The sequence below is a fragment of the Terrapene carolina genome, unplaced genomic scaffold (genome assembly GCF_002925995.2).
Source record: "Terrapene carolina triunguis isolate 2854851 unplaced genomic scaffold, T_m_triunguis-2.0 Scaffold66, whole genome shotgun sequence".
NCBI lineage: Eukaryota > Metazoa > Chordata > Testudines > Emydidae > Terrapene > Terrapene triunguis.
In genome coordinates, this window is record NW_020664417.1 from 90,172,650 (window position 1) to 90,244,738 (window position 72,089).

The 72,089-nt window shown below is 45.6% G+C and overlaps 1 protein-coding gene across 2 annotated transcripts; it reads left to right on the forward strand.

Annotated features, from left to right (window-relative positions):
- Positions 1-2,920: 2,920 nt before the first annotated feature.
- Positions 2,921-36,631, forward strand: ATOH8 (atonal bHLH transcription factor 8). Of its 2 annotated transcripts, none has more exons than XM_024201445.2 (3): positions 2,921-3,624; positions 20,558-20,749; positions 35,271-36,631. In XM_024201445.2, the coding sequence occupies exons 1-3, from the start codon at positions 2,974-2,976 to the stop codon at positions 35,274-35,276; spliced, it is 849 nt and encodes a 282-aa protein (XP_024057213.2). In that variant the 5' UTR covers positions 2,921-2,973; the 3' UTR covers positions 35,277-36,631. The 2 variants fall into 2 exon arrangements, with proteins under 2 accessions (XP_024057213.2, XP_024057212.2); XM_024201444.3 differs by lacking the exon at positions 35,271-36,631 and adding an exon at positions 21,485-21,771.
- Positions 36,632-72,089: the final 35,458 nt, after the last annotated feature.

Sequence of the window (72,089 nt, forward strand, 5' to 3'; positions counted from 1 at the left end):
AGTGTGAATATGATGTAACTGGAATATGCTTTATGCAAAAGGTCTCTTGTAAGGTATCATAACAAAGGTTATAACCTACTGAATATATTCCTCCTATTTGACCATGTCAACTGATAATGAAATCCATCTTAAATCTGGTACTTTTCCATTTAGAAGGAGGGGCAGGGACCCAGAGAGACAAAAGATTCCCGCCTTGTGCCAAAGCTATAGAAGAGGATGGAGCAGGACAAAAGGGGCTGCCAGTCATGAGAAAACCCCTGCTTACCACCTGAGATGTCTGCTGGATCTAACAAAGATTGTACCAGGGGAAAGGATTGGGCCCAGACTAGGAAGGAGTCTAGTCTGTGAAAGAACCTTATTGGAACATCTCTGAGGGTGAGATATTACGTGCAATCAGTTTCTTAATGTATTAGGCTTAGACTTCGGTGTTTTTGCTTTATTTTGCTTGGTGACTTACTTTGTTCTGTCTGTTATTACTTGAAATGACTTAAATCCTACTTTTTATACTTAATAAAATCACTTTTGTTTATTAATAAGCCCAGAGTAAGTAATTAATACCTGGGGGAGCAAACAGCTGTGCATATCTCTCTATCAGTGTTATAAAAGGTGGACAATTTATGAATTTATCCTGTATAAGCTTTATACAGAGTAAAATGGATTTATTTGGGGTTTGGATCCCATTGAGAACTGGGTGCCTGGGTGCTGGAGACAGGTAACCTGCTGAGCTGTTTTCAGTTAAGTCTGCAGCTTTGGGGGCAAGGACCAGACTCTGGGTCTGTGTTGCAGCAGGCTAGCATGTCTGGCTCAACAAGACGGGGTTCTGGAAGTCCCAAGCTGGCAGGGAGAATGGGCTCAGAGGTAATTTCAGCACATCAGGTGACAGTCCCAGGGGATCTCCATGACAGAACACGTCACCCCCCCCCCACACACACACACAGTTGGGGGATTTGGGGGAAACCAGGCTTACAGAAAATCCCTACATCAGCCTTCATCTTTAAAAGAAATAGGAACCAAAAGTCAAAAATAGGGAGAAAATTACAAGTATTATGTTACATTATCTATTATTAATTAGTAATAATACTGTGTATGTTCCATCTGAGGCTCTCAAAGCACTTCAAAGGCATCACTTAACTTTTACAACTGTGCATGAGATAGAGAAGTTCCCTATCTGCATAGGGAATTTGAGGCACTCAGAATTAAAGCAATTTTCCCAGCAAGACAGTGGCCAAGGTGGGAACAGAACTTAGTTCTTTTGACTCCTGGGTCTTGTGTTTTAATAGCGGAGACAGTGTGGTTTAGTAGGCAGGACATTGGACTGGGCGTCAAGACATCAGGGGTAATTTTCAGAAACACCTAAGTGGCATAGGAGCCTAAGTCCCATTGACTTCCAATGGGTATGTCTACATTGTAATTAGACGCCCGTGGCTGGCCCGTGCCAGTTGCCTTGGCCTCGTGGGGCTTGGGCTAAGGGGCTGTTTGCGATGCAGACATTCGTGCTGGGACCCTCCCCCCTCGCAGGGTCCTAGAGCCTGAGCGCCAGCCAGATCCCAAATGGCCACACCACAATTAAACAGCCCCTTAGCTCGAGCCTGGGGAGTCCCAGTCTGCTGGCATGGCTCAGCTCCATGTTTTTAATTGCAGTGTAGACTTAAGCTCCCAAGTGTCTAAGTCAACTTGCGAAAATGGTAATTATGCTAAGTCATTTAAATGTTTCTGAAGAGGTTTTACCCTTGGTTTTTATTCCCAGCTTTGTCACTGATGTGACCTTGGGCAAGTCTCTTCACCACACACCTCTGTTTGAGGGAAATACCCTTCCTTTAGCTTGTCTGGGCTGTATGATCTTCAGGGACTGTCTCTTACTATGTGTTTGTGCAGTGCCTACCACCGGGGTGCTAATAAATAATAATCATCAATAAGTCACTCACTCGCCAAGGCTTCCTCGGTTTTGTTTGTAAAAAATCAAAAAATGGTCTTTGCAGTAGAAGAAGCTTAAAAGCAGAGTTAAACTCAGTACCAAAGCAGCAGCAGCAGCAGGAGAGATCTGAGAAGTAAGAAGACAGAAATGCCTCGCCTGTCTCAGAGAGATCTTTGCTAAATCATAGGGCTGCCTCGGCTCTCACTCCCTCAGGTCGAATAACTCCTGCTGACATAATTAAGAAGAATGTGTCAAGTTAAGCACCTCCCCAGCCAGAGTTCTTCTCATACCCTATAGATCAGTTTCTTCCCCTTGTATGTGAATGATCAATGAGGCTGCTAGCAGCGTTAGGCGGGACCTAGAACCAAGACAACCCTCTTCAGCTAGCAAATAAAAATAAATAAATAGACCCCTGACCAGTGGGGAAGGGAAGGAGAAAAGGACTGCAGGAAACCAGGCATCTCACCATTAATGTAGGAAGATATGGGGGAACTGTTCGATGTATAAAGCAGCACATCGTGAATTGCTCTTAGCAAGTATGTCTCTCTATTAGGGGTGGGAGTTTGTCTCTGCCTGTGCGTCGGGAAGAAACAGACTATTATAAAACAGCAAGTGGGGGGGGGGGGGGGGATGAAGAGAGGGGGGTGGCAGGGCGGGGGGGGGGGGGGGGGGGGGGGGGAATGCTTCCTGTTTCTTTAAAGCTCATCTGTGGGGTTGCAAGGCTGGAAAGGCTCTTGGCTGTGCGAGGCAGTCAGCTTGTCACCGGCGGCGCGCTGACTGATCTCGCTCACAGGGGCTTCTGTGTAAACTGAGGCTAAACAAACACAGATGGAGCGCAGCGTGCACTCCCCAGAAACGCGGCCAATGCGGCGGGGACTTCAGCTGACATTCTGACTGCTCCAGGGGCGAGCCCACCGCCGCCCTGCCTGCGCCGAGCCGCGTGGTAGCCCAGCTGCGGCAGCGGAGCAGGAGGGGGGGAGGGAGGGTGTATGTCTGCAGGGGGGGGAGCCAGCGACCTGCGAGGGAGCGAGGCAGGCACTCACTGACAGGCTCCCACCATGAGAAACATGCAGCTCCTGGACGAGGAGCCGTGGCAAAGCCTGTGCGGGAAGGAGCTCGGCGGCCTCAAGAAGCTGAAGCGGAAGCACAAAGAGCCGCCCGCGAACGGCTACAAAAGTTTCAAAGTGGCGCTGAAAGTCAGCGAGCGCGCGGCCGGCGGGAGGCAGCGGGCGAGCCCCGCGAGCCTGGTGCCCGAGAGCGGGGCGGCGGGCAGCTCCCAGGGGGCAGCGGCCCCGCCGCGGCTGGGCGGCAGAGAGGCGGGCAGCGCCGCCGGGGCGCTGGACATGCGGAAAGGCGCTTTCCCGGCGGCAGGACTCGCCTGCCAGCCCCCGCGCAAAGAGCCCTGCTTGCCCCCGGCCGCTTTGAACGGGCTCCAGCCGTGCCCGGGGGAGCAGAGCCTCCCGTCCAGGCTCGTCCTGTGTCCCCCGCCGCCGCAGCGCCCTTTGGAAAGTGCCTACGCCTCGGTCGCACCTGGAGCTTACAACAGCACGCCCGAGTCCGCCGCATCGCCTAGGAAACGGCTGGGGGAACCGGCGGGCGTCTCCTCGGAGATCAAAGCCATCCAGCAGACCCGGCGGCTGCTGGCGAACGCCCGGGAGAGGACCCGCGTGCATACCATCAGCGCAGCCTTCGAGGCGCTGCGAAAACAGGTACTCGCACCCCCCCCCTCCCCTCTGCTCATCAATCACCCCGGGCATGCCAGCTCCTGCCTGGCCCATCTCCGCTGCGTGTCTGCCCCCCTTCCCCCAAAGAAGTTTGACTTCAAAGGAGAAGAAAGTGAACCCCCTCCCCCCGTGCTGTTTCGGCCTCTTCCCTGATTTTGCTGGGTGTAGTAGGGGCTTTCGGGGTGCGCCTCTCCGCTTGTCTTTTTAAAGACATTTGCCTGCCACTGAAATGCTAATCCATCCGCCTCGGGTTGCGGGAGATACCCTGAGCCCTGCTGCTGGGGCATTCCACGCAGTGGGGGCGCTTTCAGTGACCTTTGTCACACTTAACTTCACCCAAAAGGTCACTCAACTTTTTGTGCGCAAGAGTTTTTTGTTTTAATTCCTAATGAGATTAGGAGGGGAGGGGAGTCAGTTTGATAGAATATAGGGTATTAATGCTGCACAGGATGGGTGTGATAAAGCGAATTACTGGACAGTTTAAAACGTTGGATCTAACACTGCGTTTTTTCAGCACCAAAAACTGCTCATGGACGCAGCATTCCTCGCATCAAAAGAGTTCACGTGGGTTTCATGCTGGGGATAAACGATATCTTCCTAAATCAAGCCCATTGTCCCATTGATTACACCTCATTTTACTCATATCATTTTCCCAGAGATATTTTACTTTTTCTGTGTGTTGAACAAGCTCTGAAACTCAACTTTATTTGGGGTCGCCTGCGTTCGCTCCGTGAGTTATTATTACAATACAAATACAGCCTGATTTAATGGAGCGAGGGATAAGGGCAGAGTGCAAGAGCCATTAATAGTGCTCACCAGGCTGGTCAGTGGTTATCAAAACTTTTTTTTAAATGTTAGAGCAGCAAAGGAGAGAGAGAGAGAGAGATTGAAAATTGACTCTTAAAAACCTCCCCCCAAAATCACACTGGCTTTTTATACGGGCAGCTTATTCATACCAGCAGGGGGTGGGAGAGAGAGCTGTAGCAAACTGTTTGCCAAAGTTGTGAGCTACAATGAAGCCTAAATCCCACCTCATGACACAATAGCTCACCTCACTCTTGCTGTTTACCTGGAAGAGTTGGGCTGGGAATTTTCAGAGACACAAGGGAGTAAAGGAAATCAACTCCCATTGACTTTTGAGTTGGCTGTCTAAACCCCTTAGGCCTCTTTGGCTAGGTCTACACTACAGCGGGGTTCCGACCTAAGATACGCAACTTCAGCTACGTGAATACCGTAGCTGAAGTTGCGTATTTTAGGTCGGCTTACCTGGCGGTGAGGACGGGGGAAAGCCGACCGCTGCCTCGCTGCCGCCGACTCCGCTGCCGCCTCTTGTCGAGGTGGATTTCCGGAGTCGACGGCAGAGCGATCAGGGATCGATTTTACCGCGTCCTCACGAGACGCGGTAAGTCGATCCCCGATAAACCGATTGCTACCCGCCGGATCGGCGGGTAGTGAAGACGTAGCCTTTGACATCCTCAGCCTAGTTCATCATTCTACATCAGGGGACGGTAACCTTTCAGAAGTGGTGTGCCGAGACTTCATTTATTCACTCTAATTTAAGGTTTCGCGTGCCAGTAATACATTTTAATGTTTTTAGAAGGTCTCTTTCTATAAGTCTATAATATATAACTAAACTATTGTTGTATATAAAGTAAATAAGGTTTTTAAAATGTTTAAGAAGCTTCATTTAAAATTAAATTAAAATGCAGAGCCCCCTGAACAGGTGGCCAGGACCCGGGCAGTATGAGTGCCACTGAAAATCAGTTCGCGTGCCGCCTTTGGCACGCGTGCCATAGGTTGCCTACCCCTGTTCTACATGATCCATCTTCAAGGTACCCTTTAAGCCAATGTGAAGAACAAGCTTTCTTTTAAAAAAGCATATAAAATCCTCAACATCCTGCCTGAATGGGAAATATAAACTTTTTCCAAGCGCAGAAAAGAACGGCTGAAATGTTAAATAATGCTCAGGACAATGTCGCTGCGACATGGTCACCTTCCGAACATGTGTTGAGTGAAGCAGCTTAGTGTGAAGGAAGCACCTCTATCCGCCCGTCTGGTGCCGCTAGGCCCATTCAGCAAGGTTCACGTGTGCCTAACTCTAAGTCCTTGAATAGGTCCACATGCTTATGTATCTTGCAAAAGTGAAGCCTTTCATGTTAGTTAGTTAGTTGTAGGGTTTTCTATGGTGTTCATCACCACAGTATCTGAGCACCTCCCAGTACATAAGAACAGCCACACAGGGTCAGACCAAAGATCCATCTAGCCCAGTATCCTATCTTCCAACAGTGGCCAATGCCAGGTGTCCCAGAGGGAATGAACAGAATAGGGAATCATCAAGTGATCCATCTCCTGTCACCCATTCCCAGCTTCTGACAAACATAATCCCTGCCCATCCTGGCTAACAGCCATTGATGGACCTATCCTCCATGAACTTATCTTGTTCTTTTTGGAAACCTGCTATCATAGAATCATAGAATATCAGGGTTGGAAGGGACCTCAGGAGGTCATCTAGTCCAACCCCCTGCTCAAAGCAGGACCAATCCCCAGACAGATTTTTGCCCCAGATCCCTAAATTGCCCCCTCAAGGATTGAACTCACAACCCTGGGTTTAGCAGGCCAATGCTCAAACCACTGAGCTATCCCTCCCCCCTCTGTAGTCTTGGCCTTCACAATATCCTCTGGCAAAGAGTTCCACAGTCAATGAATTTATTCTCGCAGGACCCTTGGTAGGTTGGGATGTGTCTAAAGAGACGCTAAGGTAGTTTAGTGCCTGTAGAGATCAGGGCTATAACAGTTAGAACATCATTTGGTCCTGTCTGCACCAGCAAGAAAGACCCAAGAGGGTTATAACATGACCTCCAGACCTTGCAAAATGTGCTGAGTAGACAGGTCCTGTGAAAGAGAGGAGAGCGAGCCGGGACTGGAGCCTGCAATGAGTGCTGAGCTGTTCTCAAAACCAGTCCCAGGAGTGCAATGAAACGGGAGGTTCTGACCTATCACATTTTGTGAGCCCCCAAATAGCGCTTTTCAGTGCTTAGTCTTCCCCTTAGTTGACTAATTAAATTGTTTTCCACTGTAGTGGCCTGCCTGGTGAAAGCAGAGAGCCATTAAACAACAGTTCCCCATGCTTGGCCAGCTTTTGTTCCTTTGCCTTCTCTGTAAATGTCAGTAAGAGCATTCCAAGGATATGAAGGATACAGCAGGCAGGGTCACATAAGGTTCCCTGTCATAGCAGGGGTCTGATCCTGCAAGGTGCTGAACATTCACATTACGCAGAAGGTCCTTTCAGCTTGGTCCTGCAGCCCTTGCTTACATGAACAGGCCCATTGGTGTTAGTGAGACTTGCAGGGTTTCTGAATCAGACCCTTTGGGCTCCATCTTGCAGCCTTTACTCATGTGAACTGTTGGATTGGGTCACCTGAGAGAGGGCTTCAGGATCAGGCCCGTTTTTTCTGTACATGGTTACTTTGTGCTCTCCCTTTAAGGAATATCTTGTGAAGTTTCTAGCTTTGCTGCCTGAAAAGCTTCTGAAGGATGATTTTGATTTTAAGGGTGGGTGGCTGCCTATCCCAGAGTGATTGGTTAATTTCCCCCCGCGTTATTATCCACTTTTGTGAACACACAGGGACCATTGCTAATCCCATTGAAGCAAACAGAAGTTTTGCCATTGATCTCCATGGAACAAGATTAGGCTCATCATGGGGCAGTTTTTCAGTGTAAGTCACTCATTTGTCCCTACGTTAAGATATTATTATTATTATTAATTATATTGTGGAGGCAGCAGAAAGCTTCAATTAAGATTGTGGCCCCACTGTGCTAGGCCCTGTGCATACACATAGTAAGAGGGAGTCTTGCAAAACTATGCCTTTTGTAAGTTTAAAACTAGACACTGGATATATTTTTGTTTTCAAAAATTGCTGCCCCATTATGGCTGTTCAGTGACCGGTGTGCAATGCATATGTCTGTGTCAGTCCAGTTCTCAATGGACAGACATCCAGGTAACAACAACAACAACACACAATGGAAAGTGGCACTAATTTCCCAACTCATTGGCAGTCTCCATCTTTGCCGACCTTAAGCACAAATCGAGCGAGCAGCACACTGAGGCCCGACTCTTCTGGGAACTGGGCATTTCATGCAAAGTTCTTAAACTCCTGGGTTTGGCCCTATCTCCATAAATTATTTCAGCCCTGGATTCAGCTGAGAGTGCAAGGAACAAGTGAGCATGGAGAGCAGCCTGAGCTCTCCGCTCACCCCCAAAGCCGCTGCCCCCAAGTCAGTGCTGAAGCACTCTGAACAGGCTGGTGCCTGGGCTCTGGAGAGACAATTTAGCAGTAATTCCCCAGATGAGGTTTGTTTTCCAAGAAAAGCACTGGCAGGTTTTCTTGGCAATTCAATGCGGGGAAGGGATAGGTCAATGGATCATCGTTTAGTGATGTTTTGATTTGTTTTTCGTTAACTGCCAACAACATGCTTGGCACTACATGTGACAAGGGGGAAGATCCAACAGATGAGCAACCATCCTGCCCATGTGCAGAGCACTGGCTTCCAACTTGCATCACCCGTATCAAATCTGATGGCGAAATGGCAAGGCCTTCCGGGAGTGATTCAGATAGACCTGGGAAATTATAGCAGATACTTCTTCTGTAGCATGCTGAATTCAGTGGAGCTGACAGCAGCTGAGGATAGGCCCACACTGTATATCTGAACAAATCTGACAGAGTTTAGTAACCCCCTTCCCACTCCTACGCCCTTGAACTCAGCTTTCAAGCTGTGGTGATCGGTTTTGTACTGAATATAGGACAGAGCAAGTTTAATGTGCTTCCATTGTGGCATGATATAGGCATCCATAGGTAAGGAACTGCCTGACATTTCTTGCATTCCTGGGCAAAGAGCTCAGATAGGGATTATACAGAGATTCATTTGTAGAGATTAAACTGGCAGATCTCAACTAAGTGAAGCCTTAATGCCTGCCTCCGGCATGCTGGACAGGAGGTAATCCCCATACTCTGCCCACTAGGAGAAGGTTACACACGGACCTCAGTTTATTTGTTAAGTTATTCCTCCATTCCTTCCTTGTCATCACGCAGCGATCTCTTAAGCAGCTGGGATTCTTTCCCTGAAGCATTGAAACCGATACCTTGCCATAGGCTGGGCGGCAAGTGGCGCAGAAGAGAGTCACCATTGCTGATTCTGTTTCCCAGCCCTACGCTCCTTCTTTGGGAAGGGAACAGGAGCTCTGAAATCAAAGCAGAGGTGTCATGTTGTACACCAGCAACTGGGAGATGAGGGCTGGAAAGCAAGTGCAACAGAGCTATACGTTCAGATTGTGCTTGTGGCTAAATGGATTTAAATAGACTTTGCTCACCAGAGTTTCAGTCCATTCGACTATGAAGTAATCGTTTGGGGCTACAGGGCCTGATCCCGCAGCCCTATCTCATATAAGACACTGCACCAGCCTCAGCTAAAGTGCTCACGTAAGCAGAGGCTTCAGGATTGGGCCCATAGCTACTCAGCCGCATGGGGCCCACTTCAGTGAAATGAGAAGAAAAATGCTGCTTCTCTGCAATATATTCTCTCTTTCCATCCTGTTCCTGAATCCTCCTTCCCAGCCCACCCTAAGTCAAGCAACTGGCATGCAGCATGCTGGGCAGCGGCATACGTACACTATACAGCTGTGCACATATGGCACACATATTTCAGCTGTATTTGCTAGCTATCCAGATGGCAGTAAGGGCTGTTTTTCTGCCTGGTGGGGAGAAGAATCAACCACCGTTGTTTTGCAGAAGGAGAGAGTAATCCAGGCATGTTGTTAAGTACTTAGCTATCCCCACTCTGCTCCCCTGTTCAGACTTCTCCTCCGAGATGGGAGTTAGAAGGGCAGTTGTATATTCTGGAAAGCAACTCCGCTTTTTAAAACGAGAGCAGCAGTTGGTTATTGCTACACTACACTGGGTCCCTTCTGTTTGTATCTATGCCACCAGTAGCATGAATTTCTCTCTCCCTGCATTTCTAATGCATCCATCACTATAGTATCTTGGCACCAGACTGCCTAGCCACTCTGTAGTATCTAGCTGCTAAGACGACAATGCTGTCAGAGCATTACTGGAGTGGTACACAAGCGAATAGCAGTTTCTTTCCCTAGAGATTTCCACAAGTGACTTCTTGGTACTGGCTGCTGGAAAAGTTATTCCCTGATATCTGTGGCTCTTTCCTCAGAGCAACATCTTCCCACTAATACAAAAGACTATTGGGATCGACAGGGTAGTTCCTGCTCCATGCTGGGATAATGAGAAAAGGGACTCACTATCTGCATGCACTAAAACACTTTAAAATAGTGCAAACGCTTTTGCTCGTTTTTCTTGCTGCTGCTGCCTCGTCTCACAGATGGCAGAGAGGGGCTACAACCTGTAGACCAGGCGTGGCCAAACTGTGGCTCATGAGCCGCATGTGGCTCTTTTACAGTTAAAGTGTGGTTTACGGAGCCTCCCCAACCCCCCTCCCCATTCTTCGCCTACCAGACTGGGTGTGGGGGGTGGGGAGCTTGAGGCTTCTGTCCTGTGGTGAGACTCGGAGCTTCTGCCCTGCAGAGAGGGGGGTCTAAGGGCTTTAGACTCCCGTGGGGGTATCGGGGCAGAAGCCCCATGCCCCAGCAGGTGCTGCTCCAAGGGACAGATTGTGCATGTCTTGCAGCTCTCAAACTCTGAAGATTATTGTACGCGGCTTGGAGGGTCAGTAAGTTTGGCCACTCCTGCTATAGACCCTCAAATATAGGGCCATGGCGTTTCCCCCATTAACGCACAGCTCACCATCCTGAAAAACGTTCGGCTTCCATTGCCTGTCCTAGTGATGTCAGCGTGGCCATTTTCTATTCTATTCCGGTTCTTATACCGTGCCCATCACCATGGTATCTGAGCATGTGACATGACAAGGCTCTGTTTCCATAGACTCTCTTGCACCCCCTATCATTCCTGGTGGCCACTGTCTTTCAGGAGCCCAGATGCTATAGAGGGAGAAGACATGCTTCCAGTGCTTTGTTAATGAGAACAAAGTTCCATCTCACCTCATTCTGAGTTCACTTATGCTGGCGAAATTCCAATGGCTTCAGTGAAGGTACATTATTGTAAACCTCGAGTAACAGTGAGATCAGAACAGGCCAAACCATGTTCAAATGAGGCAGAATGATGGTATCAAAATGAATGAAACACCCATGCCAGCATGTTTTCAAACACGCCACTATTTGGGCTAGGATCTGGAGACACTGTGAAAGCTAGCTCAGTAACCAGCAACAATGCAGCAGTGTCTCCGTTTTCAGTTTACAAATTCAGTTTTGCAGCAAGAGGTGCCTATGCCAGAATAAGTGGCAGAGTCTTCCACCATGTCATTCATTTGCATCCCACTGGTGCTGAATTCTGGAACAGCCAGTTTAAGAGCTGAGAAAACTCAAATGGCTGCAAGATTTCCACTGATAGGAGGGGAAGCCCGCATCTCTCTGTCTGATCTGGAGAGCTGCCCACCTTGGCACATATGCAGCTTTTTGATGTTCGCCTCTCAAACTCCTCCTCAAAAATATGGTCCATGGAGCCCCAGTGAGTTGGAGTCGCTATGCTGGGAGCAGATGTTTCCACAGATTCATTCCTCCCCTTCAGCTAGGTCAGCGTTTTTCTAAACCTTTCCACCACCACATTTCTACTCTTTTCTTTCTCTTCAGCAGTTGATAGGCCCACTCTCCAGGCTGATGGGTGTCCCAGGGATGTTTTACTCACGGTTTTCACAGCTTTTTGTGCTACTGGGAGCTGAATTTGCCGCCCTTTCGCATTCCTTCACTGCTGTCTGCTGGTGTCCGTGTCCCTCCCTTGGCTGCTATTCACTGGTAGTTGAATGAGTGTAAAAGAGATCCCACTTCCACAGGACTTAACTTCAGCCCACTGATGGTCACTTACAGTGTGTGTCACCAGGAGCAGATTGAGGCCCTGATCCGGCTGTCATTGAAAAGCCTCCCGTTGACTTTACTACAGGTTGGAGCCGGCCCGACAGGGTTTGTTCTGGCTTCAATGCTGTCAGCAGAGAGACTCCCACTGACTTCAGTAAGAGCTGAATGTGCCCCCAAGGGAGGATCCCTGCCTTCAAGGCGCATCCCCCAACAGAGCTCTACAGGTGTAGCATTTCCATTGTGCGTGGCAACGGAACTTCGCAACATTAATCTGGCCCGGTAGCGGTTTAAACCATTTCCGAGTTACACTATTATGATTTCCAGTGCCATGGGAGTACATGGTGCTTTACAGCAAAGGGAGATGACAAGGCCCCTGCCATGAACAACACACAATCTAAATTAGACAGATAACACAAAGCTGGGCAACAGAACAAGGGAGAAGAAAGTAAAGAAAACAGAGAAAACTCCCAACACACCTCCCCAAACTAAGGAAAAATGTTACACAAAGAACACAGCCTTGTGCCTGTTGTTGCTTGATGTCTAATTGGCTTTGTCACCTGATACAAAATCCTGTGACTGACAATATGTATTGTCTCTTTCTGCTGTAGACACAGTCAGTTATCCTTCCCTCTCCCCTAGGGCTCAATCCAACTCCCACTGAAATCAGAGGAAAGACTCCTATTGATATCAATGGATCCAACCCCCAGTCCCTGCCTGACCCTAGTCTGCTCTCAGATTATCCTCTTCAGCAACTATGGTGGCAGTGAGGTGGGACAGTGCGCAAGCACCGAATCATCAGTACTGTTATTGTCAGCACCTTCATTCACGTCCTGCGTGTGCTTTGTCCCTTGACCAATTTGTGTGTTGGCCACAGCTTGATTAATCAATAACGTTAGTGTTATCACCCCAGTCCTATCTAATTCTGCCCCTGGCATAACTTGGAGAGCAGCGTTCATATGCAGAGGGAGGCACAGGGAAGCAGGACTCTGCTCCTCAGTGAGAGGGTAGGGTTTTCCCACGTGGCAGCCAGCACTGCCTGAGAAGCTGTTTTCCAGGAGGTGCTCTATTGTCAGACACCTGGAGACACTGGCCAGAGCAGCTCACAGAGAAGCAGAACAATAATCCAGGTTTGGCAAATGAGTCAGAAGGATCAGGGGGACCAAATTTGGCCCTGGTGTAAACAGGCGCCACTTCAGTGATGCTTAATCGCTTACTCCTGAGCTGAATTTGGCCCCCTGGGTCCAAGCTCAGGTGGCTCACTGGAGCTGCTCCTGGTGCCAAAACGTCCACACCGCTATTTTTAGCTTGAGCTGAGCTAGAGTGAGTCTGTCTACCCTGGCTGGGTAGCACACTTGCAGCTGCAGTGTAGACACACCAGTAGGGCCCAGTCCCATACTTGAAATAAACGTCAGGGTTTTCTGCTACGTAGGAATAATCCTATGCACTATATAGCATTGCTTGCCATCTTGTACCTGTAAATCACCTGGACATGCATAAGGCATATCTAGCTATGGGAAAGCTCTTATAGGGCAGTGGGAGGGCTGCAGCACTGGAGATATCCTTGCTCACAGAATCACAATCCAGAAGGTACCACCAGCTCATCTAGAATATGTGAACCCCGTGCACGTGCATTCTTCACTAGCCCTACACAGTACCTAGCACAATGGGACGCAGCTCCTTGCCAGGGGCTCCAAGGTACTGCCGTAATACAAACAAATCACGGTCTGGGATCCCAGGCACACTTGGGACAATCAGGGCAGATAATGGAACTGTAAAAAAAAAATCCATATCCAGAGAATTATAACAAACAAAACAAAACAAAAAATCAGTGGCTTGTGCTAGTTCTTGTTTATTTACACATCCATTTCATGACACACACACACTCACCCACCTGCATGTGCTATCGGACAAAACCAAACACGCTCATCCTCAGCCCTTTTCAAATAACACGTTCCTTTAAATAACAATTTGGGAACATGTGATGATATTTTGGACATGTTCTTAAACTTGTCAAGGTGGTGAGCTCTCTCTTTTGCTGTCCCAGGCATGATGCTGCCTTTCTCCAAGTCCTAGGGAAATTATGCAACAGAGAGAGGCAGTAGGGAAGCTTCTTCTAGGAGTAAATCCAGCGAACAGTTCTCCCCACCAGACCCAGCAATGGACATGGGTGGGAGCTTAAAAACAGTCCTCCTCACTCCCCTATCCTGCCAGTACCCCAGTGAGGTCGCTGAACCCTTGTGGAAACACTAACTCATCTCAGGTTGGAAGGAGTGATATAATAAAGCCAGTGCTATTAAGCACTAGACATTCATGTGAACCTTCTGGAAATTTTTTTGGCATATTGCTCAACACAAACAATGAGACAGTTAAGTTACACTGCGTGTTCTAAAAGGACTCATCGAAAAGCCAGCCAACTACCTTCCCAGTGGGGCTCTAAAATATTTTAACTCCCAGCACAAAAATAAACCAAAGGAATTAAAAGATAGGCAAATTCAGCAGCTTATTATGGCACATTGTAGAGGCAGTTTGCTGTCAGGAGGTCTTGCTTTATAGTGTAAGCATGTACGTTTTGCTGCCTAACGTTGCCTTATCAACTCTACAGATGGGGCCAAATTCTGCTGCCATTTACACTTATGTAAATCCAGAGCAAGTCCATGCAAGGCAGCGAAGTTAGTCCAAATTTACAGCAGTGCAACAGAGCAGGATCGGCTCTACCCAGGGCCTGGTTCTTCTCTCACTTACGCAGTGTTATAGTAGTGCAACTCCACTGATTTCGCTAGAGTTGCTGCTGATTTACACCAGTGAAAAGAGAGAGTGGAACGGGAGTCATAGTGTTTATATGTGTGAGCTCATAATGTATTTGTACGAAAATGAACATGTTCTTTTGATAATGGAAGGGAAATATTGGACCAGATCCTCAGCTGATGTAAATTGGCATAACTCCATCCAAGTCAATGGAGCACCTCTAATTTACTCCAGCTGAGGATCTGGCCTGTGACTATATCTATTGTCCTACTAATTGAGGGAGCTGTTAATGGATCCTGTACCCACTGCTTTCCCCACTTAGGGTAAGTCGATAGCGAAAGCTGTGTACAAGCTAGCCTACCCCAGCTAACTTGAGTCCAGTTAGGGTGGGTAACAATGCCAGTGAAGACAGTGCTGCACAGGTAGAACAAGCCCGTCCCAGACCTGGGGTACACACTCAGCTCGTTAGCCTGTGCTGTATTGTCTTCACAGCTATTGTTACCCTTGGTAGTTGGATTCAAGCTAGCTCAGGTAGGGTGGCCCGTGTGTAGCTTTAGCTGTGTAGACTTCCCCTTACTTTGCTCCACACCACTGTCAGTGGCCTCATGTCACAGCATCTTTCCCTCCAGTGATGGGGATGGGATGCATCTTCCATACTTTATTTCTTTAATGGGATAGGACAGGATCGGACACAAGAGAGCACAGAGCTGGCTGAGGGCCTGGTCCTAATCCCGTGAAGCCAATGGCAAACTTCCCATTGGCTTCAAATGGAGCATCTTTGGGTTCCAAAAGCGTTGCCTCTGAATCATAGCTATCAGAGATGGAACAGACTTGTTACATCAGATCCCATCCATCCTCCTGCCAATGCAGAGTTATTTCCTACAGTGCATTTTCTACAGTGTGCTCTCTGCATTGCTTCCAGCCTGTGCCTGTCTGGGGAACAAGGAAACAATAATAGTACTTAGCCCTTGTGGACTCCAACAATCTTTACAAACATTAACTAATTAATCCCGGGGCCCAAACTTCAGCTGCCATTGGGATACCAGCCCAGTGTCTTCTTAACATAGATAAATATAGGGTAGTGCCAATTTCCTTGCCTTTCTGGCAGACAACAGCATTTTTCATATTAGAGAAATCTTCCTTCCTAACTCCTCTATACGTAAAATTGGAGGCTGTGCTACTAGCTGGGAAGCAGCGGGGGGAAGAGAGAGGAAGGGAACATTCTAATTAAGTGTCTGTCATAGCCTGAAATTTAGAAATCCCCCTGCCCATGCATTTATGAGTAAACTCACCCATAGTGAATGGATAGTTCTCTGAAAACATCTGCTCAATGGGCAGCAGCAGTCAAAAAACCTAACAGAATGTTAGGAACCATTAAGAAAAGGATAGATAGACAGAAAATATCGTAAAGCCACTATATAAATCCATGATACACCCACACCTTGAATACTGCATGCAGTTGTGGTCACCCCATGTCAAAAAGATATATTAGAATTGGGAAAGGTATAGAGAAGGGCAACAAAAATGATTAGGGGTATGGAACAGCTTCAGTATGAGGAGAGATTAAGAAGACTGGGACTGTTCATCTTAGAAAAGAGATGACTAAGGAGGGACATGCTAGAGGTCTATAAAACCATGACTGGTGTGGAGAAAGTGAATAGGGAAGTCTTATTTACCTCTTCACATAACACAAGAACCAGGGGTTACCCAATGAAATGAATAGGCAGTAGATTTACAACAAACATAAGGAAGTACTTCTTCACACATTGCACAGTCAACCTGTGGAACTCCTTGCCAGGGGATGCATGAAGGCTAAAAGTATAACTGGGTTAAAAAAAATTAGATAAGTTCATGAAGGATAGTTCCATCAATGGCTCTAGCCAACATGATCAGAGACAGAACCCCATGATCTGGGTGTTCCTAAGCCTCTGACTGCCAGAAGCTGGGACTGGACAATAGGGACAATAAACTGCCCTGTTCTGTTCATTCCCTCTGAAGCATCTGGCACTGGCCAGTGTCAGAAGACAGAATAATGGGCTAGATGGACCAGTGATCTGATCCAGTATGGCTGTTCTTATGTTCATCCTAAATCTTTGTATGTCCCCCATTCAAGCACTAACTAAACGTGATCCTGCTTAGCTTCTGAGATCTGATGAGCCAAGGGTGGTGTGGCTGCAAAAAAAGGTTTGCTCTCTTTAAAAGAGTAAATTAGAAGCTTGCTTCTGCTCTCACTCCTGCCTGTGTAAATCAGTGTATCACTGACACCAATACTGGTGTTACACCAGTGTGAGAGCAGAATCAGGCCGTAAATCTCAAAATACTCTAATATAGAACCTGTTCTTGACACTTAAACCTGCTCTTGAAAGAGTCCTTCCCCACCACATGTGCATAGCCAGGGCTTGCAACACCTATGCCCGGCAGCCCACTTCTGGCTTTCTCTTACAGTTGGGCGAATACCAAAACCCCAATCTGAACTCCCCCTCTTTGGGGAATGTTTGGATCCAGACCAGATCTGAACTTTGTGTCTCAGATCTATTCATAATTAACGCACAAGCCTCTTTATAATTCCCCCATTAAATTTGAGTCAAGATGGGAAGTGCTCCTTGGAAACCTCTATTCTAACATTGTTACTAGAGAGAAAACCCATATCTGTCTGTGTTCCTGTACTGCACGCACCATCCTGCTCTCTGATCCTCTCTGAAAAGCTGAAATTCTCCGGGTGTGCACAGTCTTGAATAAACCCTTCTCTCGGGGCTGCTCCAATTTATACCTTGTCACAGTGTGTGGAAAAAAGTGTCTTCTAATCCCAGCTGGTGATTTTCTCTAGGATTTTAACACGGGGATCTTTCTTGAACTTTGTAACAAACATGGCTCACAAAATAATTTGTTCTTTAAAAAAAAAAACCTTAACAAAAGAGGGGGAGGGGAAGCAAAGGAGGGAAAAAATATTTTCCTCCAGTTTTTGTTTAGTAACTGGCGGACATGTGTGCATCAGGCTCAAGTATTTCATGGTCCGTTTTACTTCCACTTGATTTAACTTTCTTGCTCTAACTTTGAAATCGTTCCCACTTTTCACTGAAACCTTCCATTTTGCTCTCCATATTGCTTTGATCATCAGCTGTGACTTCTGTTTGATCTGAGATTTTCGTTGGCCCCATCATATCCTTCCAATGATAACAGATATTTTGTTTTTGTCGCTGCCATGGATTCTCCTTTAACAAGAAAAATGCCCAGCTTAAGTCCATTGTGGAGTTGTAGGCAAGGGGCTACTGGAAGTGAAGCACAGTGGGTAGCTGCAAGTGTCAACAAAGGATTGAGAGTAGGCAGGGAGCTCTTGAAAGCCAAGTAAACAGGCTGTTGGGAGAAATTGTGGGCTAGTGGAGAGAACACAAGACTAAGGGTACGTCTGTACTACCCGCCGGATTGGCGGGTAGTATTTGATGTATCGGGGATCGATTTATCACGTCTCGTCTAGACGTGATAAATCGATCCCCAAATCAACGCCTGTACTCCACCTCAGCAGGAGGAGTAAGCGGAGTCGACGGGGGAGCCGTGGCGGTCGACTTGCCGCTGTGAGGACGGCCAGGTAAGTTGAACTAAGATACTTCAACTTCAGCTACACGAATAGCATAGCTGAAGTTGCGTATCTTAGTTCGAACCCCCCCGGCTAGTGTAGCCCAGGCCTAAGTGCCAATAGAATTCTTGGGTTCCATTTGTAGCCAGGCCACTGATTTACTGGGGAGCATTATGGACGGTGCTTAACATGACTCTTACATGAGAATGTTTTGAGTGCTCCTATAGAGCGATCCTGGCTTGCTTTTGGCATAAAGGAAGGAGAATGCTCCCCAGCACACCAATACAACAGAACACAGGAGGTGGTTCTATTACTTAGTAAACATTAGAGCGGGTCCCTGATTCATGTGCTGTGAGAATGCCACCAAGTGGAAGACGGGTTTTCCAAAGAGAGAGAGAGAGAAGAGCAGGTTCCCTACATCCCCAGTATTACCAATACTGTGCTATACATTTTAAAAAATTGAGGAAAATCCTGTGAAGATTGTTGGCTTGTTTCTGGAGAAGTGCAAGATACTCCTTGAGGTCTCATCATACAAACCCACATCCTACAAGCTGAGAGACTATGTGTTTGGCAAACATGTTGGACATGGAGGGCCAATGGAATCCCTCCATTAAAATCAATAGCATTACGCCAGGGATGAATTTGGTTCAGAGTATTGGTTGTACGCTCTGCATTATCTGCTCACGGACCTGGAGACAACCTGGGGGGAGAGACATGGATGAGAAGGGCAAAAGCACAAAGGAAGCTTCCCCAATTGTCTAACACCCCCAGGATCAGGGTGAAAGGGACTCTGCTGGGCAGTCAGACACTACAGAAGAGTTCAGGTATTCCGGTGATGGGTATAGTATAAAATCTTAGATTGACAGAAAGACAGCCAGCCTGGGTAACTAGTGTACAGGGATGGGTTTCAGATAAATAACTCAGGGCATGTCTACACTACAAACTTAAGTCAACCTATGTTAGGTCAACTTACAGCCACCGCAGTAATTACTGTGGTGGTTCATGTCCACACTGCCCTTCTTCTGTCGGTGGTGTACATCCTCACCAGGAGCGCTTCCACCGACTTAAGAGAGGCAGTGTGGGAGCTCTGTTCGCAGTTCCCCGCCGGGAGCCCAGCTGCCCCCCGCCCTGGCTCCCTGGTCCCTTAGAGCCCTCCCACCTGCCCTGGGGTGACAGCCAATAGCTGATCTAAGTAATGCAGTATCTACACAGACGCTGCGTTGCCCTAACCACACCGACATAAGCGCTACGCCTCTCGTGGAGGTGGAGTTATGATGTTGGCGTAGTAGGGCACTTACATCGGCGGGAGCAAAGCTGTAGTGTGCGCACTGACATAATTAGGTTGACATAAGCTTCCTTACATCAACCTAACTCTGTTGTGTAGACCAGGCCTCAGAGTCCAATTTTCTGTATGCAGGAGGATCTCACTGATTTTCTCTGAGTGCAAGGCCCACTGGCAGTTCTGTAAATTGGTGAGTCCAGCAAAGCACAAGAATAATACCATTGACTTCAGCTGGGAGAGTTCTCTTTAAAATTGGACCTGAGTACAGTGGGGCTACTCATGTATTAAAGATAAGCATGTACTTAAGAGTTTTGAAGACAATGATTTTAAATAAATCAAGGCTATTGTAATTTATTTATTTATACAAGTGCCAGTTACTTTTATTAATTTATTATTATTAGTTATTAGTTTTTATTATTCAAATACTTCATATTATACTAGAAAACATTCAGGAGTATGTTCTGTGAAAGTCTTAAGTTATTCGTAATATAAGACCTCACCACAGCCCTCTGCTGTTAAATCTTGGCTGAGAAATGGGGTGAGACTGCTGGGTCTTTCATCAGATTTATGGCGTGTGGATTACCTGAGCGAGAATTACTGTCTCAAGGTTCTACTCGGCAACGATGCTGTATTTTTGCATCTACATCTGCTGTAAGTGCTGATTGTTGTTGTCAAAGCTCAAGGGGCCAGATTCGGATACCCTCGCTCACTCGCACTATAGTACAGTACTCTACGAGGAGTCCCACTTAGGTCAGTGTGGCTGCTTGTGGAGTAAGGTGCTACTAGGGCCGGCGCTTCCACTAGGCAACTCTAGGCAGTCGCCTAGGACGGCAGATTTGCGGGGGCGGCATTTTGCCATCCTTGGCGGAAATTCGGCGGCGGGTCCTTCACTCGCTCCGGGACCTGCCTCCAAAGTGCCCCGAAGACGTGAAGCGGAAGGACCCCCGGTGCCGAATGCTCAGAGGAGGAGCGCTGCTGCCTAGGGCGGCAAAAACCCTGGCACCGCCCCTGGGTGCTACTCAGTGTGAGTGAGGGGATCAGAATCTGGCACAAAGGTTGCAGTATCCAAATGAAACCAGCCAGGCAACTGAGCACAAAACCGAATTAGAGTAAACATTCCGGGCCATATCCTGCCATCAGATTTTAAGCAGAACTGCCCCTGCTGAAATCAAGACATCTCACACTGGTTTCATTCCCATGGAGATCAGCAGGGGAGTTCTCTTTAAAAAAAACTGATGGCACCATATGGCCTTTTAGCAGTCAAACTCCTATTTATGTTAAACAACTGCTAAATAAATAACCTACAATTGTTTTGTCATGCCTTCGAGCACAGATATTTTATTTGTCTGGCCTAATTTTTTTTTTTTCCTGTTACCCTTTCTAGGTTCCCTGCTATTCTTATGGTCAAAAGTTGTCCAAACTGGCCATTTTGAGAATAGCCTGTAACTATATCCTTTCCCTGGCCAGACTAGCTGACATGGATTACAGCGCTGACCACAGTAACATGAGCTTCTCAGAATGCGTGGAGCAGTGCACTAGGACCTTGCAGGCAGAAGGGAGATCTAAAAAAAGGAAGGTATGTTTCAAGAGAACAAAATAACACAAATAATCCAAGGTGGTTTCCTTCTTTCTCCATCCTTTGAACATTTCCTTATTTTTATTCCTTATTCTTTCCCCATTTTTTGGTTTTCTTCACCTCCTCTCCCTCCCCCCCCCCCCCAATCTGTGTGATCTTGTAACAACCACATTCCTCTCTAATCAAAAACTTTTCCATCCTTCCTATTCTCTGGGCCAAGCTCTTCCTCTCGCTACTTGCCCAACACACTTTAACATGACCACGATCCTATTAGCATTGTCTTGTGGCTGTTATTTGTTAAAACAAACCAGCCCTGGGTCGCCTTTTGTAGATCATAAAACACAATCACTCAGCTGTGTTTTCTGTTTTGTTTAATCGAACGCTTATCTCCAAAAAAAATCGTCTGACAACAAAATAAAAAAGAAGTAGCTAATGGAGACACTGTACATATAAACACATTAGCGAGATGTCTGACCTGAAGAACATATGGGTATCTTGGGGAAACAACACTAAATCTAATTACACATTGCATTCCTTCAGGTTACTTAACATTGAACCAATTAGGGGAAATCATCATCAAGCCGCGTTAAAGAGGAAACTGAGCATTCTGCCAGTTTTCCTCTAGGAAAGTGACATGGGTAAATTAAAAGAGTGATTGATGTCTTTGTTCAGAGTTTTACGACAAAAAGAGTTTTGTAAACTTGAATTGAACTTCCCTCCGCATTCTGTACCCAGTTGTCATGCAGGATAATAAATCAGCAGGACTTTAATGGATGAATGGACAGCTAAGCTGAGCAGTATTCACCTTCTTCGGTTGTAGTAAGATCTACCTCTGATTCAGAAAGGTTTCCTCATTTTTTCCCAACAAATACTTTTTTCAGAAACCCAATTTATAAATAAAACAGAATTGCACTCTCCTGGCCTCTTCCTTTAGCTGACATGATTAATATTTATGACTTAGCACACCTTTGTACTCTGTCCCATACAAGACATACACAAAAAGACAAATCCCATGCTCCAAGATGGTTACTATTTAAAATACCGACAGAAATCAGGCTGAGACACACTGAAAGGTCCAGAGGACAGAGTCGACTTAGACATTCCTTACATATATTGCTAACACTTTACGTCATTGTTTCTTAACCAATGGGGTGGGTTGCAAGGGATCACCTGGATGGTCTTATCCCACAGGTTAAGAAAAAAAAATGGCGTAATATCATGGTGAGAAGGAACCATGGCAGGGGCAGAAAGAGACCAATTCTCTACCTCTCTGTGCCTCCTGTTGTCACCCTGCCCTTGCTCCATTCCCTTCAGCCCCACAGGGCAGCAGTCCCATCCCTTACTCCCTCCTCTCCTGCGTAGCGCTGAGTCTGTGGTAGAGGACAGGACAGTCAACTTCACAGCCTTTTCAAATAGTGCTGGTGGGGTGAGAGAAGAGAGGCACAGCCCAGAACCAGTGCCCCACTTGCCCCAAACTCAGCACCCCAGCAAGCTGCAAAGGATCAGGAGATGGTGGATGGCAGACCAGTTTTTTGGATGATGGATCTCCAATAGTTTGAGAACCAGTGTCCAAGATTATGGAAACTAAAAGAAGGGTTAAAGAAATAAAAGTTCCAGATTTCAAACTGCTCCAGATTCATGGGTGTTCTGAGCTGTGGTTTAGGTTTGGACTGGTCTTTAATAAACAACTAAACATTTAAATCCTGACATTTATGCTGTTTATTCTCTCGGTTTCACTCGAACATAAAAGAAGATCTCTCCCATTTGCAGAAACTCTCACCAGACAGCAGCACATTCCCCCCTCACATACAACCACTAGTCAGCAACAATAATCACGTCACAAAACAAAATCTTCCTAACCCTCAAATTCCCAAAGAAACGCAAGCCCAGCCCTCCCCAAATGCCTGCTCAGAAATAGAAGGGGGGGCTTTGTCTCCTACACATTGATACCAGACTGATCAGTTTCTATTCCAGAGTCTCACAAACACAATGTTTATGTTTAGAGGTCCCAGCTGGGAAGGGGACATTTCAGGAAACATCCTCAGGTTTATCCAAGGCCAGAACAAGGCCCGTAGTCTCTATCCAGCAAAGCAGATTCATCCAGCTGAATCAACAAGTGTCAAGTTATCCTGGTCAGTATTTCCTAATATGCTGGCAAGAAGGCGCTCAGTCAAGGCGAAGGACAAAACTAAGAGGCATTGATTGGACACACTAACCAGTCAATAATTCCAGAAACCAGTCAGAGCGCTGAGACCAAACCAGCACTTCTATTGGTTAGCAGAATTTGGAAGCTCCCCCTGGTGCCAATGAAAGTACACCCAAGGACAGTTTTGTCACCGTCAGGGCCAAATCTGACACCTTTTGAAACTAATGGGAAGACTCCTTTTGACATCAAAGGGTGCTGGATTGGGACCTTTAAATTACAAGAATGTGATCTTTAGCCTTTAAAAATGGAGTGAGGTGAAGCTATTTAAATGTAGGAAAAACCCACTTCTTTATACCTAAAATCAGAATCCGCTTAATTTCCTCTGCCTTCCCTCTAGCCCCATAATCCATAGCGGTGTAAATATCAGATATGAAAACACTGAAATCATTATTAAATTAAAAGGCTGGGATATTTGTTCATAAAAGAACTGAGCTCTGGACTTCAGGTGGTGTAAAAAGATCTCTCTTCTGCGGGGGGTCTTCCTTAAACTGTTGGATGAGGATACAGTGTCTTGGACTGAAACCACTGCTCTCTCGTTAATTTTGAAGTCGGCACGTTTTCCAAGATCTCGGTGTGTTTTTAATCAGTTTTCAAAAGTTGCAGTTCACGGGGTAGTTCTGCTGAATTATCGACTTTGGGTTGTTTGTTCCTTGCTCTTTAAAGTTATAACGAGCCAAGTAAAGACAGTCAAGTCCCCAAGCAATGTCCTTCACTTCACTCCATCCCCCCAGTACCTTTATCTACTGTCATCTTTATTTTATTGTGGTTTGTCTCCTTCTCTCGTGTCACTCTCAATTCTCAAGCAGGTTACAGAATGTGCTATGGCACAGTGAGCTTTTCACACAAAAAGTAGCTGATTGGGGTTTGTTTTGACAGGCAACGGCTCCAGATGTTGAATTTGCTGATGATATGTAGCCTTTTGCTTTGTTTTTGATGTTGAATTATCTGCTATTCCGGACATTAGACTGTTGCTCAGCCTTTGCTGTTGCAATAGGAAAAACAATGGATTTTTTTCTTTTCACTCCATTGTCTTAATTAGAAGAGTTGGATTTATCCTTTGAAACCTTTTATGCTAGAAAATGCTCCTCTTAACGAGTCTAAAACACAAGGTGATCTGGCAATTTATGCTGCTGTTCTAGCTGAGACTTGACTAAGGGTGTTTGGCGATCCTATTTAAAAGGAACCAAGGGTAAAATGAAAGACTTCAAATGCTTCTTTGTAAAATAAATGGCCATGGGCTATGGGGAGCAAAGGGGGAGAGAGGATTCTTATGAACGTCTTCATTTTTTAAAATTGCCTTTCAGTCTGTTATGTAAATCATTTGAGCCACCTCCTGCTCTTGAAGGCACATGCACGAATCCCAGTGAATGGGAGACCTGGATGCTCATCCATGGGCAGAATTCGGCACAGAATTCCGTATCTTACAGAGATGGGGTAATAAGCTCCTTTGAAACAGACACAGTGGGATAGGGAATATCCTGTAGTCATGGGCAGAACTCTCCGTTGGCATTATTGTGAGCGTTGTGGTCGTAAAAGCTGCGGAGGGCGGGTCAGAGAAGAGAATACGTATTATATTTTTCTATATTGTGTGGCATTCCACACACCTACAGAACACAATCCAAAGCCCTCTGAAATCAATGGAAAGATTCCCCTGATTGCAGTGCGCTTTGGAGCAGGCCCTGATAGAGTGCTAACCACACTGTGTAGAAGAGTGGCACACAATACAAACAAGCTTCATTCATTACACAGTCATGACCTACCACTAACACAAATGATCCTTTTTATTGTTCTTTTCCCTCCTGCCCACTCATCCCTACACACAGGCAGTGCCTGGGACATAAAGTCTGAGTAAATGGCTTTGCACAAGGGACTTCATGGGGGCCGTATCCTCATCTCAGGCCACAGAGCACTAACCTAGCTGCTGTTCTAGCTCATGACCTGTACTATGGCTGCTGACTCTGCAAGAGGATTTCACCAGGGGATCTACCAAGTTGTGGATACACCAGCCATGCTGCTGCCTTCTCTCCAGACTTCACTCCAAACCCCCCTTTCATCCCCAACCCCTGAGCACGGCTCCATGGCGCACACAGCGGCGGTGGCATTCCCCTTGGCCAGCCTCTCCAGGGCCTGTTGTGGGGCGCAGGAACAGGATACCTCACTAAGTATCCCACACAAATAAGTCACCACACAATGCTGGGTGCGCTTCCCCTCGCATACAGGAGAGTGGCAGCTCCACCGCCACCACCCGCTCAAACTTTTGAACGATAGCAGAGCTTGTTTCGTTATCTTTCTGAATATAATGTTAACTGTTAACCCAATGCAGTGGGTAAGTTTGCTTTTCTGTGCGGCTGCAGCTGTTTAGCTTGCAAGGTTCTTTTTTCTTTCCCTCCCCCTCTTCTTTGTTTTTGATTAGTTGTTCTGTTAGTCAGTAACATTGTTGAGTACATGGAAGCTAAGCTGGAGCAGGGAGGGTCCCCCCCCCCCGCCTCTCTCTCCTGGCAGTCGCAGACTCCAGATGTTCAGAGTGCTAGTTGGGAAGTCCTGCTGGCGCCACTTAGGGCAGAGGGCAGGGGAAAGGCACGCGAGCTGGAACCCAAAGCACTCAGTCACTGCAGGATTTGGCACATTCCCCAGCTTTCTGCTGGCACATTCCCCAGCTCTCTCCTGGCCATCTGTTCCAAAAAAACACTTTCAGAACCTCATCATCACTCAGGATACAACACTGAGAGCAGCTGTTATAGAGGCAGAAGGAAAAACCATGCAAAAGGTCTCTTTGTGAGAGAGGAAACTGGGTTATGAATAACAGCAGAACAGTTGGAGCTCAATAAAAAAGTTTTCTGCTGGAATTTAGCTTCATATTTTTAATTCCCTATATATGTTTATATGTGTGTACACACACCATTAAAAATTAGAAACTAAATATATATATATATATATAATTACAATTGTATCTATGTATATGTGGAATTAAAAATAAAATGTATCTATATTATACTATAATCATGTTAAAATTATATAAGGCAAGAAAATAAATTAATGATAGATAGATAGATAGATAGATAGATAGACAGACAGACAGACATAGTGATTTTCTTGCCATGCTCTAATGCCACTTAATTTTTCCTTTGCAGAATCCAGCTCTAATACAGGCAATTCTGTTCCAATTTTTAGGCAGCGTTTTCTGCAGCCTCCCTACCCCCACTCCTGGGACGAACGAGTGGTGATTTTCTAACATAAAAGGAATAGGTAGTGCAAGGCACTAGTCGTATGGCGCTGAAACATTTTGCTTAGAGATGAATTGTTCTCAGATACTGTGATGTGATGCATTAGCACTATTATGGAGACACAGCCCCAACGTAAAGCCACGGCTCCTTCCCTTGAAGATCTATCACACTCATTTTAGAGATTTATGAAGATGATTGCTGTTCTGATAGTAAACACAGGTATTGATGATTGTAACACGTATCAGTGGTCACATTGCTAAATACCAGGTGCAGTGAAGCCTTGATCATCTGAACTCCATTTCTTCAGTGGAGGTTCATGATGCCTGGGAGTTTCTGGTAAGTAAGGTTCAGGCTCCCATTTTCCCTTGTTTGAGTAAAGCGGAGGTTGCTCTTTAAAAATAACCACTCTGCTTCCCTGAGGTCGGCAGCTTAGCATGACTAAAAGAGGAATTGTCCACTTTGGCATGGGGAACCTCTCCTAGCTGTCTACAGCTGGGAAAGTAGCACAAGCTGCCTTTGAGGGCTGTAGAGAAACCCTGAGCTGGCTCTCCTCACCGTCCCAATCCCACATGATTCAAAATTTTCAGCCATCCCAAGACACCCCAGGACAGCCTGGGCTCCACTGTCTAAAATGTTACACCTTCATCTGCTGTGCTGCACACCCAGGAACAAAACCACATCAACTCTGGGACAAAATAGCCATCTGAATTAGGTAGAGAGACCAGGCAGCTACACACAATGATGTGCCGCCCCCCGCGCAACTAGCCACCAGCAGCCCTTCCACGGCAATCATGCATTTTTGATAAACCTACGATTTGGAGCAGTATAGGTGCCAAAGGGGATAACGCTAAAGAGCAGCCACTCCAAGAGGATGCAGCACAACCCATGCTATTGCTGCAAGCCAGCGTTAACTTAAGATGCTCCAGCAGTTCTTCTGTCTTGAACTGGTCTAGCACCTGAATGCTGTAAGTGATCCTAGTTGCCATCATTGATCTTGCTGTCTGTAGAAGAGGGGCAGTAAGGGCGTGGAGTCCAAGTAAGTTCTTTAGCCCTTCTGCCCTTTGCGGGCAGTGGATTCTCAGGGCTCCAGCATATCTCTATGGATTCCATTGCTGCACTCCTCACATTTGCACTGGCCCAGTGGGGTTTCAAGATCACATCCCTTCTGCTCCATCAACAACTCAAGATGCAATGATGTTGAGCAGAAGGCTAGCACTGGAGTCTTTCCGCTGCATAAAAGACAGGATGTGAAGAGCCCGCACACATACCCCAAGTGCCAATAAGCACAGCTCCTCAGGCTGTCCCTATGCCCAGTGGAGGATAGACAAGAGCAAGGCTGGTGATCTATGTAGATCTATCAAAGAACCACAATATCCCTGCTTAAGAGGGAATACAGCAGCTGCATGGTCTCCTGTAACTTTAGGTTCCACAGCAGGGTGTTGAGGATTCTCCCCTGACCTCTTCATGTATCTCCTTCACACACGTCCCTTTTACATAGACTGTGCACTGGGTCTAGGATTTGGCCCTCATTTATGCGGAAGTTAATGAACACAAACCAACCAGATTCCACAGGCATCTTGGTCTATTGCAACCACTTCATTTGAAATGCTTCCCAACAATGCCCGTTTGCTAAGGTCATTAGTCAAATTGTCAAGTTCAAGAATTAGGGGACGTCCATGTGAGGTTTTTTATTAGTATTATTAATTAAATCAGCCTTAGAACTTTCTGACTACTGTGAGAAGAGAGGGAGGGCTGGGAAACAAATGAGCCTGATTCTGATCTGACTTAGACCAATGCAAACGAGGAGTAGCTACACTGAATCAGTGGAATGCCAGTGTAACCTACAAAGCTCCTACAACATCAAATCACATAGGATGCCTTCCTTTTGCATTCGCAACTTCATTTATCTGCACTTGGCTAATCCATTCATTTGCACATAAATATCGCTGGCCTCCGTGCCTCCCAGCAAATATTTCATAGCAAAGACCTGCAGCGAGATCTCCTATTACTAAAGCAGCATTGCACAACATCTATTAATGGTGCATTACGTAGTAATATATAAAGGACAGTGGGTCAAAACCAATGAACGCAGAACCTGTTACGATCCCAATTTGTTTACTAATTGACAAAATTCAGCAATCCAAAGCCCTCTGAAGCCACGAGGAGTCTTGCCATTGACTTCAATGGGCTTTGGATTAGGATCTGAGGCTACCAGTCCTGCAAGCCTGTTTCCAAGCCGAACGCCTCTGATGTCCAGGCAGCAAGGTTCCCTACTTTGTTCCCTTTTGTTTTCTCCAAAGACTATAGCTAGATAATTCATTTCTGCAATGGAAAAGGTCTAGCTTACTAGATTGTTGTTACAGGTTACAGCATGGGATTCAAAGAGAATCTATTTTTCTACTGTCCATTACTGAGGTAGTTCATTTCTCCAGGGTTTCCCTGCCCCCTTTCCTGTTTTATGTTTTGATTCGATAAGGAATGATGTAGTCTTTAAGCAACCAAATGTTGTTGTGGTAATTATTAATAATTATATTTATTTAGTGTCATAAAATGTCTTGATTGTTTGACAAACACAGAATAAGAGGTGATTTTCCTACCAAATAGTTTAAGGTAAATACAATTTGTCTGCCTGCCCCTCTGCCAGCAAAAACTAATTTATTCAAAAACTCAGATCACAACTTTCAGATTTCCAAAAATAAATTAGGGCACTTGTTCTACATTGTGTTACTCAAATCAGAATTTAGGTGCCATAAAAGCCGATGTAAGCATCTCCATGTTGAGGTGAGTGCTCAGATCCCAAACTGGAGACCCAAGTTTGAAAACTGAGCTCATCATTGTTAAAATAAGAGATCCTGCCTCTCCCTAGTCAAATCCTTACATTTTCATTCTCATCAAGAACCAAAAAACATTTTGAGTGGCACCAAAAACGTTTTCACTTTGAGCTCTTGATGTTACCATTTAATCTGTTAATGGAATATTTTGACTGAGTAATTTCTCCTATTTCTTTGTGTTTTCATTGCCCTAAAGAACTTTAGGGAGGCATCTGTTTCTTTTTTCAGTGTAGAAAACAAACAAATGCATATTGTGAAGAATTTAATTACATTTATGTGATGGCTTTGTTAAACATTTTGAATAGAGATGCAACTGACCAGAACCCCGGAATATGAGAGTTTTCACAATCTGAACCGAGACTGAATCTAATTTTTGCAATTGGCCAGTAGCTCTATAATGGGCCATATTAAAACCCTGGATCCAGATTCCCCCAAACTTTGGGGCATTAAAAATCCAGATGCGGGATACAAATTTGCAGCTTGAAGCCCAGCTTTAGTTTTAAAGATGAGCTCAAGATCAGTTAATAGGAAATGCTCCACTTCTAAGATAACCTGAGCCCTGGCCCTGCAATGAGCTCTGTGTGGTCAGATCACTGCATACATGCAGTGCCCTAGTGACTTCAAACCATCTCTGTGCTAGCACATGGGTTTGCCTGCATGGACCTTATTGCAAGAATGGGCCCTGATATGCATTGTATACCCACATATACAGGACAAAAGGGGAAATGTAAAGGGGCTTGCACAGTATGCAGTAGCACACACAGCTTCCAATACTGCTAATATAAAAGAAAACATTGATACCCTTATAACATCCCTGATATACCACGCAATCCTGAAAAATTGGATAGGATGCAGAAAAGAGCCACAAAAATGATTTGAGTGCGGGAGAAAATGCCTGACAACTTAGTCTATTTAGCTTATCAAAAAGAAGATTGTGAAGTGACTTGATTATAGACCATCAGTACTTTCACAGGGAGAAAATATCATGTTCTAACGGGCTCTTTGATCCAGTGGAGAAAAACATAACAAGAATCATTGACTGGATGGTCAAACCAGGCAAATTCAGATTTCCAGCAGTGAGGTGATTAAATGTTGAAACAAACTATCCAGGGAGATGGTGGATTCTCCATCTCTTGATATCTTCAAATCAGACTGGAGGCCTTTCTGGAAGTTATGCTTTGAGCGCAATCAGCTGTTTGGCTAATCCAGCTGTTGTTCTGGAGTTGTTTGTTTGTTGCCAGACAGTGAGGCAAGATGCAGGAGTTGGTAAATTTTGGGTCTGATCCAGCATCACCGGGTTTATCTTTTGTATCTTATGCCTATTTCAAGGCAGACATGTCACTGGTTAGGGATTTGGCTAGGTCAGGAATAGAGAAAGCCCCCACTCTTCAGTGATAAGCTCTATGAAGCCCTATAAGGGCTATCTTTATCAACTCAAGAAAGACATGGGCATCATTATTGACAGCTCAATAAAAACCTCTGCTCAATATGCAGTTGAGGTCACTGCCATGGAGAGTATTGGAGGCAGAGAACTTGACATGATTCAAAAAAGGACTGGACCCTTATATGGGTGTCAAGACTATCCAGAGTTATCATAGTTAATGATAACAAAAATTGTGGAAAGATATTAAACCTCATGCTTCAGGGTTTAAGCCAATCTCTAAGTACATGAGATCAGGATGAGACCTAATGCGAGGGGCAGATTATCCCACATCTACTACTGCAGCATTCCCACACCTTCCATTGAAGCATCTGGTACTGGCCACTGTCAGAGATGAGATACTGGACTAAACGGATCTCAGGTCTGCTCCCGACTGGCAATTCCTATGTTCCTACCAATGCACCTACATTTATATGTCACTTCTCACTGTAAAGTCTAAGCACTTTTAGAGAGTACTGGAACTCCAGTTCGGGTACCTTTTGAGTAAGGGCTCAGTCCTGCATCTCTTTTTGTGAGGTGCAGAGCACCTTTAATTCCCAGTGCCGTCGGTGGAAGTTGAGAGCTCCTTTAGCATGATCAAGGTGCTAAAAGAGCACTCCAGGAAGACAAGGCCCCTGTGGAGAAGCTAAATTAATTCTTTGCATTGTTCTTCACTGCAGAGGATGTGAGGGAGATTCCCACACCTGAGCCATTCTTTTTAAGTGACACATCTGAATAAGTGTCCCAGATTGAGATGTCAATAGGGGTGGTTTTGGAACAAATTGATAAATTAAACATTAATAAGTCACCAGGACTGGACAGTATTCACCCAAGAGTTCTGAAGGAACTCAGATATGACATTGCAGAACTGTAGTATCTAACCTATTGCTTAAATCATCCTTTGTACCAATGACTGGTGGATAGCTAATGTGACAACAATTGTTTTTAAAAAAGGCTCCAGAGATAATCCTGGCAATTATAGGCTAGTAAGCCTAACTGGTGGATTGGTTGAAACTATAGTAAAGAACAGAATCATCAGATACAGATGAAAACGATATGTTAGGAAAGAGTCAACATGGCTTTTGTAAAGGGAAATTGTTCATCGCTTATCAGTTAGAATTAGAAACATAGAAACATGTGGACCAGGGTGATACAGTCAATGCAGTGTACTTGGACTTTCAGAAAGCTTTTGAGAAGGTCCTTCACCAAAGGCTCTTACGCAAAGCAGGCAGTTATGGGCTAAGAGGGAAGGTCGTCTCATGGATCAATAACTGGTTAAAAGATAGGAAACAAAGGTAGGGATAAGCTGTCAGTTTTCACAGTGCAGAGAAGTAAATAGCGGGGTCCCCCAAGGATCGGTGCTGGGACTAGTGCTGTTCAACGTAATCATAAATGATCTGGAAAAAGGGGTAAACAGGGAGGCAGCAAAGTTTGCAAATGGTACTAAATTACTCAAGATAGTTAAGTCCAAAGCTGCGTGCAAAGAGTTACAAAGGGATCTCACAAAACTGGGCAAGAAAATGGCAGATGAAATTCAATGTTGATAAATGTAAAGTTATACACATTGGAAAACATAATCCCAACTATACATATAAAATGATGGGGTCTAAACCTCTCAAAAAAGAGATCTTGGAGTCATTGTGGATAGTTCTCTGAAAACATCTGCTCAATGTGCAGCAGCACTCAAAAAAACCTAACAATGTTAGCCATGATTAGGAAAGCGGTAGATAATAAGACAAAAAATATAATGCCACTATATAAACCCATGATACACCCACACCTTGAATACTGCTTCCAGTTCTCGTCACCCCATCTCAAACAAGCTATATTAGAATTGGAAAAAATACAGGGAAAGGCAGCAAAAATGATTAGGGGTATGGAACAGCTTCCATATGAGGAGAGATTAAAAAGACTGGGACTGTTCATGTTAGAAAAGCGATGACTAAGAGGGGGAGATGATAGAGTTCTGTAAAATCATGAATGGTGTAGAGAAAGTGAATAAGGAAGTATTATTTACCCCATAACAAATTAACCAAAGGTCACCCAATTACATTAATAGGCAGTATGTTTACAACAAACATAAGGAAGTACTTCCTCACACAATGCACAGTCAACCTGGGGAACTCAGTGCCCAAGGATGTTGTGAAGGCCGAAAGTATAATGGCATTCAAAAAAGATTTGGATAAGTTCATGGAGGGTAGTTTCATCAATGGCTGTTAGCCAAGATGGTCAGGGATGCAACCCCATGCTCTGGGTGACCCTAAACCTCTGACTGCCAGATGCTGGGACTGGATGACAGGGGCTGGATCATTCAATAATTGCCTTGTTCTGTTCATTCCCTTTGAAGCATCTGGCACTGGCCACTGTCAGAAGACCGGATTCTGGGTCAGATGGAGCATTGGTCTGACCCACAGCAGTTGTTCTTATGGGTTTTTTATTTCTTGTCACTAACTCTCAAGGTAAAATTTTCAAAGGTGCTTCAGTGACTTGGGATCCAAAGTCCCATTTTTAAAAGTGACTTAGAGCCAGAATGAATTTGTAAATCTGAAGATGGGCATCTAGTGGGATTTTCAAAGGCATCTCAGTGAGAGATTGACTCTACACCCAGTGATTAGGGCATTCACATAGGATGTGGGAGACTCAAATTTAAGTCCCTGCTCCATATCTGGCAGAGTGGGGATTCAAACATGGGTTTCCCACATCCCAAGTGAGTGCCCTAACTACTGGGCTATTGGATATTCAACATGACACATCAACTGTCATGTGAGGGAGGCCAGAGCCTGTACACATGCTCTGAGATCTCCTTCAGGCTCAGGCCCTGCTGGCGAGATAGGCGGGGGGCACACAGTAAGAGAATCCCACTTGGGCTTTGGTTGAGCTGCTTGTGAGCTGTGGGTCAGCATCAGGTCTTAGGTGGCTTTGCACATGCCCATCAGAAGAAACTTAGGTGTCTACGGAGGTAGGTAGCAGCTAAGTGGTGGTTTTGAGAATGTCCGTGATGCTGGATGTAGGCACCTAAAGAGGCAGCTAGGCACCCATTACCATTGTGAATCTAGCCCTTAAGTGCCTAAGACACTTTTGAAAATGAAATTTAGGAGCCTGACTGGGAGTAACAAAAAGTCTCCGTTGTACTAAAATTTGTTTGGAAATGCAGAGTGGGTATTCTGCAGTGGGTTTGTGAGCAACTTCTCTATGTTTGAAACCACAGCTCTGAGTTCTGTGTATTGTGATGCAGTAATGAAACATTGCAGTGACGTTCCACAGCTGAGTGCAAATTCCCAAACTAGGTCTGTCACTCGTGTGATTAACAGATTTATGCACAAATGAATGTAAGGGGGACATTTCACTTCTGAAGGCCATGAAGCACGCCAACCAGAAAGATGAATGCAGTAACTCAAGTCACTCTGTCACACAAATCCAGGTTGTCCCATTTAGTTTCCCTTCCATTCATAAATCCGTGGTCAACTTCTGAAACTTAAAACAGATCCCGAGAGGTCTTTGAAAATTCACAAGGCTTTTCAAATATGAGTTTTGTATTTAAAATCACTTCAGCTTTTAGCAGTTGTAGCTGGATTCAGCACTTTTATCCTTTGCCACAGTCCCTCCCTAAAAACACACATACACTCACTCTTCAAGATGCCTGTCCTACTCCATGCTGTTCTGTTCTATCCAAGCTCATAGGCCTCGCCCATCACTGTGGTATCTGAGCATCTACAATTCGATGCTTTGCAAATAATTTCTCATTTTCAGTATAAATTTGCTTTTGGGGACCCATCTGGCACATGGCCAAGAGGAACCCCTAGTTTGTGCATGTGAAAGTGGGAAACACAATTGGCAAGACAGCCCTGAATTTTACCATGGGACTTTGGGGCTTGCCGCTCTGAGTACAGTGGTCAGGAAGGAGAAAGAAGAGATGGAGAGGATTTGTGGGGGAGGAGAGAATGAGATTTATAGGAGGAAAGAAAGGTTGAGGGGAAGAAGGGAAAGAGATTGTAGGGGCAGAAGCATTGACGAGTGGGGGGGGGGAATCAAGAGAGCTGCATGAAAAAATAAGTATGTTTTGCAAAAAAATCTAAAACCATTTTCCCCAACATTTTTCAGTTTCCTGGGAGAAGGAGGCTCCTCTTTTCATTCCCCTTTTTCCTCATTTCCCCCTTTTTTTCCATTTTGCCACTAGAAAGGGGGGCAGGAAAGGAGAGGAAAAACAAAATATGAAAAAAATAGTTTTACTCTTTTTGGTGAAAAACAAAAAATAAAAAAAACTTCATGGAAAAGTTGTTTCTTTTTTTTTAAAAGGTCAATTAAAAAAAAAAAAAAAAAAAGGGCTCATGAAAAACTTGAACCAGCTCAACAAGGATCTGATCCAGGCATGATTCTGCAACCCTGGCTCTCTCTGAGCAGTACGTCACTCTGTGAAATGTCCTGTGAACTGCTTACTCACAATGAAGCTTTGAAGTCAGCCAGAGCCTGGGGGCTCCCCCGAGACCGACTGCTCGGTAGTGTGAGCTTGGGATTCACCATCTGCCCCACAGATTTCAAGGGGACACCCTGCTCAGTAAGATGCTACTCATTGGGAATAGCGGTAGCAGAATCTGGCCCTTAACGTTCTGTGCCTCCATCCTTGGGACACCATATCATTCAGGTTCTGCTGCGCTCACCTAACCTTTCCTTCTCAGAGCAATTAAGCCTGATCCTGCCCCACTGAAGTAAATGGGAGGAGCATTGCCATGGACTTTTATAGACACAGGATTGGGCCTTTAAAGAACAAGCACCTGGTGTCATTGAAAGAATCCCCCACTCACCAATATGTTTACCGCTGTGATGTGTCATTTCTTTCCAGGAGTAATAACCAGGAGGGAGGATTCAGAAGACTTTCCAACCAGAGTTCCATCCATTCTTGGCAAAGGTTGCATGATCCAGATGAAGACTGCAGCTTTTTGAAAAGACACCTTTTCAAGACAAGAGTTGGCAGTGGGACTTTCTCAATCTCTGAAGAAAAAAAAAAAATGGAGATGTCTTTTTTTTTTAAGCCAGCCACCTTTTAGTATGTGCAATTTATTTAGCACTTTTCCCTTTGCTTAACTGGGAAATGTTACCCTCTCGGCTCATGTTGTACAGTCATTTTGTTGTTGTTGTAGCTGTTGTGCCAAAGACTTGATGGAGCTTCTACACTGTGTCTAGTTTTGCCTTAAATGTTAAATCCTTGAGCCAAAGAAAACTCAGAAATTCCGTTTAGGTAATGTTGAGTGGGCCAGTTTAATCAGTGACAAATCTGAATTTCTGAATCCTTCTCTAAAAGTTTCCTCTTTTTTTTCTCCTGTTCATATCTATCTACTTGCAGCCCTGGAACCAGCATTCACAGCCGGAAAAAACCAGGACACACCAACACTTGCTCCAGAGTTGATCTCTCTTTCTTTCAGCGATTTCATTGTTCTACTTCTTTGGCAATTACCTGGTTTTCTTCCTGCTGGGAAACACGTGCATAGGGTAGAAATATTGACACAAAGTGAGAGCTGAAACCAGATCTATGCTTTTTAAATATAAATATATCAATAAATAAAAAGTGCCACGTAAAGCAATAAAAAAAAAAATCAATAAGACAGTTCAGATAGGCAGCATGGTGTGTAGCAAAACAATTCAGTAGTTGTTTCGGTTTTGTGAAGTCATTTTTGGCTGTTTTTTTTTTTTTTTTTAAGTAGTTAAAAACCCATGTAATGCAAAGGCATTTGAATCCTATACTGTATTTTTCGCTTCAAATTGAAGTAAAAAAATTAAGAACCATTTGCTTGGAGTAAGCAAACTTTATAGGTAATGCAGTTCATATGCAAGACATCTGCCAGTGATGGAGGACAGAATTCAGTGTCAGAGTAAAAGAATATGGGTTTGTAAAGAAAGGAGATTAACATATTTTGTTTTCACTTAAGGGTAAAGGTTATACCTCAGGGGACAGATTCAGATCTCAGTTACACTAGTGTAAATCAGGTTTACTTACGCTTGATTTACTCCAGTGTAACAGATCTCAATCTGGCCCTGTGTGTGTATGTCTGGAGTTGCGTGGGGGAGGAGGGGTCTCTTCTCTTCATTATATGAACATGTAACTCTTAGCAGCCTCAGCAGGAATTATGCGTGTGTGCAGAGGGGAGATCAGACTCTGTGCTACTAAACCATTGACCTGATATCAATACAAAATCCTGAACTCAACAGTTGCCATCTGTTTATTTTTCTGTCTAAGCTCACCAACTTAAAGAGACCTCTCCTGGCTTTCGTGGCCCCTGAGAAGGTGGTATATGAAGGCTGAGTGGCTGCATGGTATCCGCCCTGAAGAGCGTCTGACCCTCCGTGACAGAGCACTGGACTCTGGGTTCAGGGCTTGTTCACTGGAATGCAGGTTTCCAGTGAGGGCATGGGAGAATTCCCAGTTGAAATGCCTGAGGCGCCCTTGCATGATACTTCCCATTCAAGGGTATAAATACATCTCCCACAGCCCGCACAGTGCTTCGGAGTCACAGCATACTTGAGCAATGCTACCAGAAGCGGAGCAACCACCCAGAAATCTCCTGTGGGTTGTTATCAGCAATCACTATAGGGATACTGGCGGGAATTGCTGCAGCTTTGAGGATCCACTGCTGAGAGGTACCAGGAAGATGGGAGGGGGAGGTATGAACTGATGGATTTAGTACAGTAGAGGAGAATTAACGGAGCTGATAGAAAAACTGGGAAGGAATTGAAGGATTGAGGGGCAGGGAGGAGGGAACACCATAACATGAGCGAATGTGGTTACCTAGGGGTGCTGATGGACATTTTGCTCTGGGGCCTAGCGACAAACTCTGCTTCAACTAGCAGTAAACCTGCCCTCCCATTGGGTAAATGCACAGAATTCGGCTTGGAACCACCGGTGGGAGATAAGACTGACACAGTCAGCCCATGCTGTTTTAGATGCAGTTGGGGTAGCACAGCCAGTTCTCTGTTTGATCTGGAGTAGAGTTGCATGAAAAATTCAGAGTGGGCACTTTTTAAAGAAATTTAGTTTCCTTTTCTGATCACAAATTGTCCAGAAGCAGTTCACCATTTTGTAAGGTGTTAGTTACTAATGATTAATTACTCATTATTCATTACTTGCTAATAGTTCTTTTTCAGGAACTAGTGCATGAGCAATTTGCTGCAAATATGCAGGAGTCACAAGCTGAGCTGTACTGCTGCATTCTGGTTGGATATCTAGGTCACATGGTATTGCGTGTGCTCTGATTAGGGGGAAGATAGAATCAGGATTCAGACTTACAAATTCCAAAACTCACTTCCTTCTAATATTCTCTACCACTCACATTAAATTTGCTGCTCCTGCCATAAAGTCCTGCAGAGGAATGTTCGCCAAAAGCTAATACTAATGGAGTACCGCCAGAACAAAAGTAATGTCAGGTCTTCAAATGTCCATAAAATATTTTGTAGATGTTCACTCAGCTCTACTCTGGACTCTCAATGGGATACATTTACCTAAAACTAGGGAACTACAATAGTTCTTGCCCAACACCACCGCATTACAACACCATTGCCAGCAAAGTTAGCAATATGGCAATATTGATAGCCCTAAGCCATGTCTTCACTGAGAATGAATGTGAGTTTTTACCATGGGATAACTAACACATGTGTGAGCTATGCCATTGTAAAAACATAGTGGAGACAAGGCACTGGAGTTTTTTCTGCGAGGTAAATTAGGCAAGGTCACCTATAGGAAGGAGTATAGTGCTGACCTTGACTAGCTGCCTCCTGGTAAAGGCTACCAGTGCTTTATCCGAGATAACTACCCAGTGTTTGTTATCTCTCTGTAAAAAAGACACCTTTGTGCCAGTGAAGACAAAGCCTTAATATAAACGCTCCATTGGCTGTTACACATTTGTAATGCTATCTCAGTGAGCTGATCTAAGAGATGACATACGTGCCTACCACCACCATGCACTCTGCAGAGCATATCCGAAGGGAAATTCCATTGGCAAGTGGACTTTTCCCTTGCAATAGCCCAAATAAATACATGTGTTGAAGGTATGGGAAAATGGGAATACGAACTGTGCGTATCTGAATTTTAAAAGAGAGCCCTCCCCCACCTTGCCCTTATTTTCAATTTTTGGGTTCAGTTACACAAAATCTTGAGATTTGCAGGGTTTAAAGTAAAGAACAGGACACAGCCCTGAAGCTGCATGTTTCCTGGTTGCTTACTTTTGCGCCCTGAAGCTGAACTTGTTCCTCGACACTGCTGTCTTTTTAATTTACACGTGAACAATTTGCCAGAACTCAACTGTAATTGACCATGAACTTCCATAATGGAAAGAGGCGACAACATGTTCAATAAGTAATGACGAGCTGATCCAGGCGAAAGGGTTTCTAGTTTGATAACGCATTTACTACAGCACAGAGTGGTGCTCACCAGGACTACTAAATCTAGCCACTATAGGCTCACGGAGCCAGATTCTGATTTCGATTACAGCAGTTTAAATCCAGAGCACAGTAACTACAGTAAAGTCAATGGAATTTTTGCAGATTTACCCCAGTATATTGTACCTGAGATCAGATTCTGGCCTCCTGGGTGTTATGGACTATAATGCAAAAGGTAAGGTATGCCATGCCAATAACAGCACACATCATCTGTACTTAAAGCACCACACCTTGTAAGTGTTCACACAGCACCCCTAGTATATGATAGCATCTGCCCTGGTCAGGCACGGTACCACTCAGGTCTAAATGATCTCTGAATGACTTTAGCCAACATGAAGATTTCAGAGATATTTAACAATGAAAGGAGATCTTAAAAATGTGACAACACTATCACCTCCATCTCCCCATTGTGAGTTTTCAGGGGGCGTGAAATGGACCTTAAACTATGTGAAACAAACAGAGGTTGTATGTTTCAATAGCAAAGGATTCACAGCAGCATTCCATGAGAGCTACTGTACCTGCATGTTAAATAAATGTTTTGACCTCTTGAGGTCCCTTCCAACCCTGATATTCTATGATTCTATGATTGATATTCTATGACACAAACAACTCATTGAGATGTTACCTAGTCTTGTACCAGAATGCCGATGTAGCAGCAGCTATAGATATAAAGCCGAATTTTGCTCTCAGCTATCCTAGTATGTAACTAACTATATTCGGTGGAGTTAGTCCAGATTTACACTGGTCTCACAGAGGGCAGAATATAGCCCATATTCTGGGATGATTTACGTCTCAGGAGATCCTATTGACTTCAGCAGAACTCCATACATTGTATACTAACACTGTATCTCATGCATAATGTAAAAGCACACATACAAGAATAGGGCTGAAGATAAGAATCCTTCCTCAATACAGAAATCCTCTTTCAACAGTTCTGTAAAACCACTCATGAAGAAAGAGGACAACCTCAGTAAAGAGACCCCAGGTTGCAAATGTAGTTTTGCCAACTCTTGTGATTTTATCCCAAGTCTTGCAATATTTGGTGGTTTTCTTAAAGCCCCAGCCCCTGAAGGGAGGTAATTAGGTGAAAATCTCATCTTTCATTTAAAAAAAAAAAAAAAAAAAGAGTTTCTAGACATAATGGTTACCGAGAAAAGCTTGAGAGTGTGAACCCAATACACCCTAAGGACACAAAGCTAGATGGCAAATGGAATGAACCCCAAATATTTTTTAAAATCTCATGATTTTTAAGCCTGTCATATTGGGGGATCCTGACTCATGATTTTTGAATGCTTGAGGTTTGTAATCCTGCATATAGCAGAGAAGAAATTTAGTGCTTCCACAGGCATGGAAGTTTAGTGGTAAATAATGTCTTGAAATACACCCTGTGCAACCCCATTGAGACCAGAGAAAATCAGTAAATTAGGATGGATTTAGCCCTCTGTATGCTTTTGGGCTGGAGCATCTGGCCATAGAGGAAACCGATTCAATGTGTTTAGGGAGACACATCTATCTAATCTCATGTATATAAAAGACACTTAGCACCAAGGTATCTAAGCAGCAACTCTAAGAACCACCTAATTCTAACTAAACCTCATAACATTAGGAAGAATGCCCTGATTCTCCTACTGCATAATCCTATTTACTTCAAGGGAGTACCCCTGATTTACACCCCTGTAAAAGAGAGGATAATCCAGCACTATGTATCAGATTTTACAAGGTATTTAAGCACTTAAAGATACAATACAGATAGGCACCTATAGGGAATTTTGCAAATCCCACCAGGCACCGATCAGCACCTTTAGTCATCTAAATACCTTTAAAAATCTGGTCCCATCATTTTGTATGGATTGTTGGGATTATGTTTTCCAATGTGCATGACACCACTTTTAGTTCCAAGAGAGAAATAATATTATAGAAAAACTCTTTCAGATTGAAAGACAGGTGGATGGACCTCTGAAAATGCAGTGTTCATATTGCATGCTGTCAACAATTCCCATTTCAGAGCCTCTGATGTACATCAAAGATGAAATACAATAAGCAGAGAGCAATCTATATATAAAGTGCACACAGACTAAGAATCATATTCTCCACCTACTAGGGTTCAACGTTCTCCTTTCCATGGGATTTTTCATTCCCTTCAACCTCATGCTCAGCTGACATATTCAAGTCTAATCTTAGGTCTTTACCTGGCCCCCCGTTACTATGATATCTGAGGGTATGCCTACGCTGCAATAAAAGACCCACCGCAGCGAATCTCAAGCTCGGTCAACTGACTTAGATCATGTCTACACACACGACAAGATGATGTCGACCTGACATCAGCATTACAGCCACCGCAGTTATTAAATCGCTTGGCTCTTTGTGTTGGTGGCGCGCGTCGTCACCAGGAGAGCTTGTATCGATTGTATTGTCAGTGTGGGACATTGTGTAATGGCACCTGAAAGCCAGGAACAGTTGATGTAAGCAGTGCAGCATCTACACTGACCTAATTACATCAACCGTGACTTTATGCCACTCGTGGAGGTGATATTACTAAATCAGGAGCCAAATTTAAGTGAAGACACTTCAATGGCTAGGCTGACGCAAGGGAGCTTACATTGATCTAACCCTATAATGTAGACCAGGCCTCAGACTCACAGGGTTCGCGCTATGGAGATAAAAATAGCAGTATAGACGTTCAAGCTCAGGCTGGAGCCTGGGCTCTGATACCCTTCTCCCTCCCTGGATTTCAGAACCAGGGCTCCAGTCGGAGCCCGAATGTCTACACTGCTACTTCTAGCCAGTGGGAATGCCTGACCATCGACACTGCACTAGTGACCATCGACACTGCACCCCAGCCTGATACAGGTGAGATCCTGCTCTGTCTTTCCCATACCTCATGTGTCCCTTTCCACCCCCTTCCCCACACCGTCTTCCTCCTCTCTCGGCTCTCTCTAATTCTGAAACCAACTACACCGCACAGCACCAGCGCAACGAGATGGAGCAACCCAACTAGCCCTGCTCAGCCTGAGAAGAACTAGTGAAGGAGAAGGACCTGACCAGACCAACTAAATAATGTCCCTGTCCAGGGAGGTAAGATGAGATCCAGAGAAACAGGAAAAATAGGTGTGTTGACCAACCTGCCAGCCCAAAGCGTCTGTGATTGACCAGCCCCCCTGTATCCTGAGACTATCAAGAATACCCACATTTCCCTTTCTTTTAATATCCTCTCTCTTCTCGCCCTTCTGTGTCAAAAGCAGGAAAGTGACTATCATTCCTGACTGAGAACTGAACGCAGGGTTGTTGTAGCTGTGTCAGGCCCAGGATCTGAGAGAGACAAGGTGGGGTGAGGTAATATCTGAGAATTGAACAGCAGAACTTACCCTTTCTTCCCCCCCAAGAAGGGCTGCTTGACAGAATAAAAGACTCTAATCAATATTCCCTCGTTCTAAAAAGAGACTTTGATAGGTTTTAATTAAGTTTGCTTTGCATACTCACTCAATTTCGGTTTCAATGCTTTTTGCCTCTTTTTTATTCTTTTCCTTTTGTGTGTCTCAGTCAATACAATTCTAACCTTTGGCATGAATTTTCTAGTGTGTTTACCATGGTAATGAACAGGCCAAAGTCTTTGTACTCAGAACTCCAAACCTTGTTTAAAACTGTGAATGCTGTACAGAAACAGGGTTGAGTTACCACCTCTGACTCTTTCCACCCATATATTCTATTGAAATTAACGCAAGTTACACCCATGTAAAAGTGGTGCACATTCGAGCAAAATCAGAACAATCCTTCATTATTCTTCTAGTTTGCAAATCCTCCTTTAAAATTGGAGGGCCAGATCCTCAAGAGGTATAAACCGGGGTAGCTCCACTGTCGTCTATGGAGCCATGTTCATTTATGCCAGCTGAGGATCTGGCAAATTCTTCTTGATAAAATCCTGGTTAAATGGAAACAGTGAGCTTAGACAATTCGTGTAACATAAAAATCTAAGGGATCAGATTCTGCTGGTATAAATATGAAGTAACTCCACAGAGACCACGAAGTCACTCTGGATTTATACTGATGTGACAGAGCACAAGCTGGCCCCATACGTTTCCATTATTTATTGGAAATGTAATTTAAATCTAGTCCTTCAGCTATTCCATTCAAAACCAATTTTAATATACTTTGGTATTAATAATGCAGATATCAACATTAACATTTTTGATGTAGTCCAGTCATTGAGCCAAAGTCTTTGCTGGCAAAACTCCGTTGAAGACCCTCTGTTTTTAAAACATCATTTTTCTCTGTTGCATTTCCATGTGTTTTTCAAGTATCTCCATGGCTCTAGGTAGTCTATAGCCACAGAATACAAACTCAGAGCCAAATCCTCCACTCATTTCCACTGGTGCAAATCCGTATTAGCTCCAGTGAAGTCAATGAGTTCTTCAGTGACCCAGCAGAAGCAAAGCATCACAAATAGCCTAAGTGGCTGAGTTTGGAATGTCCCAAGGGCTGAAATTTATTTCCATAAATTATGAAGCAAATATTTACAAAAAGGCACATATGCGGAAATAAGGATTGGTTCATAAATAATTCCCAGACAGATACAAGGGCTACTACTTTCATTGGGTAATTTATTCACAACATGTAGAGCCAGATTCTGGGTCCCATGCCAGCTGCATTGCCTCTCACAAACTGCTCTAACTTCGCCAAGGATCAGACGGGCATCTGCACTGCCAGGATGCAAGGGAGCATAAAAATGCCTTAAAACCACCTTTCCCCCACATCTAGAGTGGATCTTGTGCCAAGCACAGCCCAGACAGACTGGAAGAGCTGACCCATGATTTAACCAGCTCTGTTTTCTTGTTTGGTCATTCACTGAACTAATTAGCTGCCAGAACACTACCTACTAACAGCAGTTTGTATACTAATTATTATTATTATTTCTATTGTGGTAGCACCTAACAGGCCAAACCCTTTATGCCAGTGGCTCTCTCAAACTTTTGTACTGGTGACCCCTTTCACACAGCAAGCCTCTGAGTGTGACCCCACTAATAAATTAAACACACTTTTAAATATATTTAACATCATTATAAATGCTGGAGGCAAAGCGGGGTTTGGGGTGGAGGCTGACAGCTCGCAACCCCCATGTAATAACCTCGTGACTCCCTGAGGGGTCCCGAGCCCCAGTTTGAGAACCCCTGCTTTATGCTAGGTGCTGTATAAGCACAGAACAAAAAGACAGTCCCTGCCACAACCTACTTGCAATTTAAGAGTAAGATGAGACACAACAGGTAAATACAACAAATAGATAGAAGGGCAAAATATAACAATGAGACTAGTATGATGTATACAATTATTTATGTATGACGTAAGGGTATATTATTTTGCCTGGATTTTCATTACTTGAATGTTTCACACACTCTAAAGTATTTCTGACTTCAATGGTCTTTGTAGCTTTTACGTGGAGTTCATTTATTCCTTTTATATGTCACAGGGGCACTAATTACACTGCAGCTGTAATATAACTGTATCGTAATGATTAGCAATTTATGTACTTACCCTATATAAAAAGGTGCCAGCATGGTTACATGAATGATTTGTGTAATGATATATATGCTGTTCTTAGGTCCAAATATGTTATATATGTAATCACATACTACACCCTATATAATAGCCTTGGGATTGCGGTGTAAATTGAGGTAATTATAGAAAATTATGCTACATAGAGGGCCCCTTAGACCAACCAGAGCATTCACTACCAGAGAATAGCCATTATTAGGGGGACAGGCAAATTGTTCTTTGATCGTCAGAGAGTCCCAAATCCATCTGATTACATAGCAGTAATGATGAGAGGAAGGCAGTGAGTGAGATTGGAGAGTAAAACATGCATTAGGACCTGGGGGAGTGACAGAGGTAGTGATCCAGGTAGAATTAGACTTGAGGAATGTTTCTGCTAAAGTTGCTTTCAGTAATTATCACACTGGCAGGAGCTGGGACAGATGGCCCACTACCATTAAGCCTTGCTCTGCCTTAGGTCTTAATGACACAAGCTCACTGGTCCGCTCCAAAGGATTAAAAAATCATAATAACCACATTAAATAAAAACAAGCAAAAAAAAAAACCCTAAAAAGAAAATATTTTATAATGTTAATTCTAGATCAAAAGTCTGTCGGGGTCATTAAACCTGAATGTGTATTCAGGCCTTTGTAAATCAGTTGTAAATATTAGCACTGACTTTAATTTATCCTCTCTGTCCAAGAGTCGAGAGTTTTTCAAGACCATCTCTCTAAAAGCTCTATCCTGCCACCCATCACCATAGTATCTGGGCACCTTCCATATAAAAATCAATAGCAATAGCAAAGTCCCTAATGGACTTCTATGGAGTCTTTGGCACGTCTCTCCAGCTACGTCAGGCAGCAGTTTAAAAGGTAGACGTCTCCTAGTTACATTTTTGTTTCATTATCAGTAACTATACTTTGCAGCTATCATCCAAGGATCTTAATGTGACTTTGTTTTAAGAGTGACCAAAGTTGCCCAGGTACTCAGGGCCAAATTCTGTTCTCAGACACACCTGTGTAAATCCAGATAAACTCCGACTGATCTCAGTGGTCTTTCTCCAGATGTACACTGGTCAGTGAAAGGGAGAGCAGAGTTTGGCCATGAGGTTTATCAATAAACTACATGGACAGTACGCTTTACTAACAAACTGCTAAAAGCTCCTATCATGCACTGTAAAATATATTTACACCATTGGAGTCATTGCTATCTATCAAGTGAGGATCAGTGTCTAAGGTCTTGATCCTGCAAACATTTATGCCTGTGAGTAATCTTGCTGAAATCAAAGGGACTTCTAACATGCATAAAGTTAAGCACATGCATAAGTGTACGCAGAACTGGCGCTTAAATAAACAGACCTTTACAGATATATCTATGTGCATTTACAATTAAATGGTGGAAGTTTTTCTTTTAGTATAAGAATTAAACCATATATCCCTCCTGCAATTTCAACTATGTGCAGAATTTGTTACTTCCTGTCTTAAACTGTGACATTACCTTGCTGTGTGCTGTTTAACTTCAGATGTGGTTGCGGATAACAATTAGTTGTGGATAATGTAGCACATATATATGTATATTAAAGGCAGGGATGGTACCACTTCATATATGTACTGAATTCAGCAGATTATGTGCATTTACACACCTACAGTACAGGTGCCACCATCTCACATAAATTAAGAATCAACTATCAATAATCATAGAATCATAGAATATCAGGGTTGGAAGAGACTTCAGGAGGTCATCTAGTCCAACCCCCTGCTCAAAGCAGGACTAACACCAACTAAATCATCCCAGCCAGGGCTTTCTCAAGCCAGGCCTTAAAAACCTCTAAGGATGGAGATTCCACCACCTCCCTAGGCAGCCCATTCCAGGGCTTCACCACCCTCCTAGTGAAATAGTTTTTCCTAATATCCAACCTAGACGTCCCCCACTTCAACTTGAGACCATTGCTCCTTGTTCTATCATCGGCCACCACTGAGAACAGCCTAGCTCCATCCTCTTTGGAACCCCCCTTCAGGTAGTTGAAGACTGCTATTAAATCCACCCTCACTCTTCTCTTCTGCAGACTAAATAAGCCCAGTTCCCTCAGCCTCTCCTCGTCAGTCATGTGCTCCAGCCCCCTGATCATTTTCGTTGCCCTCTGCTGGACTCTCTCCAATTTGTCCACATCCTTTCTGTAGTGGGGGGCCCAAAACTGGACGCAATACTCCAGATGTGGCCTCACCAGTGCCAAATAATCACTTCCCTCGATCTGCTGGCAATGCTCCTACTAATGCAGCCCAATATGCTATTAGCCTTCTTGGCAACAAGGGCACACTGCTGACTCATATCCAGCTTCTCATCCACTGTAATTCCCAGGTCCTTTTCTGCAGAACTGCTGCTTAGCCAGTCAGTCCCCAGCCTGTAGCAGTGCATGGGATTCTTCCATCCTAAGTGCAGGACTCTGCACTTGTCCTTGTTGAACCTCATCAGATTTCTTTTGGCCCAATCCTCCAATTTGTCTAGGTCACTCTGGACCCTATCCCTACCCTCCAGTGTATCTACCTCTCCCCCTAGCTTAGTGTCATCTGTGAACTTGCTGAGAGTGCAATCCATCCCATCATCCAGATCATTAATAAAGATGTTGAACAAAACCGGCCCCAGTACCAACCTCCGGGGCACTCCGCTTGATACCGGCTGCCAACTAGACATCGAGCCATTGATCACTACCCATTGAGCCCAACGATCTAGCCAGCTTTCTATCTACCTTATAGTCCATTCATCCAATCCATACTTTTTTAACTTGCTGGCAAGAATACTGTGGAAGACCATATCAAAAGCTTTGCTAAAGTCAAGATATATCACGTCCCCTGTTTTCACCATATCCACAGAGCCAGTTATCTCATCAGAGAAGGCAATTTGGTTGGTGAGGCATGACTTGCCCTTGGTGAATCCATGTTGACGATTCCTGATCACCTTCCTCTCCTCCAAGTGCTTCAAAATGGTTTACTTGAGGACCTGCTCCATGATTTTTTCCAGGGACTGAGGTGAGGCTGACCAGTCTGTAGTTCCCCGGATTCTCCTTCTTCCCTTTTTTAAAGATGGGCACTATTTGCCTTTTTCCAATCATCCGGGACTTCCCCCAATTGCCACAAGTTTTCAAGGATAATGGCCAATGGCTCTGCAATCACATCAGCCAATTCCCTCAGCACCCTCAGATGCATTAGATTTGGACCCATGGACTTGTGCATGTCCAGCTTTTCTAAATAGTCCTTAACCTGTTCTTTCACCACTGAGGGCTTGTAATAAAGAACAAGGGAATGGATTTTTTTTTTTTTTTTAAAGAAACAGTGGGGCTGTCAGGAAATTGAGCCACCTGCTAATGATAGATCTGGGGATTTCAGATGCCTGTAGTTGAATATATCTGGACAGCATGTGCTTGACACACTTGAAAGGTGTTCTTCCACTTCAAGCATTTAAAACAGCACAAACTAAAAATTAAAAAAAAACCAAACCCTTAGATCCTTAATGTAAAAATCATGAAGATTTCCTTTGCTCTGGTAACTAATCAGTTCAGGATGGGTTTACGTAGGAGTGGACAGCTATCCCCCGCTCACAGCCTCTCCCCTATTCCCAGATAATGAAGACGAAATCATGTAGCACTAACTGAAATTTCCCTAATGGATTAAACAACTTGCATGGGAAATAAGTGACATAGGGCCAATATTTCCAAAGCTGCCTCCAAAACTGTGATTCCACTTTGGAGTGGTGCAAAGGTCTTCACATGCAAGTGCCCACAGCAGATTCAAACAAGCTGCATTTGGTAGGATTTGAGAGCATGAATCTGAGGGTTAGCATGTTCAAAATACTAGAACTGAAAAATGGTGCCTGCCTGTGATTTTAGAGAGCAGGTAAAGACTGCTTTGAAAACAGAGGTGGTGCTCAGTGCCAGGGAGCAAAGATCGTGTTCGAGGAAGGAAGAATGGTTTGGCTTTGTATAAATATATTTTTAATACTATCTTGCTAACTCTAAGACACTTATTTAGAGGACTGGCACCTCTTGAAACCTTTCTGCTCTATCTGTCTATTCAGTTTCCTATGTTCTATAAGGCGGGACACAATCCCAAACCATGCAAACTATGGTTTTTTTTGTTCTGAGTTCAAACTTTTTATTAGCATTAACTATTTAACGAAGCAGATAATTATGATGATGATTAATTATTGGTATTACCATAGCGCCTAGGAGCCCCAGACATGAACTAGGACTCCATTGTGCTAGGCGCTGTACAAACACAGAACAAAAACAGTCCCCGCCTCAAAGAGCTTACAATCTAAATAACACAGTACCAACCAAATGCAACCATCACAGTCAGATAAATCCACTAGCTCCTTCCTTATTCTTTTCTTCTTCAAAAAGATGTAAATTATACAAAAAACCCTATATGAATGCAGCTTTTATAAATAATATTTTACTTGCACAAGACTCATGAACTTGAAAGTTGTCAAACTTGTATCTGCACAGTGTCACGCTGCACGCACAGTACAACCTGCACGCACAGTACAACCTTGCCAACTTCACAAAGGATCTGGAAGCCCCATTGCAAATAGCTGGAAGCCTGATCATTCCATCCATGGCCTGAGTCTGTAGACTCATGGAATCAATGCTTGCTCAGGTGAATAGTCCTACTGAACTCAAAAGATCAGTCTGTCCATCCTTCACTGTGCTATCTAAGCACACTACTCACGTGAGTAGTGATTGCATGGGTGAGATTGTTTGTCGGTCTGCCCTCTTATCAGCAAAATTCAGGGCCTGGAAACCCCCCTCTTGTGGGTTCCTGGCCCATGGCTAGGACACCTAGGCAGCATGGTGATACAAATAAAGAAAGCAGCAGCAGCAGTAGTTAAGGTTTCTTTTATGGCATTGTGACTCTGGGAGCCCCTCAATGCCAACTGGCAGAGGGGCCCCCCTATTGTAACTCACCTCAGGCTTGACACACTCACTGACCCAACATGCTGGTGTCATATGTATCTCAAAGACATCATGTAAGGTATTCTCAGATGTAAACTGGTGACAGGCTGGTCCTGAAAAATCATTGTGTGATGTATACAGGGATTGTGTACAAAGAGTCACAGATGTGTGCTGGAAATATGTTCTTAAAATGTGTGTGGGAGGCAGAGCATGAACCCACCCTGCCCTAGACAAAGGAATGTGGATTCACCTGTTTGACCGGTTTGGTTACAGACAGAGGACAATGAAAGTACATTTACATATAAGGTGAACAAAGCCAGCAAGCTAAACAAGCAGCGGAGAAGAACATTTAACAATCATATCGGGGGACAGAATCGGCACCCCAGGAAGCCTTCCTGGCTCTTGAGGCAGAGATATAGGAGGAGCAAAATCTCTGTTCTTTTTAATCAAAGTATCCATCACCGTGGGAACACATGACACAGCACCCTTCCAGCCTGTGAAAGTTGGATCCCTTAGCCTGGCGGGCTAGGGATGCTGGTAACTTGACGTAAGAAAGAAAACTGCTTGGCAAAGACTGTAACGTCCTAAGTTTACGTTTTAGTCACTAGAAAGCGTGTTTTATTTTGTTTTGTTTTTCTCTTGCTGAGTGTCACACACCGAGGTCTGGGCAGTGAGACCCAGTGGTTGGAGCAGAAGTCTGGCTTAGTGGTCAGAGCAGACTCAGAGGGCAGGACCGGAGGCATAGTCAGGGCATGAGCCAAGGGTTGGAGCCAGGAATTCAAAGCTAGGCAGGAACTAGGGCTGGAGCAAGGGTTGAGGCAAGGGCTAGACACGGGGCCGGTTCTGGCTTTTTTGCCCCCCCAGGCAAAAAAGCCTCCCGCCGCCGCCCCCCCCCCCGGAGCGCGGCAGGGGAGGGCGCCGAGCCCGGCCGCTGGCCGCTCTCCCCAACCGGCCGGAGCGCCGGGGGGAGGGCGGCGAGCCCGCCGCAGCTCCGCTGGCGGCCGGAGCCCCGGAAGGAGGGCGGAGAGCCTGGCCGGGGCTCCGCTCTCCCCGGCGGCCAGAGCGCCAGGGGAAGGGCGGAGTGCCCGCCGCGGCTCCGCTCTCCCCAGCGGCCAGAGCCGGAGCACCGCGCTGCCCCCCTCCAGGTGCCGCCCCAAGCACAAGCTTGGTGGGCTGGTGCCTGGAGCCAGCCCTGGCTAGACAAGAAGCAGGGCTGGCGCAGCTGCAGGCATTGAGCAGCCAATATGCTGCGGTTGCTACGGGGATTAAATGGGGATCTGGTGGGGTTTCTGACTGCTCAGGGACAGGGCTTTTTGGCCGCCCCAAGCAAAAAAAAAAAACGGGGGGGCCTGGAGCGGGCCCTGCTCAGGGAGCACCGTCACTTAGTGAGGCATTATTGGGCCCAGCCGATTTCACTGGGTCGCTAGGCAACCGAGCTCAGAGGCAGCTGAGTTCCTGACACTCAGTATCACTTAAACCTCTGTTCTTTTCAATAAACGTATTCTTGTTGTATCCCAACACCATCTCAGTGCTGTGTATGAAAGTGACGTGTGAGCCTTCAGCTAAACTCACTGGCTGGGGTGTGCTCTGCTTCTTTGGAGGCAGGGAACATAATTTCCATGAGCGTCCCGTGGGAGGGTCTGGACACTGCAGGGAGTGGTCTCTGGGGAGCTCAGGAACTGGGTTTCACTGATTGTTACCTGCAGGGCAAGGTTTAGACTGGCAGAGTCCTGAGGAGTTTGCTGGCAAGGCAGGCTGGTGTGTCAGAGAGCTGACCCATAGCTTGGCTGTAGCTCTTGCTAAGTCAGAGGGGTAACAGTGGCTCACAGTTCTGAGGGTCCTAAGCACACCATCACCAGTGTTTACTCCTGAATTGTTCCATTGGGGGTGGAGGCTGGGATTTTCTCCCAATACGGGACAGACTGGGAATCTAGCTCACATCCTCTGGGATCTGTAGGAGGCCATGACTGCCTCTATGAAGCTCCATCCTTCTTCACTGGTTCTGAATATCTCAGCCTACATCTGCTAAGGGGGAATGCACCATGGCCCATACTTTTGAAGACCCAGTCTCTACTACTGTTAAAATCCTATTTGTAACAATGCACAAATGTGCATGTAATACGTTCCAAATTCCTTTGACTTGACTGATGCTTATTTTGATGTCACTGAAAAAAATTCTGCAAGATGAATGTTCAAAGGATGTTTCAATCCGAGACATTGTGGAAAGGCTTTTACAAACTCACGCAGGCACTCTCTTTGCCAGCTGCTTTCGGGAAAGCTCTCCATGCAGCATGGATGGTATCATAGTGCATGATACCCTTACAGTCACTGGGCTGGGCAGAGGACGTCATGTAACATTTTAATTCATTCATTATTTTCATGCAAGCAGACTCTCTCCTATGTGAGAATCTCTCCTAGCAACAAAAACCAAGCCAAATAATGAGAAGACTTTAAAATGGTTTAAAATACATGATCATGAATGAAGCAGCGCTGCCTAGTGTTTGCACTCAAGCCCTTTGTTTGTTGAGCCCTACTGCAAACACACACATCATACCCTGCAGTGCATTATTTAGATCTTGATTAGCTGAGAGTTCACTTGTCTGCCAATGCCATAGTGTTGAGATCAGCCAAGTCACTCTATTACTCATACACCTGAACACATTAGGGATGGGTGGCAGAGAGTTCTCCATGAAATTATTATTTAGGGTGAGCATTGCTCTAACTCTGTTCCCGTTGAAGTCAATAGGTAAAAACGCCCTTGGCTTTCAATAGGAACAGAGTTAAGCCAAAGCTGAGTCTTTCGAGAATTTCACATAAAGCTGGTTGGAAAATGGGGTTTTCTCCCCCATGATCAATTTAAACAAAATGGAAAAATATATCATTTGCACCAAAACCTGAACATTTTCCGCCAAAATCCCCAATGTTTTCAGTTTTCCAGCAAAACGTTGAAATTTTCCATGGAAAGCAGAAATTTTTCACAAAAAAATCTGTTATTCAAAACCCCAATTTTCTATGCAAAAACATTTCCAGTGGAAAATATCCAACCAGCCCTAACTCCACCCAATTAAAATGTTTTGTCAAAGTTAGCTGCATTCCTGGATTTTTCACAGTGTCTCATCTTCTATGTATGTATTTATCTTGGAGACTGTAGGCTCCTCAGGACAGGGGCTTTCTATGTCTTTGTCCAATGCACCAAGCACTCTGTTGGAACTGATTCATCACCTTTGAAGAGGGGAGCCCTCAGTGCTTTTCAAGAGAAGCACAGCCCTTCTCAGGATAAGGCCCTGCTAGCAGCCGAAATTAGCTTTGCATCACTGGTTCCTAGGATTCTCAACATATTGATCTGCAATGAGCCAAAACTTGGCCTTAGCTCCTCCAAGCCCAACACAAATGTGTTTTCTAAGAAAGAATTCAAATCAGCTATGGTATTTTTAAGGTGTAGAGAGGCCATCAACATAGATTTTCCTCACAAGTTCAGCTGCCTTTTTTTTTTTTACATGCAGCTGTAGCTATATTAAAAGCGCTCCATTTTAAAACATCTAAAACAAGATAGCTCCTTAGCCTTTGGTGTGGATAGGTGGCGCTCCTCATTGGAAAAGATAAAACGAAACAGCTCCAGGAGATCACTTTGTAAAGCAGGTTTTTCATAATTGTTTTATGGAGGGGGCATACAGTGCAATGGCAATAGCATGTTACAATGGTATTTCACTCACCACAGCTCCACTGACATCATACTACCACTATAACAGCATAGCATATAGTCAATCTATGTCTTGCATACACTGCTATTGACATGGCATCGGCACCAGACTACACGGTGCAGCTGCTAGGACTTCAATGGACGGGCTGATTTCATGGCCGTACATTTGCACTGACGTCAGGCAGCTGTGACACCAATGTAACATTTTTGACTTGATGTCGTGAGTAGAGCGAAGCTTGGCCCCAGATCCAAACGTGCTCAGAGCTTGAGGTTTCAATTTACCCCGTAGAAAGACAGGGACCTACCACATGCGACGCCAAACTCTCTCTTTCTCTCTCTCTCTCACACACACACACACACACACACACACACACACACACACACACCCATTCTCTCACTACTCACCTGGATTCACCTTCCCTTCATCCCCCTCTAGTTCCCTCACCACTTACACAACAACTCAGCCACCGCTCCATTTACTCCCATTCTCACCAGCTGAAGATCTGGTCCAGAGGGCCACATCCTACAGTCCTCACTCGGGCCAAACTGCTCTTGAAGGCACTGACGACTAGGAATTCCATTAATTCCATCAGACTCAATGCGGGAGCGGTATCTATGTAATGTTACCTTTGTTGACTCCGGCCCTTTTGTCTCGTCCTGTAACGGATAGGCCTAATAACAGAACTCATACAGTATGCATTCATTCGCTCTCCTGGCAATCAGTGTGTTATTGAAGCGCGGTGGTGAAAAGGCTTGCACAAACACAATGAGCCTGGGACTGAGCCCAGCTGCATTACCAAAGTAAATACTTCTGCTGCTGACAGTTTGTCTGTAGGGATTTAGAGAAAAAAAGTTTTGTACATCTACTTATGCAACATATGGTTTTATTTTTCCTGTTAACAAAAACAGTAGTGGTCAAAAGTCATCACCCTTTGACAACTGCTCAGTGGCCAGCGTGAAATGGGCTCGGTAGTCTCAGACCTGCTTTGAACACAGCCACATAAAAACAACCCCCGTCACCACTATTTGTCACCAGAGTTGGCAGTGTCAGCCAGGAGGCCAAGGATGAAATGGGCTCGGAGACTAGTCTATCCTGCCTTCCATAGAGGTATTTCAATATTTCAGCCAGGTCAGGGTTGAAAGCTATTGGTGACAGAGGCACTTTTGTTTTTCCCTGGGGGTGCCCCAGCCCCGCTCCGCCTTGAGGCCCCATCCCCTCTCCTCCCTTCCCCCAAGGCCCCACCTCTTCCCATCCCCTGCCCTGAGGCTCCCACCCGCTTCTCTCCGCCCTCCCCCAAGCACCTCCCCCAGCCACTGAACAGCTGATTGGCAGCACCGCCAAACAGCTATGGCTGATGGGTGCTGAGCACCCCCATTTTTTCCCCCCATGGGTGCTTGAGCCCCAGAGCACCCACAGTCAATCAGTGCCTCTGACTGGTGATGTGGTGTGGGAGAAGATACTGACTGTGGGGATACGTAATAGCTGTCAATCACCAGGGCTTTCAGCCCAGTTCCTTTCATTCACTTTTTGATTAAAAGCTCCTCTGTGGTCTGCTTGCATGAGGCCTAGAAACAGCCTATGCTAAACTGTATTAGCAAGCGTACTGGGCATGCCAGCTAACTCGATTTGTAGAAGACATATAGCCCTGATAGGTGTACAGCATCAGAAAAGCAAATGATCAGAATCGGGCTCTTCATCTCCAGCTTGCGTACACAGTCGTGTGAGAAGGTCCCCAAATAGGGTGACCAGATGTCCCGATTTTATAGGGACAGTCCTGATATTTGGGGCTTTTTCTTATATTGGCGCCTATTACCCCCCCATCCTCGTCCCGATTTCTCACACTTTCTATCTGGTCACCCTATCCCCAAAAAACACTCCATCCAATGATCACTATTGGGTCTGAAAGAAATTAAAATCTACCAGGGCCAAATGCTGCCCTCAGATAATCTGTCGATGCCAATGGGCTTGCACTGTTGTAATGGAAGACAAAACCTGTCCCTGATTACTTAACGGTCTGATTTGCAGAGGTGTTGACCTCCCACAGACTCTGTTTCAGACAGTGGGAACTGAAGGAGGTCAGCGTCTTTGAAGGAAAAACAACAACAACAGGCCCTTCACAATCGATTCATAGTATTTAAAGTCTTCATGATTAAAAGAAATTTTATTCTAATATCACTGACCCACGTTTGTAACAAGTTCTACTAATGACCCTTAGCCTTGATAGGGCCAGATTCAGCTGTGGAGCTTGGCAGATGCACTGGAAATCCAATAAGAGAGCCTATTCTTGTAATATTTCCAGACTGATTTTCAGCCATGTTCACCTCCACCTCTGAACTGTGGCTATTTCGCTCAAGTGAATTAAACCTCAGAATACATTTAGGTTTAGAGAGGTTTAGGTTGGATAGTAGGAAAAACTTTTTCACTAGGAGGCTGGTGAAGCACTGGAATGGGTTACCTAGGGAGGTGGTGGAATCTCCTTCCTTAGAGGTTTTTAAGGTCAGGCTTGACAAAGCCCTGGCTGGGATGATTAAGTTGGGGACTGGTCCTGCTTTGAGCAGGGGGTTGGACTAGATGACCTCCTGAGGTCCCTTCCAACCCTGATATTCTATGATTCTACATTGAGGTTCCTGTGTCACTAATACAGTCCTAAAGACCACAAACCACTGGCAACGTTAAGTAGAGAGGAAGGATGGTCTTAAGAAGCCTTAAAACAGGCAAGATTTCTCCATACCAGCTAGATGGAGAAGCCTGCCTGGACCTACCTGCAGTGAGGGGCAGAGGCAGAAGACTTAAGAGGGAAGAGACTTGAGGAAAACCAGAGGCAGCAGCACCTGCATTCTTGGGAAAGAACTGCTGAGCCCAGCAAGGGGCTGAAGAAACTGTGTAGCTGGGGAAGGACTTGTTTGGATTTAAACTCACATTTGAACTGTGATGTTGTTTTAATAAACCAGACACCAAGAAGGGGTGTTATTGGACTCATGTGAGAGCCTGGGTACAGTTATTGGGAAACCCAAGAGGGGAAAACGGAGGCAGGGGCAAGGCCTGACACCAGACTAGGTAAGCCCAGGACTAATTTTTCCCACCTCTGCCTCACATAGTTAGAGCATCTAGGAAGCTATAATTCCTTTGCCATCCAAGGCAGTTACAGGAAAAGTCTAGTTAAATGGTGGTGTTATTACAGCAGGTCCTCGGGTCTCTAAACACAGCCAACCGCTATTCGCCAGGCGTCAGCTACCGGACACGATTTCCCACTGCCCAGCTGTGTAACTATCAATGTAACTAACACAAAATCATCTGACAAAGAAAACTGGCTTCAGGTCACTGGAGCGTAGGGTCTCAGAGGCAGCACAGACCCAGAGTAGAATTTGTGAGCCTCAATATCTTGGTCACTTCTGCCTACAGTATTACCAAAATAAAGTTGAAAGAAGCAAAACAAGCCATTTTACTAGAGGCAGATATACTGGGCTATTGATTTCAAAGCAGAGTCCTGCCTAACAATCAGCAGTACAATACTATCAACTGCAGTAGGGTCTGGATACACAATGGAAGCCAGAAACAAATTTCCACTACCGCCCTCCTCCCTTGCTTTTAACTTACTAGAAGCAGCATTTGAAATCTGTTCAGAGTGGCTGGGGACCCAGGGGAGGGCTGGCCCCTGTGGTTAAAAATAGATCCAGCTCCCCTGTACCAGAGCAGGTGCTTGCAGTTGAGCTTATGAAGGGGGGTGGGACTGCACCTGGGCTACAAGGGTCAGTGAGAGTTCAGTGGGGGCAGAGCTGGAAGGGAAATTGCAGCTGCTGGGAGAGCAGTTCTTCTGCAGTGGGCCTGACGGGCATTGGGCTGTGGAAGAAAATGCAATGGAGACACATCCTCAGGGAGGAAGGGCTGTGCCCAGCTTAAGGCGAGGTGGGCAAAATTTGTTTTGTGTTTGCTTTGGAACTTTGTAATAAAGAAACCAGGCCCTGAGAAGGGCTGTGATTGAATGATAAAGACTGCCTGGGGTTTGTTTAAGGAGCCCTCGAGGAGAGGAAGACGAGGGGAGGGCACTGCACAGGCACCCCTGGTCACACGGGGGCATTCGGGTGGCTCTGGTTCTGTCACAGTGAAGAAGCTCGGAGTTATGGCCCCGACTCTGCAGTGAGCTCAATGGAGAATGGAGCAGAAAATCTCTGCGCTACTTAGGTGCCCAAGACAGGGCTTCAGGGGGTCTGTAGTGATGCAAAGGACTTATGCACAGGGAAGAATCCCATCATGTCTGTCCGTGGGCAACTTACTTCCCCCTCCTGCCTCAGTTTCCCCATCTGTAAACTGAGGGTAATTACCTCACTGGCGCCACGTGAATTAATGTTCATAAAGGCTTTGACCGCCTTAGATGAAAGACGCTATAGAAGTGCAAAGTATTGATGCTGGCTGAGCAAAGCACGGCCCTACACTCAACTTGATGGCATTTCTCTATGTGGATGTTACATGGCACCTTTTGAACACTGCATCCAATCTCATATTGTTTCTGTGGAGTCTGTTAGCTGGGCCGGACTTCACCAATTCTGTTCCAGTGGGGAACTCATTAGTGTCACAACCCTTCCAGCCTCAACTTCCACTGCTACATCCTCAGTTTCTGGGATAGCCAAGCTACGATCGTGCCCCCCTGGATACCTTGTGAGGGTATGTCTGCTCTTGGAACTGACAGTGTGATTCCCAGCGTGTGGAGACATACTTGCGGTAGCTCTGATCAAGCTAGCGTGCTAAAAGCGTAAACACAGCAGCGTGACCAGTGGGAGGGGCTAGCCACCACCAGAATCACTGGACTGGGAATGGACCTCGAGAGGTCTTCTAGGCCAGTCCCTGCACTCATGGCAGGACCAAGTATTATCTAGACCATCCCTGACAGGTGTTTGGCTAACCTGCTGTTAAAAATCCCCAAAGACGGAGATTCCACAACCTCCCTAGGCAATTTATTCCAGTGCTTAACTACCCTGACAGTTAGGAAGTTTTTCCTAATGTCCAAACTAAACTGCCCTGGCTGCAATTTAAGCCCATTGCTTCTTGTCCTATGCTCAGAGGTTAAGGAGAATGCATGCACCTATTGTCTCTGAAGGGCATGCTCTGAGGGCAGTTAGCCTCTCCTACTGCTCCCACTGACTCTATTTTTAGCTTGCTAATTCAATCAGAGATAGCTTGGGTATGCTGCCTCAAGCTGGGAATCAACCCCCCAGCTCAAAGTGCAGACACACCCTGAGATGGTCCTTAAATCTAAAAATCCAGCTGCATTTACGCAACTGGATAGCACATAGCACAAGGCCTACATGAGCAATGAAGTATGTGAGCCTATAGTGATAAAGCATTGCTAATATCTAAATGTCACCCTTCTGCCAGGTGGAGCCAGCAGCAACCAGGGCTGGGTTCAATATCTAGGGGTTCCTTTCCATTGATACAACACAGAACCGGCTCAAGCCCCAACCCAGTAACCAGAAATTTACACTCCACCCCTGGGCGCCTCTGAGAGGCAATGCTTCCCACCCACAAGCACAGAGTCTGAGTGTAGAAAAGAAACGTTTAATTAAAGGAGGGAAGTAACTGCGTTAATTTGGGGAAACACCGCAAACAGGGTTCATAAACATAAACCATGAGCAAAAGACCCACCCCCAAGTAGTTTGGGCAGTGTCCTTTTCCCCTCAGGTTCTTAAGTCCAGCAACCCAAAAGTCCCTTTGATGTGCCTGACCCTTCTTTGCACCCCACTCACAGTTGTGGTCCTTGGTCAGTGCAGACCCAGAGTTCAGAGGTGCATCTGCAGAGTTCATCTTCCCGCTCAGGTGGGGTAAAGAAGTACCTTACTCCCCCGCTGCTTGGGCACTCGCTCACCGCCCCCTCTGCTGGCCACCCTGCTGGGCACTCATGCAGGCCGCCTGCTCACAACTCTTGCCATGCCTCTCCACCAGCTGCCCTGCTGGCTGCTCATCACGCCTCTCTACTGCACCAGCTGCTCATTTACCAGCTGTCAGTCGCTTTCTGCTGCCACCTGCCTCTCTGCTATGACCTCTGCACATCAGTCTCTTGGTAATTTTCAGCTCTTTGCAGGCTGGGCAGAAACACTGCCCCATCTCAAGTGATTTCAGCTCTAGTTGGGCATTTAACACAACACAGAGACCCCTAATTAAGTCTACTTAGCTCTATTCTTTGAACAGGGGGTAGTTAAACCAGTCTGGAGAAGACCCTTGAGGGTGTACAGCCTCCTAGCTAGAGATACCTGTTCCCACCCCTCTTACTTTCACAGAGCTCTGACATTCAAGCCCCTGACTTAACGAGGTTCTTTCAACTGAGGGTGACAGGTTAAGCACAGTCATTTGGGACAGGTTAAGCACAGTCCTGCTTTCCTGTATTCCTACAATAATTACAACATTGGTAACCATATTTCACTACCCCTGCATTCAGCACTAAGGTGATTTGTACCCACCACCAGCCAAAGTTGATCACTTTTTGCTGAATATATAAGCAGAGCAGAAGCAAACTGTATTTACATAAACACATCCAAGTCTCTCCACCTCCCAGCTAGCTGTCAGGGAAGCATTCATTCAGACCCTGCTTACATAAACTATTTCACATCTTAAATTACTTAATTTAATGCAACGGAAATAATTTCACCAAAAGGAGCAGTTCACTTAATGTCATAGCCCAGAACGTACTTGAACTTCACCCAGCCTTTTAAATAGCATTACAAATTTTTAACAGAGAAATGAATTCAAATCCAGCCTGACCCAGCAGTCCCTCTTCATTTATAGATAAAAGGTAACACATGCAAATTTGTAACATTTAAACAAAATCCATAAACTGAGGAGAGAAAGGAGGAATATTAACAGATGTGCTGATTGAATCACTAACAAGAATGGCAGAAAGGGACATGCTGGTATGCACAGCTGGTTGGAGGAACTATGTTTCATTGGATTACGTGGGTCCATCAAAATCAAAACACTTAGTGAAACAGAGTCACTGTCAATCTCACCAGAATTTCATTTTTAAAAACGAGGAGGGAGGGAGGGATCAAAATGTCCCATTTTGACATTGTTGGAACAAAAAGTTTAAGTTTTTCATTCTGAAATTACTTGACTTTTCATTTTCAAAAATTGTGTATGATACATTATTATATAGTACAAAATAAAAAGTCCAATCCAAAATGAACCGTTTCAACCAACCAGAAGCAATTTCCCCACCCCCACCCCCGAATTTTATTTTGTGGAGACTTTGGAAATTTCTGGTTTTCACCCTGATTAAAAATGAAGCCAGATTTAAACATCTCAAAATTCTTTGTAAAATGGCATTTCCAGCCTTTGCACAGCTCCACTGGTAAATACATTTCTCTTTGCAGGTTGGATAAAAAAAAGTGCAACACTCTCTGCAGGGTTGAAGCTAGGCTTTACGATATGCAAAGCAGTGGGCCCGCTAGCTACAAATGTTTGTTCTACATGACAGAAATATGGCTTATTGCTCACTGACTAGTTCCCTTACTGTGCCTCACACACCAAGGTATCCAGAAAGGTACAGGTGATCACAGCACTATTTGGATTGGAGTGGTCTCTAACAAGGTTGGTCAACAGGTGGTTCTCCATCACGTCAATATCTACTGGTGCAGAGCCAGGGAGGATGAGAATCACTGGTACACTATACCCCAACACTGTGAGCAGTCATCCGACAATCATCCCACAGTGCCCTAGTCATCACTTTGTTGGCCTGTTTTCTGTGCTCCACTGCACATGGATGAAGCTTGTTAGAAGCCACTGTAACCCTCTGGTCATTGTGTGTTACATTTCCCTCTCTGTGCCGATCCACAAAGGACAAGAATCTGCTATAGCCCCAGCTAGAGAGCCTTGAGTCTTTAGCTGAAACTGTAGCAGCTCGTATTTTTAACTCTGGAGAGCTCCCGTATGTCAGCCAAGATGGCATCCATCATACCACTGCCCTGCACTAATGGTGCTACACATGCTAACAAGTACCCAGTAGCGATCAGCTTCATCATATTTTAGTTGTTAGGTTGTCTCAGAGGAGGCCTTCTGGTGAATGTGAGAACAGCTGACATGAAGCCAAAGCATGGCTGCTTGTGACCATCTGCGGAGATGAGCCAACCTAGGCTCCCGGGAACTTGCTCATAAGGAATACTTTGGGGTATAACTGGGTGTCTGAGGCCCAGCTGAGACAGTCATTACTTGGACATGCAAGAAGTGCGGTCAGAGCTTCAAGGGACTCAAACAGGATACAAGCCAGAATCAAAACCAGTTCTAGGGATTCAAATCTAAAACAAACACCCAAACTCCAGAGCGGATCCGATTTGGGCCCATCTCAAATGCACAGAGAGTCTGATGCTCTCGCCACTTCATGCCCAAAACTCTCATTGACTTTTACAGGTGTTCCAAGCCTAGTATAATTTAAGCATTGGAATTCCATAAGGTCTACCCCTAGCATTCAAAAATCATGAGTCAGGTCCTTCAAAATCATAAGATTGGATTAAAAACCATGAGATTTTTAAAAAATAAATTGAGGTTCTTTTATTTGCTTTGTGGGTTTTGTGCCTTTAAAGGAACATATTCATCATATTTTCAAGCTTTACCCTACAACCTTGAAGGTTAGAAACTTACTTTATTTACCAATAAACACTGAGATTCTCATGTAAGCAAGTGACTCCATCAGCTGGGGCTTTAGAAAAATCATAAAAAATGGCAAGAGTTGGAAACACTATAGCCACTCAGCTGTCTGCATGAAAGTGGGCCCACTTGTGATCTCGCACTGATGTAATTCAGTGGAGTTCCTCACAATTTACACTGGTGTAACCAAAAGCAGAATCATGCCCAGCATGTAATTCAGTAAAACACAGACAGGGCAATGAGAATAAAATATGTATGATCTAGAAACATGGTAGGTATTAAACAAAGCAGTCACACATTAATGACTCAGAATAAATTGGTAGGAAATAAAAGGCCATACTTTTTCCAATTTCTTGTTCGCTTATCCCTGTCAAATACTTTTCTTCCAAGAGTTCTTAAATAATTCCTTTAACTCTGTCCCATGCAGCGCTTTAATTGAAGGGTACAAACCAATGTTGAATCTGCCAAACTAGACAGCATCAGATGTCAGTATCATTTGTCATCATTACATGCAAATAAACCAGCGTGTTAATCAGGGGGATGAAAAATGAGGTGGTTTTATTTTCGTGTTCTGGATCTGATTCATTCTCCCTCCCACCAGCCCTCTCTTCTCCCCCTTCCTCCCCCTCCCCCATTCCACCCCAAAATGCCAACAGCAGCAGCAGGCCCCAGGGCGCCCGTTCAAAAAAATCTCTCATAGACTACACATAGGCACATTCTCGGCTGATAAAATCAAGGACACATGTGAACAGATAATAAGTAGGAGGCAAAGAGAAGAAACATGATTTGGACAATGGAGCTAGAAGAGATAAGGAGATATGCAACCAGAATTATTCCTCCTTCTCCCTTTGCCTCCTCTCCCTAAGGAGTTGAAATAAAATCTATTCGGTATGATATACCTGTAAAACCTATTCTTTGAGGACATCATGAAACTACTGTATTTAAGTAACAGAGATTCAAATCTCCACTATTATTAGCGTTTAAGACTTTACATTTGACAGCCTCAACGTGCCTGAAAATGTCCCTAGTGACATACCGACCTTAACTGTCAAGGAGATGATGACTAAAGGACACAAAGCAATGCAAGGTATTCCCAACCAATCCTTGCAAACCTAGGGCCATTATTCTTTATCAGGTGCGTTTGTGAAGCATGTGAACAGGGCCGGCTCTGGCTTTTTTGCCGCCCTAGGCAAAAAAGCCACCGGCTGCCCGCCCCCCGCCCCATTGCGGCAGGGGAGGGTGCCGAGCCCGGCCGCGGGCCCGCAGTCCCCGACTGGCTGGAGTGCCGGGGGGAGGGCGGAGAGCCCGGCCGGGGCTCTCCACTCTCCCCGACTGGCCGGAGCGCTGGGGGGAGGGCGGCGAGCCCGGCCGGGGCCCCGCTCTCGGGCCGGAGCGCCCCGCGGCGCCACCCCCCTCCAGGCGCCGCCCCAAGCACACGCTTGGTGGGCTGGTGCCTGGAGCTGGCCCTGCATGTGAAGGTGAGGAGGAAATAAAAGGCTTGTTTCTCAAGAAGTATGACCTCATATTATCAGCCTCGGTGTATTATATTATCAGTCTAGCAGTGTACGTCAGTGAGGCTGTTGGGGCCATTGTGCACCTAAAACAATGAGTTAACAAGAGTTAACAAATGGTATGCTATAAGATAGTGTTATGCAAGGAAAGGAGTGGAGAGCTCACTTCCTGTTACATGTTTTCCTGTCTCTCCTCACTCTGAACCTATCTAGTCTGGTGTAAGTCACTGTTTTCAGTATAGACGGACCCAAACCAAAACCAAACTTTGGAAAATTCATCTCCAGCTCAGGCCCACTGCTAGGAATGTGGCATTTCAGGCAGAGGTGCTGAGAGCTACCCACTGGGGTTTACCTCTGCCACAGGTTCTTATTCTTACCAAAATGGAAATTGTTTAGTCACCTGCCCAATCTGCAACACATTTCACTCCTTAACCCAAGCTAAGCCATCAGTCTATGCAGGACCTTGTATTGGCCCCTCTCAGCCGGGCATCAGATCACCTCACAAACCTTCATTAATTTATCCCTACTGCTCCTGTGAGGTGGTAAGTATTATCCCCATTATACAGATGGCGAATGAGTGACTTGGCCAAGATCTCACAGGAAGGCTGTGGGGAGGCAGGAACAGAACAGAACCCAAATCTCCTGAGTCACAGTCCCAAGCACATGATTTCATTTCTCTGAACCATTTGAGGGCATTCCCCACTCTTTGTGATGTCCACTCTCCCCTCACCACGAGTCCTCAACAAGCTTCCTTAGCAAACCTCCAACATGTGTCCAGTTCCTTCCAGTCCTGATCTGACTCACATTGTAGAGAAAAATTGACGTGGGGCATCAGTGTCTTCAGAGCTGCTTCATTCCCTTTGTTCCAACCTCAGGTACCCTGATACCCCGTATCCCCACCCCAAGGAATCTGACACTCTCATCTTCCCCCTCTTTAAAAAGGAAAAAAACCTACTTTATTTCTGCCACTCCCACATCTGAGGCTTTGGCCACTGAGGCTACCCTGCATGGAAGGTGACCATGTGATCAAGCTGTACATACATCTCCAGGAGCAGTCAGGGCTCTTACCCATTCCATTTCCATGCTTTTAAAGACAAGCAGGTCTGGCAGCCTCCCTGCTAGGCTTCATTGCATTCAAGGTCCTGGAGAAAGAAGTTGAATGTGGTGGTCCCTTGATCACAGAACCCCCTGGTTAGCTGGCGCTCTGTGACTGGGAGTGACAGAAGTATATTTTTCCATTTGTCTATTGGAAGAAAATAGAAGGGCTGAAAGCGTCAGGAGTTTCCAGGCTGGGGAACTAATGAGCCATGGGTACCTCCTACAGGCTTCGGGGTGCTGGAAGGGGATTAATTAAGCTATTCCTTTCCCCAGCACCCATCCCATTCTCACACCTCTTTAAAAACATACAGCAGCCACTGCTGGTCACTAGAGATGGGGCTGCTGGGAGCTGAGGTAGGGTTGTAACAAGGAAAGGCACTGAGGACTTGGTTGAGATCATGGAAGGGAAGTAGGGGTGATAGAACGGAATGTAACACCCATCCTCACAGCTCCTGCCATTCTTAGGGGTCTCCAACAGTCCAGCCAGGAGGCAGAGGCAGGAAGCCACCATTGCTGGCTCTGGAAGAGAAGCAGAGCTCAGGTCCCTAAGCTGCTCTTCTCTGCTGCAGTTGCTCTCACGCTGGACACACATGGCTTTGCAGCAGCTCACGGTCAGGGAGCTGTTCTGCTCCACTCCCCGGTGGCATAGCTTGGGGGCCCCTCCAAATACCATTATGTCTCTCAATAAGAGTGAGAGGCTTAACTCAGTAATGATTGTAAAGAACGTAGGGTGACCAGACAGCAAGTGTGAAAAATCAGGACAGGAGATGGGGGGTAATAGGCGCCTATACAAGACAAAGCCCCAAATATCGGGACTGTCCCCATAAAATCGGGACATCTGGTCACCCTAAAAGAACGTAACATCCTCCCTCTTTGGGCTTGTTCTTATTTTCTTCAAACCTGGGCTCCTGTTCCCTAGAGCACATGGGGGGGAAAAGAAAAAGAAAAAAAACCTCAGCACAATTGTGTGTTTTCATGTCATCGTAGGTAATTACTGTAATTGCTCAGGAATTCCTGTTCCTGACACATAGGGACTGGGTGTGTTGAGTAGAGCTCATGGCACATCTAGCTCCTCTCGACAGCCTCGTTGATCCCACACCATGTAGATTTCCACTTGCCATTTGTTTTTCATGCAGAGGGCTGGGGCCTATAGATTTCCTACTCTGCAAAGGGAGCTACTTTCAGATAAGTCCCTCCAGCTGAGTGAGAGCAACTGCGTTTGAAATTATAGGCTCGGGGGGGAAGAGTTGCCAGTGTAATGATCTAGGCTGAAGCCACTAATTCAGTGTTCAGTGGATGCTGGAAAGGATGTACAAGGTACATGAAAGAGCCAGTGCATAATAAAGAGGACAAATTAGATCATCTGTGATTTAATAATAAGCTATAGCACAGAGGATCATTGGGGTCCATGATACTATGTTTTGGATTTGCGTAAAATGCACTAATCAATAGACTGGCTTAGTGCATACAACCATAGCTCCTAGCAGCTGGCAAGTCATTGTAATAGCCTGCTAAGCTATTCGCCATTCAAGAGGGGCTCCTTTATCCCTAATGGAGAAGGCCATTGTTGAACATCCCAGGCCCAGTCACCACTGATGCCCTCGGTCTCTCTCTGTTTGTACCAATGGCTCATTACACTGACATGTACAAACTTTTAAAACAGTATTTAAGCCAAACCCATATATAGTGTTATCCACTCTAGTGATTTTGTCTCGAGTCGAGGTGGGCAAATAATTGATTTTTCGGTTCGACCAGCCAAAGGAAAAAAATCAGTAAAAAATATTCAGTGCAGTTCTGGAAAAGTTTGGAATTTGCCCTCAATAGAACCCAACCTGGAAACCACAGTGCATCCCCGGATTTCCAGTTACTACTGCGGGTGCAAGTCTTGAGGCAGAGGCCACAGAACCCCCCCACAACTAGCAGTGATAGACTCTGGGGCTGCTACCAACTTTATAGATGCTGAGGCACCCAAAACTCTCCAGATCCCCCTCCAGTCGAAACCCACACTGGACTTTGTGGAGACTATTGATGCATTGCCCCTATTGTCGGGATCAGTGACTCAAGAGACCGTCCCCTTAGAGGCCGTAATGGAAGGGCACAGAGAAACAATATGCTTTGATGTGATCCGCTCCCCATTCTTCCCGATAATTCTTGGCATTCCTTGGTCAGAGTGGCATGACCCGTGTATTTCCTGGTGGTGGAGGAGCATTAGCTTCTCCTCTGAATACTGTCACAAAGTGTGCCTCCAACAAAGCAACCAACCCCCAAGTGACCGATCCCAAGGGCCCCAGGATGGGAAGAGACCCTCAGAAGCAGAACCCCAGATGGCATGGCCTAGCCAGACAGAAGCAGCTCCAGGCCAGAACCTCAGCCTCCCTGACAAGTACCACGACTACCTGGATATGTTCAAAAAGAAAAATGCAGACTCACTGTACCCTCACAGAGACTATGATTACCCAATAGACCAACAGCCCAGAGCAAAGGCGCCCTACAGATGGATATACTCTATGTCTGACCCAGAGCCGATAAAAGCCTTGCCAAGGGCTTCATTCAGGGATCTACTTCACCAGCAGGGGGCACCAGTCCTCTTAGTGAAGGAGGACAAGTCACTATGCCTCTGTGTAGAATATCGTGCATTGAACCAAGTAACTATTCATAACCTGTACCCTGTCCCCTCATTCTGGAATTGCTGGACTGCCTGAGGACTGCCAGGATCTTCATGAAACTAGATCTTTGGGGAACATACAATCAAGTGTGCATAAGGCATGGGGACGAATGGAAGACTGCTTTTCATACCCAATATGGGCACTTTGAATACTTGTGATACTGCTTGGCTTAACCAATGCCCCTGTAAACATTTCAACATTTCACAAACAATGTGCTCAGGGATATCCTGTTCCACTACATGATAATCTACCTTGAGGATATGTTGGTATTTTCAGAGAACCCAGTGCAGCACTACCACCATGTCGGGTCTGTCCCTGGGCGACACAGAAGCATGGGTTGTGCACCAAACTGGAAAAGTACCTTTGACCGGGCCACCATTGAATTTTTGGGGTTCATCATCTCCCCAGAGGGAATCCAGATGGATCCACTGATGGTGGAAGCCATTCGCAACTGTACAACACCCTGGACCTTCCAGTAACTTCAGTGCTTCCTGGGCTTTGTGAATTTTTATAGGCGATTCATCACTATCTTATCCCAATTAATAACTCCCTTGACTTCCCTCCTCTGCTCAGCTTGCTTTTCACCAGCTAAAGGCGGTCTTCACTATGGCCCCAATCCTGGCACCCTCTGACCCAGCTGATCCATTTATAGTGGAAACAGAAACATCCACTGCAGCCCTAGGGGAGGTATTCTTGCAAGTACTCGGACACCAATCAGTTCTGCACCCTTCAGAAACTTCTGTATTCTACTCTCACACTTACCCTGCCCAAGACGAACTATAAAATATTGGGCAAAGAGCTGCTTGCCATAAAAACTGAATTTGAAGAATGGGGTCACCACCTTGAGAGAGCTCGGCACCCAGTACAGGTCTTCACTGACCATAAGAACCTCAACTACCTCCGCAAGGTCTGAATGTTGAACCAGAGGCAGTTAAGGTGGCTCTTGTTCTTTTCTCGGTTCAAGTTTACAATTACCTACTGCCTGGGAAAGTGAAATGGGAAAGACAATGCTCTATCATGGAAGGGGGAATGCTCTATATGGGAATGAAAGAACTGACTTCTGAGCCCCTTTATCTCCTCAAGTCTGGTAACTTTGCTAATGCCACAATTCAGCAAGACCGGCTGTCCCTCATCTGGTCTGCCTTGAAAGAAGACCCACTTGCCCAGGACACCCGAGTGGAGATGCTAAAGCTGTGCCATGACACTCCGATGGTGAGTCACTTTGGCTGCTGGAAGACTTCCCGCATGGTTGCCCATTTTTTCTGGCGGCCCCACACATGGGCCAAGGTCCAAGCATACGTGGACTCCCATGAGTGCTGTATGTAACAAGACACCCCGAACCAGACCCCTTGGCACCTTAGTACCCCTGTAGACTAGGCCTAGGCCTTGGTCCATCATCAGCCTAGTCTTTATTGTGGAATTTCCAGCATCTGGCCCCACCATAGTCTTAATGGTATGGACCACCTGACCAAAATGGCCCACTTCATCCCCTGAAACCAGCTGCCCTCTGCTGAGGCTACTGCCCGACTCCTCCTACACAACATAGTCTAGCTCCACAGACTCTCCTACTGCGTAGTTTCCAACCAAGGCCTACAGTTCACCTCTCACTTCAGGCACAAAGTGTTCAGGCTATTGGCCCTCAGTATATCCACCTCCACCACATACCACCCCCAAATGTATGGACAAACTAAACAGGTGAACCAAGTACTGGAAGAATACTTAGTACTTTCTAAATGATCAGCAGGATAACTGGTCCACACTTCTGCCATATGCAGAGTTTTCTTACAACAACGCTGACCATGCCTCCACAGGTCTGAGCCCCTTCTTTGCTAGTTACAGGTTCCATCCCCTTTTCCACCGGGCATTAGCAGTAGCCTCCCTGAACCCTACTGCAACTGACTGGGTTCAACAGCTCCATCTTCAGAAAGAACTTAAGAACCACCTAGAATAATCAAAGAAAGCCTACAAGAGGCACATGGACTGTCGGCAACAAGAAGCTCCAGTATTTACGGTAGGCCAGAAGGTGTGGCTCATTGCCAAACAACTCCAGACCAGGCGACTCTCCCACAAATAGGACCACCAGTTCCTGGGACCCTTCTCAATCTGCCAACCAATTAACCCGTTTACCTTTGAACTCCAGCTTCCCCAGTTCCTCAAAATAAACCCAGTTTTCCATGTCTCCCTTCTGAAGCCCTACATTGAGAACACCTTCCCTGACTGAACCACACTGCCACCTCTACAAATCAAAATCCAGGGTCACAAGGAATATGAAGTCCATGCCATCCTCGATTCCTGATGGAAGCGCAGCCACCTGTACTATCTGGTGGACTGAGAAGGCTATGGCCCCAAAGAACACACTTGGGAGCCTGGCTCCCATGTCCACACCCCAGACAAACCTGGGTCGGCACCATCCTGTAGGGGAGCCTGATGGGGGGATGATGTTATAACCTGCGGGGCTGGAACTTGAGGGGTTCTGTGATGCTGATACCTCTGCATTGCCACAGGGGGCTTAGATTGGGCTCCCACAGGAGGACTCTGTGAGGTTGGGCTTGGCAGGAAGTACTGCCCACTAGGACCTGAGTGGTGGCTCTTCACAGCTCCCTGACTGGCCAATACCAGTACTTAAACCAGAAAGCCATGAAGGGGAATTGTCTGAGCAATAACATAGACTGCCTGCCCATTTCTTCTCCAGACTCTGCTTGCGATAGACCCTAGACTCTGGCTTCCAACCTTGGTTTGTCCGCAACTTCACTATTTGATTGCTGTCTGTAATCTGGTGCATGATCCCGATCTCCCAGTAACCTGACCCTGCCTGCCTCCTGGTGCCTGACTCTGGGCTCACCCTCTGGCTCGTCTTGGACCCTGATTCCCTAGTACCTGACTCAGCCTGACTCCCAACTCCTGCTCCGACCACTAGGTCTGATCTCTCTCATCCTGGTCATGACAGAATATCCCTCCTCTGAATCAGGCAGAAAGAAGATTTGAATCCACCTCTCCTACCTCCCAGGCGAGTGCCTGAACCACCAGGCTATAAAATGGTTCTCACTTTCTCGTTGGCCCTGGGTCTCCCACATCCCACAGGCAAACGCCCTAACCACCGGGCTAACAGTTATAAAGGGGGACACACATCCATGCACATACACTTTTCTGAACCTGGCCCTGAAAAACCTTTCCCCAGCTGAAACTAATTGATTCAAATTCGCAAATAGTTTTTGGTTGACAGAAACTGCATTTTTCGGTGAAAAAACTATTAATCCAAAAAGTTTCGCTCAGCTCTTTTAATGAGTCTGATGACATTTGTTATTTTACTTAAAACCCCAGGTCCTAGAAGCAAACCCTGTGCGTGAGTCCTACCTTGTCTGAGTATCTGTGATTGGAATAAATTTTTAGGTGCGGGGCTGCTGCGCCACAGGTACCAATGTCACAAGAAAGTATAATGTGGTTTCAAAACCATGTATTCAGTCAGTTCTGCAGATGAGCTCTCAGTTCTACTGATGAGATCTGCTATGGAATGACTGCATTACAAAGGGATGTTAAGACCTCTTCCAGACCACAAAATATGCAGCAAAACCGTGTGCCAAATACCAGTCCTTTCCATGCAAAGAGCCACCCTGCAAGGTATTAATCCATGCAGCTGCCTTGAACTATTAATGTCTCTCAGTCTTACGTAAAAAGCCATTCCAGGCTGGCTGCCACTGTCTCCCAACCAGAGATTTGCATAGTCTTTAAAACAACTGAAGGTCAGTCCCACACAGAACCCAAGGGTTTGAATGGGGAGGGTGCCTGGACACCTTCTCAGCCCTATTGTGGTCTCTCTGGCCTGGTCCACACTACCCCCCACTTCGGACTAAGGTACGCAAATTCAGCTACGTTAATAACGTAGCTGAATTCGAAGTACCTTAGTCTGAACTTACCGCGGGTCCAGACGCGGCAGGCAGGCTCCCCCGTCGATGCCGCGTACTCCTCTCGCCGAGCTGGAGTACCGGCGTCGATGGCGAGCACTTCCGGGATCGATCCCAGATCATCGATTGCCTGCCGTCGGACTCTCCGGTAAGTGTAGACGTACCCTAAGTAAACTATGGAGTGCGCATAAAAGACTACCCGCTAGTGGCTAGTCTGCATGGAGGATGAAAGACCGGCTACAGCAACCACCTTTTCTTCAGCTAAAGTGAGCTGTTGGAGAAAAATACCCAGAGTTCTAATTTCTCGGGTGGGCATAGGGGTGCCACCTGGTTGGGTTTTTTGTATTGCCTTCCTGGTTAAAAAGATTTGATGTGCCAGAGCTCTCTCCTGCCGACAAAGAGCGGCTACACTATGTACCTTACAGCGGCACAACTGACTGTGCTGTGCTGCTGTAAGATCTGCAGTGTAGACACAGCCTTAGACAGGTGGATATAAACGATTTTTCTCTGGATCTGAATTCCAGCAAGCCTCAAGTGCTATTTACCTGTGTACCTCTTTGTGAAAAGTGTTCGCCCACCACTGAAAAGGTATTTTATCATTTTTCCATGTGAGTTTATTTGAGAGCACAGTGTTTGTCTGGTTTCACACCCATATACACCTCTACCTCGATATAACGCTGTCCTTGGGAGCCAAAAAATCTTACCGCGTTATAGGTGAAACTACGTTATATTGAACTTGCTTTGATCCACCGGAGTGCGCAGCCCCACCCCCCCGGAGCCACCCTGCAAGGTATTAATCCATGCTTTACCGTATTATATCCGAATTCGTGTTATATCGGGTCGCGTTATATCGAGGTAGAGGTGTAGTTGTTGTTGGGGCATTTAGTGCACTGGACAAGGTACACCACATGTTGTGATAGGCCTGTGTAGGACCCATGAATCTTGAAAAGTGTGTTGAGCATAGTGGCAGTGGAGTTATGTCTGCAAGTTTTGTATCTGTTGTTCTGGCAGTGTCTGGTGCTGCTTTAAGTGGGTCTGTCCTGGTCTGTGGGGAGCTTGCTTCTAATGATGAGCTTGGTGAGGCTGGGGGGTTGTTTGAAGGCCAGAAGAGGAGGTTCAGGAAAGATTTCTGTCGGATGTGGTCCCCATCAAATATGATGAGACCCTGTGTTGGTTCCAGTGTGGAATGGTAGGTGACAAAGGGTGTGCGATCAGCAAGTTGGTATTTGTTTCCCCCTGTACTGAAGCAGGT

Bases quoted from the DNA above. Each gene is read 5' to 3' on its own strand.
- ATOH8 (XM_024201444.3), top strand. From the start codon at position 2,974: ATGAGAAACATGCAGCTCCTGGACGAGGAGCCGTGGCAAAGCCTGTGC. The intron at 3,625-20,557 runs GTACTCGCACCC...TACCCTTTCTAG, and splicing joins TCGAGGCGCTGCGAAAACAG to GTTCCCTGCTATTCTTATGG. The intron at 20,750-21,484 runs GTATGTTTCAAG...TTCTGTACCCAG, and splicing joins GGAGATCTAAAAAAAGGAAG to TTGTCATGCAGGATAATAAA.